Source organism: Haliotis asinina, chromosome 10 (assembly GCF_037392515.1).
Source record: "Haliotis asinina isolate JCU_RB_2024 chromosome 10, JCU_Hal_asi_v2, whole genome shotgun sequence".
Taxonomy (NCBI): Eukaryota; Metazoa; Mollusca; class Gastropoda; order Lepetellida; family Haliotidae; genus Haliotis; species Haliotis asinina.
The window spans coordinates 12,823,476-12,895,564 of NC_090289.1; the positions used below are offsets into that span (position 1 = coordinate 12,823,476).

The 72,089-nt window shown below is 40.7% G+C and overlaps 3 protein-coding genes across 3 annotated transcripts in view; 2 read left to right on the top strand and 1 right to left on the bottom strand.

The window, feature by feature from the left end:
- Window positions 1-237: 237 nt before the first annotated feature.
- LOC137298068 (integrator complex subunit 9-like) lies at window positions 238-37,881 on the top strand. Its single transcript, XM_067830120.1, has 21 exons — window positions 238-332; window positions 495-622; window positions 1,704-1,773; window positions 2,790-2,858; window positions 3,474-3,613; window positions 4,200-4,286; window positions 5,780-5,900; window positions 6,270-6,359; window positions 6,891-6,935; window positions 8,442-8,553; window positions 10,781-10,961; window positions 11,696-11,756; window positions 11,864-11,906; window positions 12,138-12,266; window positions 12,777-12,832; window positions 12,955-13,104; window positions 16,140-16,226; window positions 18,195-18,293; window positions 18,685-18,798; window positions 19,202-19,258; window positions 37,145-37,881. Exons 1-21 carry the CDS (start codon window positions 324-326, stop codon window positions 37,262-37,264), a joined length of 1,968 nt encoding a protein of 655 aa, XP_067686221.1. The 5' UTR covers window positions 238-323; the 3' UTR covers window positions 37,265-37,881.
- Window positions 37,882-44,496: 6,615 nt separating this feature from the next.
- LOC137298036 (acyl-CoA 6-desaturase-like) lies at window positions 44,497-58,084 on the top strand. Its single transcript, XM_067830074.1, has 11 exons — window positions 44,497-44,820; window positions 47,827-47,922; window positions 48,153-48,350; window positions 48,838-48,939; window positions 49,345-49,470; window positions 51,050-51,110; window positions 51,671-51,747; window positions 52,658-52,755; window positions 53,841-54,017; window positions 55,666-55,791; window positions 57,427-58,084. Exons 1-11 carry the CDS (start codon window positions 44,632-44,634, stop codon window positions 57,473-57,475), a joined length of 1,299 nt encoding a protein of 432 aa, XP_067686175.1. The 5' UTR covers window positions 44,497-44,631; the 3' UTR covers window positions 57,476-58,084.
- Window positions 58,085-70,112: 12,028 nt separating this feature from the next.
- Window positions 70,113-72,089, bottom strand: part of LOC137297890 (A disintegrin and metalloproteinase with thrombospondin motifs 9-like) — a 14,112-nt gene continuing 12,135 nt past the window's right edge. The window contains exons 6-7 of the mRNA XM_067829865.1: window positions 70,834-70,978; window positions 70,113-70,156 (exon numbers count right to left, since the gene is read on the bottom strand). Of these exons, the coding sequence (XP_067685966.1) occupies window positions 70,113-70,156; window positions 70,834-70,978 (189 nt within the window). The remainder of the gene's footprint in view (window positions 70,157-70,833; window positions 70,979-72,089) is intronic.

Sequence of the window (72,089 nt, forward strand, 5' to 3'; positions counted from 1 at the left end):
TATATACATCTATATATCCAGTTTAATTAAATCGTCACAGAACAAAACAGAGAGATTAAAAGTTTAACATTCTTCCCATTGGTTGAATTTGAACCATGACGTAAAATAATTCTCCGCTCTCAAAATGACCTCCTAATGTTGTGGTTTGCGATAAGGCGATATTCATTTGAAAGATGAAGCGCACATTTTACTAAACTTCAAACGGGGTAGGATTTTCTTCCCTGCAAGGAGTTTATCAAAGGGCGTTAACTCTAAATTTATGCCAGAAAGCGAAACGTGCTGAGAAGAAAACAAAAATTGTATATCGCGAATAAGTCACAAGAATGAAGCTGGTGAGTAGATTTCCTGAGACATGGTGACAATAACGAGTCCGAGTTTAAATGGATTAAATATCACAAAGGGAGTTTTATTCGTGATTGGCATTTGAGTATATTTAGTTTGACAATGAAAAAAGTTTGAAATTGTTTTTGAGGATGTCGTCTATTTTTCTGCAGACTTGCCTCAGCAGCAACCCAAGCAAGCCCTGCTTCGTGCTGTACTTCAAGGGTGTAAGTCTCATGCTCGACTGTGGCTTGGACATTGGGCAGATTCAGCATTTCCTCCCTTTAACAGTCATACCAGGGTAAGCACTGGAATGGATAATAGTATTAGTGAGTTTAGGTTTACCCCACTCTCAGCAATATTCCCTCTACAAGGCAGTTGTCTGTAAATAATCGAGTCTGTACAAGTCCAGTGATCAACAGCATGAGCACTGGTATTTGCAATTGGGAACTGATGACGTGTCAACCAAGTCAGTGAGTCTGACCACCTGATCCTTTTAGCTGCCTCTTACGACAAGCATAGTCGTTTTTTGTAGCAAGCGTGGGTTGCTGAAATCTACTCTATCCTGGATCATCACGGGGGGAATGAATAACAAGAATTGTAAATAACACACACAAATGATTGAAAACAAATATTCCCGTGAAAGCTATGTCATTTATCAGTGAATAAAGATCAACAGGAACTGTATGAAAATATTTTCCAAACACTTATTATATCATTCTTGTAATATTATTTCATTTATTATTTCGTTGATATCAACAAGTTTATCAGTTGTTATTCATGCTATTAAGGTCATGTTACTATCAGTGTGAAACTTCTTAAAGTCCCAGGAAGCCCACAGGACTGATAACTGAAAAATGTTGCTGGATCTGTGAACATGTAACCAGCCCTGAATTAAAAATAGGAAACTAAGATAAGGTGTTAAAATAATGTAATTAATCAATTACATGTAAGTGAGGTAAACTTTAACATGTACGCTCGTACAAAGAAAATAAAAAAAGCCCCCAAACAACTGGGTGGTCAGTGTTAGATAAATGCATTGGCTGATCTGTGGAAGTTATAGCTTGATTGATCATGAACTGTACAGATGTCACCTAGCTACCATAAATGAAAGAAACTGTGTAAAAGTACTCCAATTCTTTTTACTTGTGGGAGTATACAAAGTGCTAGTTGTTCCTCATGAAGATGCAGTTACTCATACACAAACAGACATGGGATTAAGTGCCCAGTTGCTAGAAAATGTATCTTGAGTTCTGTATTAGATTTATGGAGCACTTCCCTCACTCACTCAAGCTCTGCCAGTGATGGTTTAGAGACATAGATGACTTGATCTGAATCATTTTGACTTTTTGACACATTTAATTTGTCTTCTACCCTACCAGTTGCCAGATCTCAAAAGTTCGGACATGGAATCCTGGTGTTGACAGAAAGTCAAAGCTAGGGGAGGATGTGGTAAGTATATAGATCTGCACTGTACTACCAGTATACTGCAATATGTTAGATAATGTGTCTTGGCAATATTTTTCTGAGAACTGATAAATTTGGTAAAGAGCAAATATAAAGTTTTTGGTATTATATTCATGGTTGAAGTGAAAATCTACAGAGACTTTCATTCACAACAGATGTTATACTTGGTTATTCAGTGACCAGCTGTAAAACTGTAAAACAAAAAGTTTATGAAAAAGAAAATAAAATCTCTGACTATGCAACCTATGTTATCAGTAAGGCTGTTATGCAGTCTAAGTAAACTTATCCTCAGTACTTTTCGTTACACACCACCACTGAGTCTAACAAAACTTTATGGGAGGTCGCATCAGGTAACCTCTGGGATAGTCCAATCAGAACACAACTCGCGAAACCAAATCGCGAAAGTGCACATTGGTACATACCTCTTGAACTTTTTATCTCGAAAAGGTTCATAACCGAACGATTCCGAATGCTATTTAGCATACGCTCGCTTCAATGTGATGCACACAGTTTACATACAACCATGACAACGGTGAGTAAACAGTCGCTGAAAATGGTGTTTTTGGCAATATACAAGGATGTCATCTTGCGGAAATATTAGCTAATGGTAACCATGTCAACAGAAACCCCAAAGCGTATATACTGCAGGTCACATAACTGTGTTATGTGCGGATCTATTTGTGGAGAGATCTGTGTCAGTGACCTGAATATTTTGAAAGTCCCTTCGATCCCTAAATAGTAGCCGTTGTCTGATTGGTTAAATCTATTTAACCATCTCGCGTGTGATTGGATGGTTATTGGTTGCTGAAAGGTTACCTGACGCGACCTTCTACTAGGTTTTGTTAGACTCAGTGGTGGAGTGTAAGAAAATACACTGAGACTAAGTTTGCTTAGACTGCCAACATATTAGGCCAGTATTTTCAGGTTTGTTGAACACTATTTGACAAGGGTGTAACCAATCAGATTGCAGGAAACACTCACTGTTGGTTTCTGTTGTCTAGTGTCAGGAGTTAAAAGAGTGCGGTGGTCGTGTGTTTGTGGATGGAACTCCACAGTTTCTCACACCAGAGGTGAGTTGGCACTGATTATCTTGAAGCACCCCTTGCTGGGACTTGTATCTGATGAATGAGTGACAGATAATGGTTTTACACAGTTTTTAGCAGTATTCCAGGAATATCAGAGTGGGGACACCAGAAATGAGCTTCACACATTGCGCCCTTGTGGTAAACCAAATTGGCGTGACAAGTGAATACTTTAGCCACTGGGTTATCCCACCACCCTCTGTTGTATGATGAAATACTATCTATTTGAGACTGTTCAAATTGCTGTCTCACCTTCAGATTTGCAGATTTCGTTTGTCATGCTGAAGACCCAGGTTAGGTTCCCCTCACTGGTATGCTGTGCGCAGTTCATTTCTGGTGTTCCCCATAGTAATATTGATGGAATATCGCTGAAAATGTCATAAAACCAAACACGTTCATTTTTGGACAATGTTGCCATTTGCTAGTAATTGGATAGTATCAGTTGAGTTTGGGTGTTCCTCTCAATAAAGAAGTTGGCATCGATAACTCACTTCCTCATCTGTTTCACATCTAAATGCCATTTAAAGACCTGTTTTGTCGAATAATATATTAAAAAGGTAAATGTCTTTAAACTTTTACATTCAAACATATTGTTATTTGCAGGTGAATATGGTGGATCTCAGCCAGATTGATGCCATCCTTATCTCCAACTACTCATGTATGTTGGCTCTCCCCTACATCACAGAATACACAGGATTCCGGGGAGTCGTTTACTGCACAGAACCCACATTGCAAATAGGAAGGTAGAATAGATGCAGTTGCCATGGTTACAGAATGCAATTATTTTTGAGGGTCATATAATGCACCAAACCCACATTGCAGATTGGAAAGTAGAGTAGATGCAGTTGCCATGGTTGCTGAATACACATTGTTTCGGAGGTAGTGCTTTGCACAGAACCCACAGTGCAGATAGGAAAGAAGAGAGGGTGCAGTTTCCATGGTTACAGAGTCCAAAGTGTTCAGGGGTTAGGATTGTTTACTGGATAGAACCCATGCTGCACGCAAAAAGGTATGGTTGGCCAGTTACCATAGCAATAGATTACAGAAGGCTGGGAAAGCAAGAGACAGAAACTGAGAAAGAGGGGTAATACAAGGAACTGATACTGCAGGTGAATACTCTAACAGACATTCATCTTGATGACTGCATTTGAAACTGATATAGGGAGAAAGCGTCAGTTTCCCTATAGTTACGTTGACAAGCAAATGGTTGACGTCATTAAGCGGATGCTAGTAAGGCAAAGGGATGTAACCATACATGGCAGCATGCAGTCACACATGTTTTGTGTCAGTGATGCTCAGCCATTGTCTTATGTTGCTATGATGTTGCAGGCAGTATATGGAGGAGTTGCTGACGTATGTGGAGAGGAACCCCAGAGCTCACATAGCCACTCGCTGGAAACAACAGGAAATACTCAAGTAGGTATCTTGTTATCCATTAACTGTAGCGATTGGTACAGATTGGTATGAAATCAGTCCTGCTTAGTCAGAGTGGAGTGTGTAAAGGTGAATGGTCAGAGTGGAGTGTGTAAAGGTGAATGTGCACGTGAGGTCAAGATTTACCTGTGTTATGATGAATGTGAGGTGTGAGGTGAAGATATATCTGTGTTATGATGAATGTGAGGTGTGAGGTCAAGATTAATCTGTGTTATGATGAATGTGAGGTGTGAGGTGAAGATTTATCTGTGTTATGGTGAATGTGAGGTGTGAGGTGAAGATTTATCTGTGTTATGATGAATGTGAGGTGTGAAGTCAAGATTTATATGTGTTATGGTGAATGTGAGGTGAGGTCAAGATTTATTTGTGTTATTGTGAATGTGAGGTGTGATGTCAAGATATATCTGTGTTATGGTGAATGTGAGGTGTGAGGTCAAGATATATGTGTTATTGTGAATGTGAGGTGTGAGGTCAAGATATATATGTATTATGGTGAATATGATGTGTGAGGTCAAGATTTATATGTGTTATGGTGAATGTGAGGTGTGAGGTCAAGACATATCTGTGTTATGATGAATGTGAGGTGTGAGGTCAAGATTTATCTGTGTTATGGTGAATGTGAGGTGTGAGGTGAAGATATATCTGTGTTATGATGAATGTGAGGTGTGAGGTCAAGATTGATCTGTGTTATGATGAATGTGAGGTGTGAGGTGAAGATATATCTGTGATATGGTGAATGTGAGGTGTGAGGTCAAGATTTATCTGTGTTATGGTGAATGTGAGGTGTGAGGTGAAGATATATCTGTGTTATGATGAATGTGAGGTGTGAGGTCAAGATTTATCTGTGTTATGATGAACGTGAGGTGTGAGGTCAAGATTTATCTGTGTTATGATGAATGTGAGGTGTGAGGTGAAGATATATTTGTGTTATGATGAATGTGAGGTGTGAGGTGAAGATATATCTGTGTTATGGTGAATGTGAGGTGTGAGGTGAAGATTTATCTGTGTTATGATGAATGTGAGGTGTGAAGTCAAGATTTATATGTGTTATGGTGAATGTGAGGTGAGGTCAAGATTTATTTGTGTTATTGTGAATGTGAGGTGTGATGTCAAGATATATCTGTGTTATGGTGAATGTGAGGTGTGAGGTCAAGATATATCTGTGTTATGATGAACGTGAGGTGTGAGGTCAAGATTTATCTGTGTTATGATGAATGTGAGATGTGACGTCAAGATAGATCTGTGTTATGGTGAATGTGAGGTGTGAGGTCAAGATATATCTGTGAGGTGTGAGGTCATGATATATCTGTGTAATGATGAATGTGAGGTGTGAGGTCATGATTTATATGCGTTATTGTGAACGTGAGGTGTGAGGTCAAGATATATCTGTGAGGTGTGAGGTCAAGATTTATTTGTGTTATGGTGAATGTGATCTTTTTAAAGATGAATGTGAGGTAATCTTGTGCTGTTTACAGGAACTTGCCTCCCCCACTGAAGGAGGCTGTCAAACCAAGTGTATGGAAACAGTGCTACACCCTGCAGGATGTTGAGTCCAGTCTGTCACGGGTGCAGATTGTCGGTTTTAACCAGAAAACAGTGAGTACCCCAAAAATGGTTTTGTTTAAGCAACATCCTGATCATGAACACCTATGCAGTTTGTTCTTCTAGAAAACTCAGTCTGAAAAGAGTTATCTCAGTGTAAATTGTAATGACATATCATTTGATCATATATCTTTCCATGTGCATATGAATGTACATATACAAGTAAATGTGTGTACACTTCTGTTCATGAAAAGGTTCAGTGGGGTAGCCTAGCGGTTTAGAGCATCTGCTTGTCACGTTGAAGACCCAGGTTCAATACCCCATGTAGGTTCAATGGTGTAAAAGCATACTCAGTGTAAACTGTTGCCAGAAATGGCTTGTTTGCGTATTGCTGGTGCAACTGATGTGTGTATTCTGCTGCAGGATATATTTGGCTTGATGATGGTCATGCCCTCCAGCTCGGGGTACAGTCTTGGCAGCTGTAACTGGGTCATTCAGTCAGCTCATGAGAAGGTAACCACAACATTACATTGCCATAAATACATTTACTCCAACTTAATGTGTTGTTTATAAAACATAAAGTTCCATAATAGTATTTTTGACTCTCCTTGGTTTTAATACCAGCATTTCTGTTCGTTTGGCTTCACTGTCTAGCAGTCGCAAGTATCCAGGGCCTAGGTTTTCTAAGCTCTCTTAGCACTAAGATAGTCGTAAGTGCCATATGTTAACATTAACTTACGACTATCTTAGCGCTAAGAGAGTTTTGAAAATCTAGGCCCATAAGGATGTTCTTCAGTAATCCCAAGTGAGCCAGTGGTTCATAATGAAGTAGTCTAAACTTTGATTACGATCGCCCAGCTTTGGAATGTATTGTTCTGATCAGCCTCATTTTAATGTGACATCACTCACTCACTCACTCACTCACTCACTCACTCACTCACTCACTCACTCACTCACTCACTCACTCACTCACTCACTCACTCACTCACTCACTCACTCACTCACTCACTCACTCACTCACTCACTCCTCTACCTATGTTGCAGGTGTGCTATGTGTCTGGTTCATCAACACTGACCACTCATCCAAAGGTAGGTCTATCTGTCTCATACATGTACATATTCACTGATGGACTCTAATGTAAAGCATCAGTCTTATCCTGGATAAATCTTAACTACCAATTCATGCATTACCGCAGATCATTTGCCTAAAGTATGATACAGTGAGATCCCAGATACCCGGACCCCAAATATCTGGGAACCTCGCCTTCCTGTCAATTCTCATATAAAAAGCAGTCTGTTACATTATATAAATGACTGTCTATAACAGAGATTCATTTCCAGACAGCAAATTTTACAGATGAACAGACTAAATCATCACAAAATTAACTCACTTGTCTGCACGAAGGTCTGATCTTCCGCAGATCATGTGAGGTGAAGTGCGAGTGTCCCACGTGTTTTAACATGAGACAAGGTCTGCTAATCTGGACTACAAATGTAATGACCAATTAAAACTACTGCTGTAACCTCGTTACTGTTTCAGCACCAAAGCCTGGATGACAGATATCCAGCTATCTGGAAATTCAGTTATCATGGTTATCCAGACGATGCCAAAACAGATAACCAGGGTCTCAGTGTATTTTGACATGCACTTCATGCCCAGATCATATGGATGTATCAGCTTCTGACAAATGGTTTCTGCAAGATAACAGCAATTAATGAAGGAACATGTTATTGGTTAATACGTACACGATTTTTCCCATCTTGACTGATATCGTTTGCTGTGCTGCCATGTGCATAATTAGTAGCATGTTATTCATTACTGCATCTGACCGGGATTTATAACTGAATCAAACATGAAATAATTATCAAAGACATAGAGATGCAAAATGCAAACCACTCATTGTAATGTATCTCTGAGAACCTCAGAGGCAGGAATGAATGATATTTGAGTATTTTGCAATGTGTTTGTCACATATTCTGTGTGGTTCAGCCAGTAAGTATACAGGTAATAAATAATACCCACTGGTGTAGACAATAAAACACGAAAGAAAGGAACAGCTGTATTTTTTGCAATTTCCGTCTAAACAATAATGGTTGTGGCGCTTTTTAATACATGAACTTATCATCATTGCTGCTAAACTAACACATACACATTTTTAAAAATTGTTGACATTTACACATGCAGACAAATTTATCTAAACAAAAGCTGAAGAAGGCGTTATCCAGTCAAATGCAAGGTGATTCCCCCACAAGGTCTTCATGGCTGATTCAGAAGCCAGAGGTGCAGTGTTATAGTGGTTAAAGTGTTTGCTTGCCATGCCGAAGACCAGGGTTCAAATATAAACATGTATGGGTGCATGTGAAGATCATTTCTGGTGTCACTTGCCATGATATTGCTGTGATATTGCTAAAAATGGCATAAGATCATACTCACTTCATAGCCCAGTTTACTGAATCTCTGATGAGTATTGACAACTGCGGACTACACAGGTAAGATTTGGATTGTTGTTTCCTTTCAACAATGTGTCAATACCTGCATCAAGCATTACTCTCAAAACCATTTGTAGACTTAGACGTGTTTCCCAATGTTTGCAGCCCATGGAGCAAGCGCCATTACGGAACAGCGACATCCTCATCCTTAGTTGCCTGACTCAGACCCCTCTGGCCAACCCCGACCCGATGATAGGGGAGTTCTGTGTCAATGCAGGTAAATCTCCATAGTGACTATCCGCATGACAGCAGCTGGTTGTGAAGGAAGCCTTCCTTATTAAAGATACAATACAGTCGTCTTGTTAATCCAACCTCCAACCAACCTACACATAATTTAGTGTCTTTTAATTAGTCCAACATTCTCGTTAATCCAACAGTTTGCTGTGCAGCAGACAATGTCGGATGAACAATGTCATTAATCCAACCTCCATATCTGACAATCAGCTTTATCCAACGCTTTTGTTGGTAACAAATTGAATAAACATAATTTAGTCTCATTTACTTAGTCCAACATTCTCGTTAATCCAACAATTTGCAGTGCAGCAGACAATGTCAGATGAACAAGACTTGACTGTATTTTGGCCTATATTTAACATATTGGGATCATATGCACTCACTGTTGGCAAGAAAAGACTTACTATCCCATTCAACTTCAAATACTTTCAATAATTGAAACTTCAAGGTGAACAGCTTGCAAACAAATACACTTGTCATATATAGAATGTAAACTGACGCATGAGGCAGAGATTGGGAAAGAGAACTTTGACAATGGCCATTTTCAGGATTATTAGCCACTTTCTGAATTTAGAACACAGTCAGACCTTGTTTAGCCAAACACTTTGTTTTTTTATTGAATTGTTCGGATATATGAATCATTCGGATGTCTGAATCAGGACCTAGTCAGCTACACGTGAAACAAAACAACATTGAAGCATAACTACGTTGTACACATGAACATTCTTTAGTCAACTTAACATCTGGGATTATGTTACGTGTCTGTAATGATTTGTAATTTGTCTTTAAGGAGACTGCTTCCCATGCCAACTTGACCATCCGTAATGCTTGCCGCAAATTCACTTGTTTCCTATAATGTGCCTTAAAAGTCTGTATGATTCCTGCATCCATGGGTTGGATGTGTGTGGTTGTGTTCGGTGGCATTAAATGGACAGTAACTTTCGTCAGTTTAAGATTCTTGCACTTGTGACTCGCTGCATTGTCAATAAGCAATAACACCCGCCTTCTACGTGATCTTATCTGTAGGTAAAAAAAAAAAAAGCAGCCAATCACGGAAGAGATCTGCCGTTATTATTTATGCTTAACCAATCAACAATTCGGGCATGTTGGGCAAGCTGGCTAAGGCGCCAGGCTAGTGATCCAGCGGGGTTGAGGTTTCGGGATCGAGCCCACCTGTGACCGGGTGTAAAAACCTTGGAGTCAACTTTGTGTGCAGACTCTTTCAGTGTTGTCAGAACCCTTAGTGTACAGTACACAACCCTGTGCACTTAAAAGAACCCACAAATCCGTTGGTATATGACCAGATGGTGGCCACATGAACACGTGCATACACCTAGTTGCAGGTACAGCAACGTGCAGTAAACTTGGACAAAGTGCTGTGACTATGTGTCCCAGTCCACCCAGCTGTCAATTGGGTACCTTGTTAGGATGAGAGAGCCACAATAAAACTCGGTGCGCCTAGTGGCAGCAAGAGTTGTATACTCCCCAGGGAGTTGAGATTGAAATGCGATGTGCTGTTGAGATTGACATCCGGTGATCTAGGGAAAAATATCAGCGCCTTGAGCATGCACTAGTGCGTGGATATGTGCACTATATAAATATCCAGTCCATCTATCTATCTAATTCGACTCGGTGTAAACTCAGTGTCAAACTTTAATTGTTTCTTCTCTAATTAACCTACATGCCCGGTGATAAATACATGTCTTCAATGAACAATAAATTAGCTAGCTAGACACACAATGAACTGGCAAGCGGTAGACATGATAGACTTCGTGCTTTGATATCTCGCCAACAACAAAGGTAAAAGCAGTGATGACTGTTAGTAAGTGGTACACATCCGACATCTTGCCGACGTCAGCTTTTTCAGATATGCATGGCAAATTTGTACACATTTTGATTTTTCGTAGGCAAAATTGATTGTTCGGGTACGGAAACCAGACATTCGGTAATACGATTAAATTGTCACTAGAAAAACTCGTTTCTTGTGAAGAATGTTTGGAAACCGAGATATTCAGATATACAAGGTTTGTTACTCAGGGTTATTTCCCCTGGGTGTTTCAGAATACTGTAACACATGTACTGCTCTTAACAAACTGAAGAAGTATGTCAGTGTATGCTTGTAAATCAACTTAAGTTAAGTTGCATCCCTGGAAGAGTATCTTTTTTAGTTTCTCATGTTGATATTCAACAATTCTGTGATATTTTTTCAGCTGTGACCATAAAGAATGGAGGTAATGTACTTGTCCCATGCTACCCTTCAGGCGTGACCTATGACCTGTTTGAGTGTCTGTCAGGTCACATGGACCAATGTGGCCTCGCCCATGTCCCCCTCTACTTCTTGTCTCCAGTCTCTGACAGCACTCTGGCATACTCCAACATATTTGCAGAATGGTAAGTCTCCAATACAGGCATACTCCACTAATCCACTCCATACAGACACCTCCAGTTTCGGGTGGTGGGGTATCCTAGTGGTTAAAACATATGTTCATCATACCGACGACCCAGTCGTATGATTCCTCACGTTGGCATAGCTGTTTGTTGCAAATGCAGCATAAAAGTAAACTCACTCAAGTCCAGTTCGAATGGCATTGACTGTGCCTTCCACAAAAGACACAGGTCAACAGTTTTCTTCTTTAAAGTCAAACACCTTGTAATTCACCTCGGGTGCTTTATGACTCTAAATGGGAGATGTTTGTAGCTCAGTGTCGTAAAAGGACAAGGAATCCTTTGGAAGGCTACGTTCAGTTTTTCGTTGACTGTTAGCTGTATTACCAGACAACTAAGAAGTTGCTAGGTTACCATTTGTTCCATCAGGTTGCAACATGCTGAAATGTGTTGTGATTATTTGAATAAATTGAAACACCAGCGCTATAAATATTCATGTCCACATGCGACAAATGTAAGACCGACTCTGCCTCTGCCATTGTGAAAGTTTTTAGCATGAATGAGTGTTCAAAGGGAGGTAATTCTAAGTGCAGAGAAGCAATGTTTGGAGTTGTGCATTATATATGAGATGGGGAATTTGCATTGTTTTGTGTTTGATATTATGGTTATATAACAAATATTCTGATTTATGTAGCTTTATTTATGAAGATTTGTATTATGAGTTTCATGTATGTTTTCAGGTTGTCCCAATCCAAGCAGTCGAAAGTGTATCTACCTGAACCCCCCTTCCCACATGCAGAGGTAAATGCAGACTGTTATTTTTCTCACACTTGAACAAAATACTTTGCTAAATAAGTTGATAATTATACATACGTACGTATAAACTATATATTTTTGTCATGTTTCAGCTTGTCAGCTTAGGAAGATTGAAGAACTTCAAGAGTGTCCATGGTAAATTGATATTACATCTGTCCCCAAGTACCATGAATTTTAAACACTGAAATTTAGAGGAAATTTCATCATGGATACTTAATTCAATATTGCGTTCCAGGTTTTGTTAGGGGTCTTATAATTCAAATACAATATGAACAAATCTCAAGGTCTGCTGGACCCCCTTAATTTTTTGTCCCTGACATACAGGGTATATCATCGTTACACGCCTTATACAACATTGTGTTACAGATGGTCTTGGCACAGACTTCAAGACACCATGTGTGATGTTTGCTGGTCACCCCTCCCTGAGGCTGGGGGATGCTGTCCACTTCATAGAACTGTGGGGCAAGTCTGCCAGCAACACTGTCATATTTACAGGTCAGGATAACCACTTGTTATTGTTGGGCCAATGAGCTTTTGTAGGGCCTCTTGTAGAAGAGGACCAGAATATGTTGTGCCATATTCACTGGTCAGGGCAACTATTGAGTTATTGTAGGACCTCTTAGAGAATGGGACCTGAATATGTTGTGCCATATTCACTCGTCAGGGCAACTATTGAGTTATTGTAGGGCCTCTTAGAGAATGGGACCTGAATATCTTGTGTCATATTCACAGGTCAGGGTAACTATTGAGTCATTGTAAGACCTCTTAGAGAATAGGACCTGAATAACTTGTGTCTCATTCACGGGTCAGGACAACTATTGAGTTATTGTAGGACCTCTTGTAGAATCGGATCTGAATATCTTGCTTCATATTTACAGGTCAGGGCAACCACTGAGTTGTATGGCCTCTTTTAGAATCGGACCTGCATAACTTGTGGCTTATTCACTTTCTACTTCAAATTTTAGACATGTCTAAATTCATATTGATATCTGCTTCCAATTTCAGAGCCTGACTTTCCATATTTAGAAGCACTTGGACCATTCCAGCCCTTAGCGATGAGGGTAGGCAGATTGTTTTGTTTTGAATGGTTGTCAATCTCAGTCTTGCAAAAATTTATTTCGAGTGAGTTGGTGGACGACAACCTGGGAGTTTTCTTGTTGATATAACCAGCTTTTTGTTGCAGGTGTGTTACTGTCCCATAGATACCAGTCTCAGCTTTGCCCAGGCCAACAAGCTCATCAAAGATCTGCGCCCGCTTCACCTTGTAGTGGCAGAAACTTACACCTCACCTCCACTGCTTGCTCCACAGAGGACAGACCTCACCATATCATGGGTATGACATCTCATCTTGGTGACCTCACCATATCATGGGTCTGACATCTCACCTTGGTGAGCTCACCATATCATGGGTATAACATCTCACCATGGTGACCTCACTATATCATGAGTATGTCATCTCACATTGGTGACTTCACCATATCATTGGTATGACATCTCACTTTGGTGACCTCACCATATCATGGGTATGGCATCTCACCTTGGTAACCTCACCATATCATGGGTATGGCATCTCACCTTGGTGACCTCACCATATCATGGGTATGGCATCTCACCTTGGTGAGCTTACCATATTATGAGTGTAACATGTCACTTTGGTGACCTCACCATGTCATGGTTATGACATCTCATCTTGGTGACCTCACCATATCATGTGTATGACATCTCACCTTGGTGACCTCACCATATCATGGGTATGACATCTCACTTTGGTGACCTCACCATATCATGGGTATGGCATCTCACCTTGGTAACCTCACCATATCATGGGTATGGCATCTCACCTTGGTGACCTCACCATATCATGGGTATGGCATCTCACCTTGGTGAGCTTACCATATTATGAGTGTAACATGTCACTTTGGTGACCTCACCATGTCATGGTTATGACATCTCATCTTGGTGACCTCACCATGTCATGGTTATGACATCTCACCTTGGTGACCTCACCATATCATGGGTATGACATCTCACTTTGATGACGTCACCATATCATGGGTATGACATCTCATCGTGGTGACCACACCATATATCACCAGACCTCTGCATATGATATGATGGACTTCACCATATCATGGGTATAACAGACCTCACCATATCATAGCTATGACAGACCTAACTATGTCATGAGTAAAATAGACCACACTTGGAAATGACTGACTCACTGGAATATGACAGTTGTTACCTAGATATGACAGATCTTACCTGTGAGTCCTTTATTGAAAGTGTTGTACCCATAATGCTGAGCGCCAGGCAGGGACAAACAAGCACCAAAAGTTAATGTCTCTTGGGATGACGTGACCTTCTGCCCTTCAGGCGGATGCTCTAACCACTCCACCACGGAAGCGACCTGCAATGGTCGGACAGTGTAAGGTGAATGTGTTACACATGTTTGTGTATTCAGCTGCATTTGGTGGTGTCTGATCATCTCCACAGCCCATGCCTTCACATGAAGACGTTTGGTGGTGTTTGATCATCTCCACAGCCCATGCCTTCACATGAACACGTTTGGTGGTGTTTGATCATCTCCACAGCCCATGCCTTCACGTGAAGACGTTTGGTGGTGTTTGATCATCTCCACAGCCCATGCCTTCACATGAACACGTTTGGTGGTGTCTGATCATCTCCACAGCCCATGCCTTCACATGAAGACGTTTGGTGGTGTTTGATCATCTCCACAGCCCATGCCTTCACGTGAAGACGTTTGGTGGTGTTTGATCATCTCCACAGCCCATGCCTTCACATGAACACGTTTGGTGGTGTCTGATCATCTCCACAGCCCATGCCTTCACATGAAGACGTTTGGTGGTGTCTGATCATCTCCACAGCCCATGCCTTCACGTGAAGACGTTTGGTGGTGTTTGATCATCTCCACAGCCCATGCCTTCACATGAACACGTTTGGTGGTGTCTGATCATCTCCACAGCCCATGCCTTCACATGAAGACGATTGATGGTGTTTGATCATCTCCACAGCCCATGCCTTCGCGTGAAGACGTTTGGTGGTGTTTGATCATCTCCACAGCCCATGCCTTCACGTGAAGACGTTTGGAAGAAGCAGAAGTTGTAGTGTGTATTGGTTGCAGGTCATTGAACAACTGTGGCCAGAAGTCTTCATATACTTTGTTTCAAATGTTTACACTCACCAGTGTAAACATAGCCACTTACTTCAGGCAGCTGTTCTTAATTAGATTTTGCAAAATATTACATACTGTTAAAAGGCAGTGTTTACATAAGAACTGATGTATTGGAAAACATATTCGTAATGTTGAATTACTTAGTGAACTCAAGAATTAACAGCCTGTGGTGTAACACAGTGATTGATATGGCTAGTATATTGCTGACTGCAGCTTTAAAAATATCTGCTCACCTTGAAGCAACCAAAGATATAGCTGACTAGCTATACTAAGTCAAAAAAGAAACTTCACATTCTTTCTTCAGGGCACTATAAAAGAACAAGAGATGGTAAGATGGTTAAATTGTTATTATTTCATTGCTGAGATCTGTGTGATGTACTTGATACACTGACAGTGCCACAATCAGTTCCATTAGGCTACACCGCCCTTTCAAAACATGGGTATACAGCATGTCAAGTCACAAGAATATAAATTCAAAATTTCTCAGTTCAGTATTGTGTATGGCTGCCCCGTGCATTCACCACTCCCAAATACTGTCTCCTCATCAGCTGCCTGATGCTTGTTAACTCATGGTTGGGGATTCTAGGTTGGTTGGTTCCTAGGACCACGAAGCCTTGTCTCAAGTGCATCCCAAACATGCTCTATTGGATTAAGGTCAGGGGACCACAATGACCAGTCCATGATGTTGATTCCAGCGTTTTGAAGTAAATTTCATGTCAACATCGTGGTATGCGTCCGAGCATTATTATGCTGGAACTGTAGACCTGGGCCATGAGCCGCTATGAAAGGAAGGAGTTCAGGGCTGAACACCCTGCGGTAAGCAGCAGTTGTGAGGTTTCCACAGATGACCAGAAGTCGGGAGCGGTTGTTCCCACAGAAAGCACCCCACACCATTCAACTTCCGCAACCAAATCTGTTGGCACTAGCGTCATTAGCACGATGAATGAATGGGTTTGAGTGGGTTTTGCAAAAGTTTTTCTTGAGTCGAAAGATAGGGATCCCATTTCGGATACATAGATGTATCATCAGAGAAAAATTATTCATTATTTATAAAAATTTCATTTTGTGAAGTTTCTTTTTTGACTCAGTATATATTGGACTATGTGTAACCTTGATAATAACAGTAAACATACACTTAACATGGAAGGAGTGTAATTATGAATACCTGCTTTCAGGAACCAGCACCCCTGACATACAAGCGAGGGGAGATCCTGTCATTGCCCATCAAGAGGCAGTATGAGAATGTTCACATCCACCCAGAGGTAGGTGTTGTACACTTGTAAACCTGCTATACTGTACACTTATTTTCATGTTTTACTGTACTCTTATTTTCATGTTTCATGTTTTACCATACACTTATTTTCATGTTTAACTGTACACATATTTTTGTGTTTTACTGTACACTTATTTTCCTGTTTTACCGTACATTTATTTTCATGTTATGTTGTACACTTCTTTTCCTGTTTTATCGTACACTTATTTTATGCTTTTACTGTAAATTTATTTTCATGTTTTATTGTACAGTTATATTCATATTTTACTCTACACTTATTTTCATATTTTACTGTACATTTATTTTCATATTTTACTGTACACCTATTTTCATGTTTTACCGTACACTTGTTTTGTGTTATACTGTATACTGATAGACCTCCATTACCTAACACTTGTGAACTTGGTAAACTTGAATTTCTCCACATTTTTAATATCTGACGTGAGACACCTTTGATAACCAGATCTGAACTGCTAGTATTATCCTGAATGGCGAACATGTTCCTAGCAACCTATGGCTATTGTAGGAGGTGGCTCAATGGATGGGGTGTTCAAGCTTGGTTGATGCTTGTCATCATTTCCTGTGCATAGGTCGATGTTTATAATCACAGTCAGTTAATTGTCTAGTCAAACTTTTGGTTTTGTGTCTTCCGTCATATAGTTGCAGTACTGCTTAGTGAGGTATTCAGCAAGAAAACAAACAGATCTACTAGCAAACAAGGAAAAGTTGAGCACCAAGCTGACAGTTGACTCGTGCTGGAACCGGACAGTTGAATCGTGATTTTGCCTTGTATTAGAACCTGACAGTTGACTTGTACTTGAACTTGACAGTTGACTCGTATTAACATGTGTGAGCAAAGGGGCCCAAGGTTGTCCACGATCATGTGCTGCACCAACTATGTGAGTGTCTTGTGAACAAGGTGTGTGCAGCTACACGGGGAATCAATTCATGCACTAGTCACCATATAGTTGCAGTACTGCTTAGCGAGGTATTCAGCAAGAAAACAAACAGACCTATTAGCAAACAAGGAAAAGTTGAGCACCAAGCTGACAGTTGACTAGTAGATCTGTTTGACTCGTAATAGAACCTGACAGTTGCCTTGTATTAGAACCTGACAGTTGACTTGTACTAGAACTTGACAGTTGACTTGTATTAACATGTATGAGCAAAGGGGCCCAAGGTTGTCCACGATCAAGTGCTGCACCAACTATGTGAGTGTCTTGTGAACAAGGTGTGTGCAGCTACACGGGGAATCAATTCATGCACTAGTCACCATCAGCTGTACCTTTGACAACCAAAATGGGTTTGCTCATTGCCATGTCCCCCCTACTTATCGTAAACATGTTTTCTGCGCTGGTCCAAAGTATGTTTACATAGCTCCAGATAATTTTTCAAGCAATTGGGTATTTACTCCCATGTCTGTTTATGTATGAGTAATTGCATTTTTTCAGGAATTACCAGCATGCTGTATACACCACTAATTAAAAGAAATTGAGTACTTTTACACAGAGTATATAAATATATATGCATCTCAATAGACTAAAAGTTTTTGGGCAGTCATTACTAAATACTCAACATGGAAGTCATGTGACTATTAGAGTAAAACCTGGTTATGGCTTGAATAGTATATGTCTATATAGGCACGACCTACCATTAACAAATGCTGTTGTAAATGTTTGGTGCCATGACGAATCATATGCAAGCCAATTTAGTTAAATGAGCAATGTACGCAGGTACATAGGTGTTATAGATCTAGTTGGTTTTCAGTGATTCTTATGCGTTTTTTGTATTCCCAGATTTGTAAATAATTGAGTAAATGTGATTTTCATTGAGTAAAAAACACAAATACGTGCCTTATCTGGAGCTGTGTCCTTTTTGGCCACTACATGACAGATTGTTGACACCTTCAAACCTTGCACAATTGTTCTCTTTATAAGTTGCCTTCCTTGTGTTTTAGTTGGCTGAAACATTGGAACCAATCGAAGTCAAACCAGGCACTGCTGTATCCATGGTAACAGGCTCCTTGGAGGTTCGTGACAACAACTACGTTTTGAAGGTCAGTATCCATTCCATTTGGAAAATCAGACTAAGGTATTTACTATTACAAAAACAATTAAACTACCACAGTGATACTCTATTGTATTAGAATTTGCTGTGCACAGCCATCTTGCTGTAAGGCCTGTGTAAAATGCCGTTGGGCCTGTGTAAAATGCTGTTTGGCCTGATTAAAATTATTTTCGACCTGTGTAAAATGCTGTTCGGTCCATGTAAAATGCTTTTGGGCCTGAGAAGAATGATTTTGGACCTGTGTAAAATGCTGTTGGCCTTTGTAAAATGCTGTTTTGCAATGAAATATTGACATACAGAAAATATTTGTCTGAATTTAATGCATGACAATAAGTGAAGTGTAAGGAATCATTTCTTGGGTTGACTGACTCTCCTTGCAGCCCATACAGAAGGATCCTGTTGCTGGTGACAAGCGTAAGCTGGATGGATCCAAGTCCAAATCCTATTTGTTTGGATCCCCCAACATTCAGTCCTTCGTAGATGATCTTGACAAGGTAAAACTGCTTGACTGTTGGGATGTATGAAATTTGCAAGTCTGTGGGCTCAAGTCCCCTGTAATCCATACTTGTTTTGAAAATTGGTAAAAGACAAATTGGTAAGAGATGTTTGCCAACTTGCACAAGGTGCAACCGAAGATAAAAACTTTGTTGCACCAGACTAATTTCAGATAGACTGTTTTTATTGCAAGAAAGAAATAATGCTGTTTAATTTTTAGATGCTTTTTCTGAAGTTTACCCACTCAAAAATTTATTTGCACCCGGTGCAAGTTAGGCTAATTACAAGGTTGCCCTTTGTAATATTAGGTTGTACCATATCAAGTTACAAAACACTAAATCACGTCCTGAAAAAGGATTGTGAAATGGCTCCTTGTACACAGTGCGTTGTGTCTGTTTCCAGGCAGGTGTGTCCTGCATCAAGGTGGAAGAGACCGGAAATGGAACCATCATTCATCTGGTGAGGCAGAAATCTCAGTTGAGCTGTGATCATTCAAAACATTATCTGCCTTTCGTATATGGAAGGAAACTAACTATCACTGGGGCTCCGCACTACAAAAATCATAAGCCTTTAATATACTATATACTATATACTATATACTATATACATGTACTGTATACTGTATACTATATACTATATACTATATACTATATACTATATACTATATACTGTATATGCTTATGATAGTTAGTAATTTTATAAACATTGTCTGGAATGGGTTCCTGGCTTGCATCTGTTGTCATTATAATTGGAGTTGAAGGTAAACAGATTGTTTGATGCCTAATGGTAGTTTCGGGCAGAATGGTTACTGTGTGTGATCTGGTTGACTGTATGTAATCATATAGCAATGGTGTGGAATGATGGTAATACTTTCAACAACTGGATGTCTAAGTGATAACTCAGTTATCTACAGCCTTCCATCATACAAATGGAGGATGAGTGTTCACTTCCTTGTATCAGAGGCGTGTTACTGCCACTGATGTTTTTGGGGTCGACAGGGTCTGAAAGTTTCACACAGATTACCTTTGGTACCAGCTTTTTATCCCCTCAGCATGTAATGCGGGGGGATATAGTTGACACCTCATCTGTCCGTCCGTCCGCCATCCTCCATCCGTCCATCCGTCCATAATATTTTTAGACCAAACTTGATAGATATAATAATCTCAACCTATAGTTGTGCCTTTTGCTATTTACAGAGTTTGGCATTTTTATTTTTTTCTGTTTTCTGCAAAACTTGGTAGATATGTGTGGCAGACCCCAAAGTGGTGCCTTTTGCTATTTACATGTTTTTGTGGTTTATTATTTTCTCGGTTTCCATGGAAATATTTCAGACTTCGTCCCAATGGAGGGATGGACTCCGTTTCTTGAGCACAACTAAAAAACTTCTAAATATGTAGTAGTATAGGTAATGAGAGTTCTGGACCACTTTTCAAAAACCCCCTCTAAAAAGCCTCATTTACTAAATGAGGCTTTGGTGGGACCCTTAGCTCTTGCTACTATTGCCCCTACTACAAAGCCACGCCATCACGTTTACCGTGACTTGGCAGGCGGTAACACTGTGCCGTACGGTACGATCAATAATTCTTCTCTTACAAACCCCCTACCCGGCCCACCCCTCAAGTAGTACAAGTTGGGTTCGTCGGCTTTCATATCCACTTTATCTATGTTGTAAGTTTTGACCGACCATATAGGATCGGTGGCTCGCTTACGGCTATCACCCTCGTGTTCCCCAGGCTGGTATAGATACCTCACTAGGGCCCTATCCGGTATCTGTTTCTCCTTCCCACGCAATGGAGCGGCCGACTCTGCAACTATTGACTTTAGTTTGATAGCGTCTGCCGGTTTCTTACCGGTGAGACGGGTGACTTCATGGTTGATTGCCGACACCACCTCGGGTAACCTCGTGACCCATTCGGTCGATCGTTTTCCAGGGGTGGTCATCTCCCTAGCATACTGATAGCCGAACAAGCGCTCAGCTAAAGTCCTATTAAATCTCTCAACTATGGCTTGGCTGCGATGGGCTCCGGCCGTGCCACGCCTGACCTTTGTATCGTGTTTGGCTAGCAGTTGTGACACGGCACCCATGAACTCCCGTCCGGGGTCAACTTGCAGCTCTGTTGGCCACGTCAGCGGGCTGCGTTTGTATATACGTTCAAATCCTCTGGCTACCTGGGCCGAATCTTTCGTGGTCAAGGGTTCGGCTTCCTTGTAACGACTGGCTACGTCCACTACGGTTAAGGCATACTTGTACCTCTTATCGTGGGGTAGGAACAGTAGGTCTGCCTGGTGAATGCTATTAGGTATGTTAATACCGAACCTCCTTCTAGGTACGTAGCGTGGTGCAGGCAAATAGATCTGCCACAGGGCTTGTTTTTCAAGCCACGCTTTGGCTTCCTCCGGGGGTACTCGCGCTAGTTTAGCTAGCTTATCTACTGCGCTAGCTCCTTTCCAGTACCCACGCGGGCTGTAGTAAATAGACTCAAATTTTTTCATGTCCATACGCGTATGTGTTTATCCCATCAATAGCTATCCAACGTTTCGTGTCCATAGGCGATAGGGACGTCTTGTTTATAGTCAGTCCGTATATCTTGTGCCCATCACTTCTAAGTGTGTTCATTTTATGTCTAAAGGTACGGGTCTTGAACAGGGCTTCCTTGAATCTGGCGTGTTTGATGTGTTGTTTCACCACATACTTCTTAACCCCCTTAGCCTTCCGGATCTCGCTATTGTCGGCTTTCAGTATGGAGTACATCTTAGGCCTCAAACCTATGTACTCGGCTATGGGCGTGCCAGCACACTCGTCCTTCATCTTACCTAGGACCTTTTTATTTACCGTACTGTGCATGGCATGGGTCTTAGGGTAGTCGCTGGTGTCGTATAAATCGATGTGTTTTTTCATGTCCTCGTACACGTCCTCGGTTCGAATCTCCATCAGCAGGGAATCCGTGTCAGTGTACAGCACTTCACACCTGTCGCCGTACTGTTTCTTGAGCTCGTTGTAGTAAAAGTCGTACATCAGGTGTTTGGATAAATCGAGGATGCTCATCCCCACGTAAACAGGCCGGTTGAATTTTATGTGGCTTTTCTTCATGTGTATGGCAGCCAGGTCGTCTGTGAATATCTTGCTACGGTTGAATGCCGGACTGGCTATCAATTTCCTGAGCTTGTCTTCCTCACTAGATCTAACCAGCTTCACGGTCACGCGTTTCCTCAGGTTCTCCATAGTCTTACCAAACACCGAGTTGTTCATGAGCTTGTAGAGATTTTTCTCGAAATCACTGGTGGCTTTTTTTCGTAGGTCTGTGTTCATTCTGATGTAGGGCTCCATCCATGGGCTCTGGTCGAACATGAGCACCCTGTGTATTTTGGTCAGCCTCATACCCAACGACAGGTACAGCTGTAGGTTGCGATAGTGAACGATGTACTTGGTCTTATTCATTAAGTTAGGCACGAGTTTTTCAACGTCTGTCACACGACCACCTGACAAGTTATGTTGATACTCAGACATCCAGTCTGGGTTAACCCTCATACGTTCGGGTGCAAGGGGATAGCTGTTGTGCGATGCGTGTAATGCCTTGGGATACTCTAAGTCAACCTCGAGGATATAACCTTTGTTCGAATCTGGTGCAATGCTCATAACATCAACGTGGGGTACCCATTCGAATCCCCCTGTAGGTAGATACTGACTCATGGCCCAGCCGTACAGGTTGTTTGCGTCGAGGTAGAGAATGTGATTGGTTGGTTTGTTAGGATCGTAACCTTTCACGTATTGATTATTTGCTTTCGCGTATCGTTTGGATGCCATGGAAATCCCACCTCGCAAGCCTTTCTCAATGAATAGGTGCATGTCGTAATCTGTGAGCAATTCTAAATTAACTCCGGTCTTTTTAAGCAAGGCGTCCCACGACAGACCTGGGCTGGTGTAATACCATGCGGGGTCGAGTTTATACTGCTTTAAACATGTCCGCCTGAACGTTTCAAACACGTCGGCTAACAGCAGTACGTCTGTCCTCAAGTACAGGTCGTGATAATCGCCCAGGTTCTTACAACCCAGTTTATTCCATACGTTAATCGCGTGCGAGTAATCGTCTCGTGAGACGGACGCCTCATTCAGCTTGCTATAAAAGCAGTCGATAGGAGGTAGTCTGGTCTCGGTGAACTTAGCCCAGTTATCCATGTACTCATAGGGGTACACACCCTTCCTCATAAGCAGGGGTCTAGTCTCGGCGTCTGTGTATCGATCGGTGATAGGGAAGGTATTGTTGGCCTTGACCAGACTGTCGAGTGACGACAGGAGGAACTGAAAAGAGTCAATGAACCTAAGTCCGTTTAAACTGAAGGAGATGTATCTCTCCATGTTGTTGGGGATGCACGATATATTACCATCGATTTTCGCGATGGCCTGCATGATCAAGTGTGAGTCGTACCCTCTCAAGTTGTGAAAGACAACGGGGATGTTTATTGTCTTAGGGTTGATTTTAAGCTTGAGGTTGCACGCGTTGTGAGCGGCGCCTCTATACTTACCAGTTATGTGACAGTGATCTCTCACCGAATCACCGTTAAGCGGTGAGTCACACACGTGACAGTTAGTGCTACTAGCGTGAGCTAGCCTGTCGGCTCGGGTCATACGCATGGGAGCGATTCTATACAATGTATTCCTAATAATTTTTTCTTCCTCCTGCAAGCACTTTAGAAACCTTTCAGCCGCGTCAGGGCCCCTATACACTACCGGAGCTTTCGTTTCCCCGTCACAACGGACGACAATATATCCAAACGAACAGGCTTTATGCTCTTGTGTCTTGTGGGTGAAGCTACCCCCACTAGGGGGTGTGGGGGAATCCCCACCCACAACTAAGGCTTCGAAGTCGGCGTATATAATATAAGGTACAGACATTTGGTTCTTGTGGTTACTGAATTTTAGGATATTTTCACCTTCCTTAGGCATGTCGACTCGTATGGCCGTCTGCCCCACACCTTGGCAATCATCCCGGTGGGATTCTAATAAATCAGCTCGACTGAAACCGTGTAGACATCGTACACAAAAATGTTTTTCCCCATTGTGTTTCGACTGGTCGTGCAACAACCGGCTGAGATGTTTTATCCATGTGTAGTGATACTTTTCACCTCGCTGGATCATGAATATATTGATAACTTGGCAATCCTTCACCGTGCTGACCCTGTGTATTATTATTGTATTACCTTCGTGCCCAAAGACATTTATAGCCAGATTATTCTGTTTTTCTACTTTAGTGATCTGGGATATGGGGGTGGGTTCATCTATACCATCCCAATTAAGCCCATCATCTTGGGGATAGCTAGAAAGCCTATCTGAATGAGTGGCAGCTGGAAATAAGGCTGACCTGATAGATATCCTCAGGCAATCGTTTCCTCTATTCTTAACGTTTACTATGGCATGTTTGTTCCTATAGTAGGGGGGTAAGGCTAGGTATGACCCGCCTCTGAACGGCACGTATTTAGCTATGTCTAGATAGACGTTATCGATTTTATCCACAGCCCACCCGGACCCCATGTGCGTGTAGCGTTCTAGGTATTCTCGTATCTGCTGAAAACTGGTATCGATTGATGCGTCAATGGTCTCTGTATGTGTGACGACCTCTTGTTGGCCTCGGAAGTAAGGTTGCAAATACTCAGTGACCCCTGTGGTGCCCTCCTTATCGAGCGACATTTTCACTGTGATCTGAAACTTGATACTTCCTAGGTTATTTAGTTCCTGGTTGACCTTATCAGCTATCAGAGGCTTGATATCTGTAATGTCTATGTTTCTATCAACGTGCATGCGCCAACTTCCTAAATAGTTGCCTACAGCGTGCTTAGTGCGCACGAACTGTAGGTCAATAGCTCTATTCTGTCGTAATAATTCTAAAAGCTGTGGTTTCCTCATACGGGAATACCCACCTAAACCCAAATCGTGTGCCTCGGCTTTTAATTGTTTTACAGTGAGAGGTTTTGCTACGGGGGCATGTGATAACAATGCGGTTAACCCGGCTCTCCCCAGGTTTGAATAACCCGTGTGTCCAAGCTGTTTTGCTTGAGCTTTTAATTGTTTTACCGTAGGAGGGGCTTCTAAACCTAGTAATCTCAACAATGCTGACTTCCGCATTCTAGAATACCCGATAACACCTCTCTGTTTTGCGACCCTCTTGAGCTCGCTTACAGTAGACATCGTGTTTACACCTAAGAGAACTAATGTCTAATTGGTTCACAGTAAAGGGGAGGTAACTCTTAAAAAATATTTTCTGGTGACCGGGTACAATTCTAGACATTCTGTCAAATCGTCCCACGTACCTGGTAAAATATATAGTGTGGCTGTTTCAATCCAGTACTCGCCTTGGGTATAGTATTCCTTGTATTCACTTATACTCGAAAAACGTTCTATATGGTATTGAGACGTGATATCCCGCTCCCATTCGAAGGGGTGAGTATACTTAACACCCTCTTTAATCCATACCACGTCCACTATTATCTTAAATCTGAAGCTGCCCCATAAAGCCAGTTCATATTTGAATATGTTTTCCACAGACATAGCTATACATAGGTGTGTATAATCTCTAATTGGAGTCTATCTTGAGCAGTCGCCTACGTTCTTTTATGTAGCCTTTTTTATTCTCGTATATGAGTTGATGTCTGACTACGTTCGCTCCGTGAGCTTTACATAAACAGTAGTGCCCTTTAACCCCGATACCACACACAGAACACGTGTAGTTAGGACTTCCCATATGGAAACAACAGAACCCCTGATTCCTGCATTTCCTACCACAGGCCTCGGTCTTCCCCATAAGTATATATTCGCATCGGTATGGAGCGGGTCTCATGTTTACTTATATAGGTATTTTAGTTTAATTGCTTCGCAACCAACGCAGTAGCTGCTATACCCAACACTATGAAGCCCAGTTCACGATTCATTTGTCCCTTGGATGGTGTGTAGTACTGAGCGAGTGTGGGTTCATTGAGCGGTTCTAATTGTTTACCAGTTAGTAGATAGTATTCTTTCATTGCTTCATCGACATCGTAGAATGTTTTAATGGCATGGTTTTCACGCTTGAGTTGTTCGTTAATAAAATCGATCCTCTGGAGGCGTTTTTTAACGTACTCGTCCTGTGCCCTTTGTAATTTCTCAGTAGCGAGATCGTGTCGCTTCCTTTCTTCCTGTATTTCAGCCGCGTGGTCATCTCGTAGTTTCGAGAAGAGGTAATTACTCCCGGAAAATGCCAGGGCATTCACTAACGCCCCACCGACCATCATAGCTATCGTGGCCATCCCTATATTTATTTCATTATATTATCAGGTATTATTCCTTGTTTTACTAGGATGTCTTTTGTGGCCATCGCCATACCAAGGTTCATTATGAGCATACCCATATCCTGCAGGTTGAAATCTAGCTTGATAGTTGGTTGTTTAAGCACCATTTTAGTTAACCGAGCGTACCCTACGGCTAGACTGGCTACCACTGTGGCGTGGTATGCGTCGTTGACGAACGTTTTCCCCTCAGACATTATGTATATGATATAAAATATTTTAAATTATAACATGATATGCGGGTCAACAGTGGGGCCTGCCGGCGGCTTGGGGGTTACCTCACCGGCAGGGGGTGTGGGGGATACCCCCACACGTGTGTATAACCACGAGATAGCCAAGGCAGCAGTTACGCCTACAGCCAACAACAGTCGGGTTGGATTTGTCACTTTATGTTGGTTACACCACCGTTTTTTACCGGCAGCTACTCTCTTAGGATTCTTCTGTCTGGTTACTGTTGGGGGTACCACCACTGGGGTCTCCACCGTCACTGGTTCCTGTGAATCCACTGGGGTCTCCTCCTGTGCAGCATCCATCTATAATATTATTATTATTCTTTCTCTCAAATTGACAATGTTTTGCCGTGATAATCGCCGCCGTCACTGGAGCCAACAACATACCATATTTGTGGTACAGCCCGCAGCTGATAGAGCTCACGGCGTGTTCGATAAAAGGGTCTTTATCTAGGTCCTCCCACAGGTAAAGTCGGCGCTCTGGTGGAATGGGAAGGAAATGTGACACAATACCGGTATATATCTGGGTCATAGCCGATCCTATTGTCTTTGTCATTTCTGCTCCGAGTCGGGACTCGTATCTAGCGTACAGCTTATCGATTTCTTCGGCTGACATTTTATTAATTTTATCCGGGGTGTAGTCTCCAAAGTAATGTTTGGCTTTGCCGCCAACAGCCAACGCCACCAGTTTCTCTCGCTTGTCATCAGTGGGGCCTGCAGGTGACAATTGTTCGAGCAATTCCTCACACTCCATCTTATAATATAACAAGTAAGATTTAGTTTTAACTATATAATACCCGATACAGGCAAAACACAGAGAAATGAAAGTTAAGTTGCACACGACAAATACTTCGAATATCATAGCTATATGCTTAGCTTTGCTTAGCTTTAGCTTAGCTTTGCTTAGCTTTGCTTAGCTTTGCTTAGCTTTGCTTAGCTTTAGCTTAGCTTTGCTTAGCTTTGCTTAGCATACTATATATGCTACTGGTTGGTCGGTCTTTAGAACGAGCTTAGCGTGTTTAGTTTCAGCGAGCTGTTTCTTCACCCGTTCCCGTTCTAATTTACTCATCACATCGTTCTCTCTCAAACACTCCTCAAACGAATCCCTATCCTTGCAGTGAAATAAGGCCACCCATCGCGTCTGCTCCCTGAGGTCTTTCAACACCGAGTTGAACTTCTGCGTTAGCACCCAGACGCTGTGATTTGCATGTCGGCCGGAGAAGGCCAGGTACGATAGCATGTCTCTCTTTTTTGTTATCTCGCGATTAGCGCTGCAGTCGTCCAGTATAAACAGCGTCGGTTCCCCTTTAAATTTCTCGTGAAGAGCTTTCAACCAGTCCTGCAGGCGTGTTCCAGGGTCGATTTTGTGTACGTCAGGGTCCGTCATCACCCAAGGTCGCGCGTACGTTTTATTCATGCTCAGAGTAGGGCATATGATAACGATGTTATCGAACACATCCTTGTAGTAACCCTCCAACATATCCAACACGAAAACTGTCTTCCCACAACCAGTCTGCCCGCATATGATAGCGCAGTGTGGGTCAGTGGGTAGCCCCAGGGGGGTGTGGGGTGTGGGGGGATACCCCCCACTAGTAGATGGCTTGCACGAATCTCCCATTGTCTATATTAAGTTGCGCGTCCATAATAACGTACAGATATAATTTCAACTTACCAGCGGTTTGAGCCTTCTTATTAATCTGGATGGTTATCCCTTCGCTGCCGTTATCTATACGACGCCCGCTACCGTGCAGTTTATCATCATCCGTGGATCGCATGTCCAACCATAGGGCGTACTTGGTGGTCAGGTATTCACCGATCTGCACGGAGCCGAGGTCCAGGTCCTTTGTTATGTAGTCCCCCACTGGTAGCTTTTTTATCTCATCCCACTGCTGGTGTGGTCTCATACCATGACTGAACAGCTGGTTGGGCACGCCCTCGATGGTCACTTCCACCTTTTCAATCTCGGGGTTGAAAAACTTCTCGCTGTCCCTCCGGAATGGATCGTAATCCTCCACGGGGACGACCAGGATACCTTTCATCGATCGCGCCGGCACGTTCAGGTTGATATTCCACACAGTGTCGCTCTTATCTCGCACGACTGATCTATGCCTCAGTACGCGATCGTACAGTATAGCCATCTTCCCAGAGTACTGGCTTCGAACCTGCCTGGCCAGCTCCGGGCTAGTGACCATGTCGAACTCCAGAGAGATGTTGTCTATGGTATAACTGGCCTCATCACCGTTCGGCGTACGCACTACTTTACTATAGTCGTTAAACGTGAGCTCGTATTCGAGCCTATCACCCAGTGCGGCCTGGTAAAACGGCGCGTGTCCCGTGAGCAACTCGAAGTCGAGCGGCACGCAGAATCGATTCCCGTATGCTAGAGCGATAGCCTTTTCACCGTCCGATAGCTTGTCTTGCTGGTCTGTCGTGAAGACGTATCCTATGCGCGCCCGGGTTGATTTGCTGATACCCTGGTACACATCATTGACTCGTTCTCTCTCGCTTTTCCAGAGATCCTTGTAGCAGTGAAACACGTCGCTGTCGTCGATGCTCAGTACCTCGTTACCGCTGATCTTGACGGTCGTTTTCTTGATGATAGCTCGACCCACGTTCCGCACTAGCTCGCGTTTGTCGTTGTCGGAGGTCAACGTGATATTGAACGCCAGTCGAACAGTGCCTGGTACAATGAGGTCATTCTCACCAAGGTTTGGAAATCTAACCAGCAGAGTTTGATTCTGGTCTATCTTGCTGGGATTGTTGGTGATAGTCACCGACTGTCGCACGGCTCTGGCACCTAATGGCTCTCTCAATTTTCTGAAAGGATCTAATTTTCTACCGTACATTGTTATATAAATGAAATATATTTTTAATACTAATGGATGAAGACATACCTATGGATGATATGCGGGGCGATAGTGCCCAGGCATCCGATGAGCAGGAGACCTCATTTACTAGTTTGCCATTGAGCCAACAACTTTTAGAAACAACGGTAAATGATTATTACAAAAGTTTAAGAAGAGATAAAAACTACGTTGAACCCCAGGGTCGATACCATAAGGATTTTTTTATTGATACAAAGGGTGTTCTACGTCTTAAGTCTGCCCCAAAGGTTGACCTCTTTAACAAGATCACTAAAAAACCACTGGCCTTGTCAACTCTAGCCAGCCGCAATGGTGGTGCTGAATTTATCCGTGAACATCTAAACATGCGTGATTACGGTGGTGCAATACCTAAGACCGTTAAAGAAGATCTGCAAGCTACCAGATCCCACCTCACCACTATAGATGAAATGACGCCAGAGCGTGCTACAGAAGCCTCGGACAGCATAGAAAAACTGTTGAGCACCTACTGGGACAAACCGTTACCGGGGTTTGACTTTCCGGTAAGGGAACTGTACGGCTTAGACGAAGCCGTGAAACGCGTGCGTGGAGAACTCGTGAACAACATGGGGAAACTGAACGAAATCGACGAGCACATCGCTAGGGAAAAAACCAAACTCACCGAAACTGACGACGATGATATGAAGAATCGTATCAATGAACGACTACGCGATTTAGAAGACGAGAGACGTACACGATTGGAAGCCGCTTCCTCGAATCGTGAACATCTTCGATCCCAGATCAGTCGTATTCGGGAAACAATCGATAGAATACTGAACGAAGATACAACTTTAGCCAACAGGATTCGGATATTATTCCGGGAGCAAGGGATCACCATCGCCAGCATTCTGACTGCATTGGGTTTCATCATATCAACCTTGGTGGTGTCACTGGTGGGGGGTGCCCCCACACCCCCAAGTGCCGGCGGGGGAGTTACCCCAGGCGGTGGTGGTGGTGTTAAAGACTGGATTAAAAAACTCGGGGAAGGCCTAGCTAAACTGGCTGGTAAAGCCGCCGAAGCCCTTCCCGGCATACTGGGTAGCATCGTCTCGTGGTTGTTGAGCGCTCTGTCTAAAACTGCCATGTGGCTCAGTCAAAACCTGTGGGCAGCCATAGTCGCCGTGGCGGGTCTGGTGTACGTAGCGGCTAAGAAATCTTTAACCAAATAAGTCCCAAAGTTACCCCACCAACCACCAGGGCCGTTTTATTATCAATATGCTGCTGATAGGATACCTGCATATGAGGGGCCACCTCCTGTGGTGTTGGTTGAACTTTAGGCTCCGGAGGTGGCGCCACTATACCCTTTTCACGTGGTTGGGTGTGTGGGATATGTGGGGTGTTAATATCGGGGTTGATACCCAACTTTTGGTCCGCCGTGGCTATGACTATTTTGTTGTTATAACCCACCACTTTTTTTACTCTCAGTTGCATATCACTCGGAGACATATACAGCCCCACACCGAACACGTAGTTAACTTTCGATCTGGCGTATTCTAACACGTTTTGGTAGCGTTCGATGGCCCGCGGGAGATCAACTGGAGAATTAATAGCATCCTCAACGTTGGCAACGAACTGTTTCTGAGCGTCGTAAGCAGTTCCCTTACCGATGATGTTGGAACGCGTTTGCGACTGCGCACCCAACAGCGACCACACATACGTTCGAATCGAGTCGTTCAAGCGTATTGTACCAGCACGAGTGAATCCTTTCGATGTGTCCAGCATGAACATTTTCCACCCGTCTGCGGTTGACTGCTCCACTTTCTGGACTGTGAAAGCAACACCACCTTTAAAGTTCATACGATCATCCCTCCATTCATTACTCGACAAAGCAAAGTCCGGGCGTAGTTTACCTTGTTTCAGTACAAGATCACTGAGTTCTTTCACTGATCGCACGCCATCAGAAGGAATACCCAACCCGTGGTTCGGCCCCGGCAAACGCCAATCCGTCTTCGGGTTTATTTCGAATTCATTACAAATACGTTCGTAGGCCCGTCTATCGTATGGGTTGTTTGTTGCGTCCCACGCTTTGTCCTGTGGGAGGGGGGCACTGATCTCTTTAAGGATACGTCTGACCTGGTAGTACACGTGGAACTTGAACACAGACTGACTCAGCGGTCCACGCTGAGAGTCGGCCAATGCCACACCACACCCCGTTGTAGCGCACCACACAGCAAAGTTGAATTGGTTCTGCCAGAACTGCATAGGGTTGTTGAACCACGCGTGGACTGCCTCAATGTTAGTCACCATAAGCTTATACTTATCGAACACATCTAAAAGCTGGGCATTGAAATACAACTCAGGAGCAACCACGATCTTCATGGGGGAGAAATCTACATCCAGTTTAGGGTAAAACACACCAGGGGAATACATTTTAAAACTATTATATAAATAAATATATATGTAATATGTACATAACACTTCCAGGAATAACGAGCGGTGAGGCCGTTCAGCTGACGCACGCGATCGATAACACGTCAGGTCAACTCGAAGTCGCACTCTGTGATATCACCTACCTACCGCAATGGACTAACATTAATATCAGCAACAATAAGCTGTTCGTCAGTGGAACTCGCAGCCAGATAACTGGCGGCTACTACAGCGTGTGCTCGCTAAACGACGAGGTCTTCAAACCCCTGGGAGCCGAACTCAAGATGAACGACTCAAACGGCACAGTGGTGTTAATCAACAACGGAAGAACCTCCTTGAGGCTCGGCCGACCATTAGCAAGGATGCTCGGTATGTCTCCTGACGAGATAAAACCAACAACAACCGTCACAGGCACGAAGTTACCCGACCTAGTACCGTACCGAGAGCTATACATTCATCTCGGTCAGGTGAGCACAACGTATAACATTCAAGGAGGTCACCCTTCCACTATACTGAGAGCAGTGCCGGTTAAAACTGAGAAATTCAACGACGGTAGAACCGAGTCATTTTCACCACGGCAGTATAAGAGATTAACCCAGGGCAACATACCTGAGCTGACAATATCGGTGTTAGATATAAATCATAATCCTGTAAATATAGGATACCTCAGCTTAACACTTCATGTAACATGACCAGCGCACAAGGACCCGGAGTGAAAAAATGCGTCAATATCGGGATCTCCGACCTCGGAGACACGCGTGGTTTCGACGCTCCCGGAGTAGATGGTAAAACGTACGCCTTGCAACTGAAAAACAACATTTACAAACGCGTTGAAGTCTCCTCCGGTGGAGCCCTAAGCGATGTAGTAGATACCACAGGAGCAACAGTCAACACTAAGTACGCCCTCGTCAACACCGGAGATGACAACTGGAGAATATACCCATCGTTCGGGGGTAAACTGTTCGACTTAGACGATGTTGAGAGAACTACCATCAAAAAGAACCGGCCATATAAGCTCTTCTTCACCGAAGATGACAAGTGGGTGTTGTTACCCGATTACGACAACTGGTTTCTCAATATTAAGCTCTTCTCCCCCTACGTGTTCACTGATAACAAAGACCACTACCTAAACAAAATCGTGAACAATGGATTCCTGCTCGTGGCTTACGTCCCAACTCAGAGACGTAGCGTAGTCGTCAGCCCAATCGGCAATTCACCACTCCACATGCTATCGAGTAAAACAGGCATACAAAACGTGACATTACAGTTGGTGTCTGAATTCGAAGGCGTGGACAAAATACTAGATGGTATACCATCAAACACAACACTGGCCATCAAAGTCTACCTAGGGGAATCATCGGGGGATAACGTCGAGATCGTGAAGGGGGTCAAACTAGGGTGGGAGAAACGACACAAGGATCAAGTTTGCCACGTTTACGTGCGGGTGGGTGTCGGCTCCAACACCAGTCTGCAGGGTGTCAACGTGATCGTGGAAAACAAGATATCACTAACCAAGATCTTCCTACCTAACAACATACACTTTATTAGTATGAATTTAATCCCTGAATTATTAACAGAAAACCAGTTGGAAATTATATAATAATATTATAATAATGACCAGTCATCATCCCAACACTACGCTTAACGACCTGGGAGATACAGAGGGATTCGATCAGCCTGGTGAGGAAGATGAATTATACATCCTACACTTCAAAGACAACGTGTACAGACGGGTGCCGTTACCAGATTTAAAAGAGCCCAAATGGCTGATCAACTTAACACTCACCTCACCTTATATCACATTAAACGAACATAGGACTATCGCTAAGATTAGGAACAACGGCATCTGGCCCGGGGATTTCATTCCGGATAGTATAGCCATAGGAACTAGTAATACCGAAAAAAATAGGTTAAGGAGTGAAGTAAAAAATAAATTAACATTTAGCAATTATCCTGCTAACTTAAGGCCTGATATATACACCCCTTTCACACTCATCATAGAAGTCTTATTTACGTTTTTACAACATGAAAACATATCAAGAGTACACCAAATTTTACCCGGGTTGTCAATACACTGGTTTGACGAACACACAAAAAAATATTGTCGTATTGTTATACAACAGGATACCCACGGGGGTCCTATAAACCGCTTAATAAACCTCAGTGGGGTTTTTATTACAACAGGAAATTCTATTAGCCTCTCACCTATTACCCTGACTAGTAATCTAGACCTTATAGACTTCAAATTAATTGATAGAATATTAACTGAACCCCAATTAAAATATCTTTCAAAATATACATTATAGGATGGGTCTGTACCCAGTCGTAGAGGAAGTAGCGAAGACGTTGGAAACCGTAGATGGGTTCCGCTTGAGGCAGTTATGTGATGTGAAACGCCAACTAGAACAAGACCGTGACACGCGGAAAGCACTATGTAAAAAGTACAATAGAGCTTTCAATATCGTGGACGGGGCTGACACTACCCTTATGGCAACCAGCATGGGACTAGGGGCGGCAGGCGTTGGGTTGTTAACCACCATCGTGGCTGCACCTATAGTGCTAGGTATTGAAATAACGGCTGGGGTGACAGGGTTGGTAGGGTTGGCTCTTAAGTTAGTATCACGCAGACTTAATCGTAAGGCATTGAAACACGACGAGATCAGGGTTCTGGCCGAAGCAAAGCTGAACACAGTGAGTGAGCGAATTTCCACGGCACTCTCTGACAGTAAGATCTCAGAAGAGGAGTTTCGTTCAATCCTATCTGAACTCACAAAATATAACGGAATGAAACAAGATATTAGGTCCAAGTCTCGTAAGTCTGCTATCAGCGAGGATGAGAAAAAAAAGTACATAGAACAGGGGATACAAAAAGCCCAACAAGCCTTTATTACGAACACCAAAGAGATCATAGGCGGTTCACGTTAAACTGTTTCATCGATATAAACATAACATAGCCGTAAGCGAGCCACCGATCCTATATGGTCGGTCAAAACTTACAACATAGATAAAGTGGATATGAAAGCCGACGAACCCAACTTGTACTACTTGAGGGGTGGGCCGGGTAGGGGGTTTGTAAGAGAAGAATTATTGATCGTACCGTACGGCACAGTGTTACCGCCTGCCAAGTCACGGTAAACGTGATGGCGTGGCTTTGTAGTAGGGGCAATAGTAGCAAGAGCTAAGGGTCCCACCAAAGCCTCATTTAGTAAATGAGGCTTTTTAGAGGGGGTTTTTGAAAAGTGGTCCAGAACTCTCATTACCTATACTACTTATGTTTCTGCAAAATTTGGCAGATATGTAGGGGAGACCCTAAAGTGGTGCCTTTTGCTATTTACAGACTTTTGTGATTACGATTTTCTTGGTTTCCATGGAAACGTTTCGGACTTCGTCTCAAAATGGAGGAATGGGCTTCGTTTCCGGAGCAGAACTCAAAATCTGTTCTTTATGTTTCTGCAAAACTTGGTAGATATATCAATCAGAACCTGAAGTGGTGCCTTTTGCTATTAACAGGTTTTTGTGATTTATTATTTTGCGGTTTCCCTGAATAACTCCGACTCATAATGGAGGGATGGGCTTCATTCTGGAGCAGACCTCAAAATCCGTTCATTGTTTTTCAGCAAAACGTGGTAGATGTACCAGTCAGAAGCTAAAATGGTGCCTTTTGCTATTTACAGGTTTTTGTTATTTATTCTTTTCTCGGTTTCTCGGATTCAGACTTAGTCTCAAAAGTGAGAGGTGTGTTTCGTTTCCGGAGCACATCTCAAAAAGTCCTTAATATCTGTCAGCAAAACTTGGTAGATATATGTGGCAGACCCCAAAGTGGTGCCTTTGGCTATTTACAGGTTTTTGTGATGTATAATTTTCTGGGTTTCCATAGAAACGTTTCGGACTTCGTCTCAAATTGGAGGGATGTACTTCGTTTCCGGAGCATAACTCAAAAACTTCTAAATTTCTTTCTTCAAAACTTGGCAGATATGTAGGGGAGACCCTAAAGTGGTGCCTTTTGCTATTTACAGACTTTTGTGATGTATCATTTTCCCAGTTTCCATGGAAACGATTCTGACTTAGTCTCAAACTGGAGAGATGGGCTTCATTTCCGGAGCAGAACTCACAAACTGTTCAAGATTTTACAGTAAAACGTGGCAGATATTTGAGGCAGACCACAGAGTGGTGATGCCTTTTGCTATTTACAATGTTTTGGCCTTTTTTTTCCTGGTTTCCATTGAAACAATTCTGATATAGTCTCAAAATGGAGGGATGGGCTTCGTTTCCGGAGTACAAGTTGAAAACTGTTTAATATCTTACAGCAAAATTTGGCAGATATTTGAGGCAGACCACAAAGTGGTGCCCTTTTCTATTTACAATATTTTATTTTTCCCGATCTCCACTGAAACAGTTCTGACTTAGTCTCAAACTCAAAATGGAGGGCTAGGCTTCGTTTCCAGAGGACAACTCGAAAACCATTCAGTATCTTTCAACAGATCTTGGCAGATATATGAGACAGATCTTGAAATGGCGCCTTTTGCTGTTTACAGATATATGGCATTAATATTTTTCATGACTTCCAGGGAAACGATTCAAACTTAATCTAAGAAAACATCAGGTAACTCTCAGATGATTTGTCCTTTCAAATATGTTTCTGATGACTCTTGTTGGTGCCACGATTATATTCAAGGACCAGGTCTGGTTCCAGATTGAAAGACCACCACTCTTGGATATCACAGGTGTTGCCAGCCATAGCAATTTCCTAATTTGGGGGTGGTGAGAGTGGAAATTTGTTATTTCTGCAGGGATTATTGGCTCCTTGCTTTCAAATGATCCTCATACTAGCCAAAAAGGCCTAAAACATTGTTTCTCACAGGAAAACATTTTGTGAAGTGCTGTGACCTACTCAGCCCCATGTGGAGCATCATTTGTATCCTGTGTGATGAAAACATAATAATCAAACAGATTATTGTTCTGTTTTTAAGTGGTTTCTCAGAGACTGTTGCTCCATAAAAGATGACCTCTTTGATATGATAATGAAAACACTGAGATTTATTTCAAACAAACAAACAAAAGAACAGATAACAACAGTAAAGATATACATTCCTGATACATGTTGCTATTTTAATAATAGAGGATAAGAGATTATACAGTATCATGTAACAACGTGCATGAAACACTCAGCACTGGATGTCTAAAAATAGAACAGAATCTTAGTCATTGCAATATCTGTTAAGCTGTTGGAATTACATTCACTGAATTGTATATTAGTCACTCTTAAAGTAAACGACAAATTAGGTAAGATTTTCAGAAAGGTATTTGTCATAATCAACTGTTGAGAGTTTGCTTCAGCCATAGATGCTGCCAAATTTCAGGAACTAAGATGTTCCCAGATTAAACCAGTGATATGTGCAGTTTGAGAGGATGTCAGTTGTCACTCAGGAATGTGATTTTATGTGAAAAAAGCATAATTTTATGGATAAGTTTATTGTTGGGGTAATATAATGTTGTGATGGAGATGTTGTTATTTTCCTCTTCCACTCATTCCTGGTTTCTTGTTCCAGCCCAATGATGACACCCTGATTCAGCTGGAGAGTGATTCCACCCACATCATCTGTGAGGGAGATGAATCCATCAGGGTCAGACTCAGAGACACTCTCCTGAAGTGTCTACAGAGGTTGTGAGGACTTCATGTGAAACATCATTTATAATGTCTCAGAGATTGTGGTGACACAAAGAAACAAGTTACAATGTCTCAGAGATTGTGGTGACTCCATTAAACAACAGTTGCTATGTCTCAGAGATTGTGGTGACTCAATGAAACAAGTTACAATGTCTCAGAGATTGTGGTGATTCAAAGAAACAAGTTACAATATCTCAGAGATTGTGATGACTCTATGAAACAACAGTTACAATGTCTCAGAGATTTCAAAGACGTCAGTGAGATAACGTTTACTCTCTGGAGATTGTGAGACATCAAGCAGTTACAGACGTCTCCAGTTAGTATTACAACTAAATGAGACAAATCAGTTGTCTACTGGGCCAGATACACAGACAACAGATTGGATGTCTCCATGCTTCTGACAATCATTTGATTGTTTGATAAGAACATGCTCTCAGGACAATATTTCACAGGACAATATTTCACATTCACATCAAGAAATAAATGAATGTTTGATAAGAACATGCTCTCAGGACATATCGTTCTCTTCATCTGGCTGAAGTTGTGTATCAAGAAATACATACCAGAGCTGTATTTGTGTACATAATAAAGTGCTATGTATTATAGCTTTTTGTAAAACTGTCGTTTGTAATTTATTAATTTCTGTTGTAAATACGAAGCATATGATACACACAATGAACCTTCAGCAACCCTTCATGCAAACACCAGGAAAACACGCAAACCAAAGGTAAATGGAAAAGCATTCGGTATTGATCAATAGGAAAAGTTTATGTTTAATTTTGACATTCGTTTTTGCCTGGAAAAGGGAAAATCGCCGTCAATCGAAAGATCGTCATATGCCGGCTTGAAGCTGGGGAGCCGCAGTATGCAGTATCCCTAAATTCAGAGCACCATATCTCGCCTTTGGGATCGCTACCTGCAGACCAATTCTGTCCAAGATCGCTGGAGAAGCGGTCGTACAAAAGTTACCAAACAAGCCCAGGACCTCTACATATAAGTTGCTGACTTGCGTCATCGTCTTTCCACAGCCGTGGAGAGTGCACAACGCATCCGTGGCTTGAGAAGAATTTGCGAGCAAAATGTCAGGAATCATATGTTTCCGATTATGGGCCGACAGAGGGAGTTGTACCATGACACCCCTACTTCTCATGCAGCATGCCTCCCTGTCCCTCCCTACCATGCCAATATTCCAACGTCAATGTTTTGCCATGGCCTTCCCAATTACCAGATCTAAACCCGAACAACCATGAGATGAACTCGATCGACGTGCATGTCAACGTCAAACGACGCCTCAGACACTTCTGCAACTGGTCATCAATTTGCCTGCAGGAAGAGTGGGGAACAAGTCCGCAAGAGCGACTTCGTCGACGTATCAAGTCTGTTCGGAGTCGGTACCCAGCAGTGATTGCTGCCAGTGGTGGCCCCTCAAAGTACTGTCTTTGACGTCATACTGTGGACTTAAGTAAACAGGAACACTACAATAAAGACTTGGCGACCTCTTTGTCTATAAAAGTGTGAGTTTTCACCATTTTACCATTGAAATACATGAATTATTACATGAAATAGTTGTTCTTAAACTAACGCCAAAAGTTCTTCGAAAATGGCTTACGCGTTTCGTTTCCTGATGTATATATATTAGCGTAAATATGTGCGTACGAGAACAGGCGCCCGAACTGAGGATGTGACTGTATGTATTTTGCAGTGAGTGAGTGAGTGAGTGACTTTTAAGCCGCATTTAAAATATTCCAACAAAATCACTGCGTTGACACCAGAATGCAACAGTTAATCTACATCTATTTTAGGAAGAGTATACTATTGATTGTTAATGAAAGGAGGGGTGTTCACGCGTTGCCTTTTGGTTTTAATTGGTTCTATGTATTTAACTATCCCATCCCTTTGGCGTTAGATATTGGATGAGTAAGACAGATAGATAGAGTATATTTATTTATGTGTCTCGTGACAGACAACAAATCATGTGCATACAAAGCATCCGAGCATCCAGCGTGGCTGGCTTTAGACAAACGGTATCTGAAACGATAACAAGTCACCAGGTTCATTTTCGTATCTGTTAAAATCGTCTGAGTGATGCCAAGTGGATATAGTGTCGTGAACATGTGTTACGGAAAGTTTACCAATGATGTTGTTTATGTATAGCGATAGATAGTACCCGAGAGACGTGGTCACATGCGTTCGAGCACGCCCTATCATAACTATATCAGCCTATTCAACTTGCAGTCTAAGTACACTTAGCCCCAGTGTTATTGGTTACGCTCCTACAGTGGGTGCCAGTCTAAGTAAACAGCCCCAGTGTTTTTGGTTACGCTCCCACAGTGGGTGCCAGTCTAAGTAAACATAGCCCCAGTGTTTTTGGTTACGCTCCTACAGTGGGCGCCAGTCTAAGTAAACATAGCCCCAGTGTTTTTGGTTACGCTCCTACAGTGGGTGACAGTCTAAGTAAACATAGCCCCAGTGTTTTTGGTTACGCTCCTACAGTGGGTGCCAGTCTAAGTAAACTTAGCCCCATTGTTATTCGTTACGCTCCCACAGTGGGTGCCAGTGTAAGTAAACTTAGCCCCAGTGTTATTGGTTACGCTCCTACAGTGGGTGCCAGTCAAAGTAAACTTAGCCCCAGTGTTATTGGTTACGCTCCTACAGTGGGTGCCAGTGTAAGTAAACTTAGCCCCAGTGTTATTGGTTACGCTCCTACACTGGGTGCCAGTCTAAGTAAACTTAGCCACAGTGTTATTGGTTACCCGTTACACATGGAGCACAAGCATTTGCAATTTCACAGAATTTCTCTTTAAAAGAAGTTGTTATCCTCTGTTACACGGCAGTGTGGCATAAGTCAGTTTTCACTATTCAAGATATCTGAGAAATGATTTCTTGCACAGCGAAAATTACAGAAACATATTTTCCTAGACTAATGCTCAATGTGTGAATATTAAGTATCGTTTTGTTAAGGATATGTCAATCTAATAGCGTCGAAAATGAATTTATACATGTCCATTATATAATGATCTACGAAAAGCACAAATATTTCTCTGTATATCAATGAAGAAATCGTTATCAGTATCTACAGAACAGCCGTTTAAACAAGTTAATGTCCATTTCAAATTTCATTAAAGAAGTTCTTGTATTGCGTAATTCCTCATTGCGAAATGGTCACTTTTATGTTACAAAATGCAACTCTAAGAAAATGTCATTTATTGTTATCTCTCTCTCTCTCTAACCCCTTTCTACTGAATAAAACTGACTGATTGAATGAATATGAAATTTTGATAGTAACAGACAAACCTTCACCAAATTGAAAAGAAGAGACCAGAGATTCAGCGGCCCTGAACCTGAGGAAATCTAGACTTTCTTCATTTAAGGTTTAAGCATTGCAGCTAGGTCCTGGCAGTAAGGGAAATAAAATGGTAGAGGGACTGTAAGACTGTAAATTTTCCCATTCGATTTTTGTCTAGATTAAAAAGGGGTTCTATTACTGTCTTAAGTCTTTAGCACTTTCCGCCAGAGAAAGCCTGCGTCTCCAGTGTCAGATGTGACATGATTTGTTAACTAATACACTAACCACTACACAACAGGACAAATATAAAATAACATACATGTATATGGACGTAAACGGTTACCAGAGAGGTTGCAAATTGTACTTAAAACATCAATTTTGCTATAAAACCCGGTTGTTTAACCCGGTACTCGGCGATAACCCAGCGATATGGCGGTGGTCTGTAAATAACTGAGTCGATCCAGTGATGAACAACACAAGCAAATGGGATAAGATGACACGTGTCAAACAAGTCAGCGAGCCTTGTATACAACCTAATCCCCTTAGTCGCCTCTTACGACAAGGATGGGTTACTGAAGATCAATTCTAACTTGGATCTTCACTAATCAGAACAACTTTGTGTAACGGAATAATCTTTTGAAGGATAGGTTTTTACAAAAAAAACAGCACATTAGCCAGGATCACGATTGATCATTACGTCAATGGTAACTTTTCAATCGGACAGCCGCGATAGGAACAGCAGAAACAGATGACGAACTGTCACTTTTCTCTGTGAGTCAGGTGTATGGAGTCAGTTCTAAACCGCAACACTCTCCGGGAACTGGGAACCGATGACATGTGTCAACCAAGTCAGCGATCCTCACCACCCGATCCCGTTAGTCGCCTCTTACGACAAGCATAGTCGCCTTTTGTGGCAAGCATGGGTTGCTGAAGGCCTATCCTACCCCGCGAACTTCACGGGTCCCGTACTGTTAATCACTATGGAATACATAAATACAGCTACAGACCAGTGCCAGTTATATTCGAACACTTAACGTAATTTCCATTGACGTACGTGTTAATTTAGTGCAGCATAAATAATTTTCATAAATGTAAATTTCGTAAGATCCGAGACAAATTTTGCACATTTGTGAGAATTCATTGTACCTACAATGACATAATTTCTACTTAAGGTTTCGTTGGTTGTTTATCGAATGGTAACACGTCGGTGGTCATATCCACAGTGCCGAGAGCTCTTTTAAGGTGGCGGCCTGTGGGATTGTGCATTGTGGAACCATACGTAAGTTGATAAATGTGATGTCACTAGTGAAATAGTGGTCGGAAAACTTAACTGAAATTATAGGCGCAGAGCAGACTTCACATTTGCCTGTCAGATTTTACAAAGATCCGTCCTAAACTCACTACATGAAAATTATTTATGCTACACGGAAATAACCCGAAAATCTACGTAAATTACGTCAAGTGTCGAAATATAACTGGCACGTGTCTGTACATTGTTCTTTTACGACACATAAATTGAGCGCATGGCAGTTGCCGACGCAGTCGCCAGCGAGGTATGACTCCCTAGCTTACTGTCACGGTCGTGTGATATATTCATATCGCGCCATCGGTGATATCTCCAGGCATCTCTACCAGCATGGCAAGCTAGGCTGGGATCAAATCATGAAGCTGTCAACGCCAAACAGATCATCACGTGATTTATCTCCAGGCTATCAACGGTGACCTTGACAGTGCATATCGTTCGGATTTTCTCTCTACTTACACGAGATGTTTACTAGAGGGCGTGATTAAACAGATTTCTTGTATATGTTAAGGTTCTTAAATCGCTCACAATAATAAGCAGCAATTTTCATCTCTTCGCTGATATAATTTGTAACGTGTCATATTTGGGATTTCACTTTCTTAGTAACGTACAAATTCTAGTACTTTTTGGGGTTGAGTCCCATCCGGGATTCGAACCCGCACCTTCAGAATCAGGCCCCTAATCGCCAGCACATAAAGTCAGCCGCCTAGCCCGCTCGGCCACCGCGACTTCCACAAATTTATAATTTGTGAAATATAATTATAAAGGCGGTTGTTTAAAAGGTGGCTACCTCGAAATCAGGTGGTGAGGCTGAACTGGCTGCCATATATCATCGTATTCCAGTTTTGTAGAAAGATACTCATGATGTTGATCATTGGAATGTCTAGTTTAGATTCGATTATTTACAGACCCGCCGTCATTTAGCTGAAATATTGGCGAGTGCGGCCTTAAACAACAACCATCCAAACCAATCTCAATCAAACTTACACGACCTGATGTAGCGGTTCTCACAGTGCCCAAACGAAACTCACGTTAGCCTTCCCCATAGGAGCGATGCGTTGATTATTATCATCACCATATCTTAAGTATCCACTTTGATCAACTTTCGACCTTCAGGTGTGCTTTTGAAGCAGTCAGTATCGTTTTATGGCGAGCGATATCACGCCTTCGGGCCTACTGTGCAAAACATCATTAGTGAAACATTCCCTGTAAATGCATATGGTACGTAATGCACACTGTAGCTATTCATTGCAACGGTTTTCATCTTATTACAGTTCCGTGGGTAATTTTTATACGTCCCATGTTGCTTGAGAATGTTTCTTCATTTTGATACTGAATGCATATATGTAACAACAGAAGGAAGGAGTAGCTGAGTGGGTTACAGTGGCGATTAGTTGCCTGACTGTGAGAGAACGGGCTCGAACCGCAAATGGGACGCAGCCCACCAAAAGGTACTAAAATCTGTTCTAAGTGAGTGGGTTTGTATTTAATACGTTTTAAGCAATATCTCAGCATTATCAAGACGGGGAAGACCTGAAATGGGCTACACACATCTGTACCCATGTAGGGAATCGAACCCGGTTTGACGAACGTACACTGTAGGCTTCCCCACTGCCCCTCTTTACTCAAAGTGCGTATTTCCAATTATAATGTGTTTTACATATGACCACTTTCTAAATAGCATTGTTTATTTTTATATGAACTCACTGAATCCTTCAGAGATATCTGTCGACATATACGCGCTTATCGGAGGGGATTTAGTTAAATTTCAATTGTTGCATAAACTGATGTTAGCGACATCAATAAATGATAATTTGACACATATACGATATGACCACTTTCTAAATAGCATTGTTTATCTATTTTAACAGAGGTAATAAATCTTCAAGTTGACTTAACTATTATTTGACATTAATCCTGCAGAGATCTCTGTCGACATACACTTAAATCGGAGGGGACTTAGTTATATTTCAATATGGCTGTATAATCTGATGTCAGTGATATCAATAAATGATAATTTGACACATATATAATGTATTACCCTACAAATGAGTGAGTGGGCATGGTTTTACGCCGCTGTTAGCAATATACCAGTATTATCACGACAGGGACACAGAAATGGGCTTCACACATTGTTCCCATGTGGGGATTTGAACACAAGCCGCGTCGGCCCGCGTGACGAGTGTATACGCTTTAGCCACTAGGCTATCCCGCCGGGAATAAAATATGGAGACTGTCTTCATGGCAAATACTTGCAATATCATCCGTCAACTAGGACAAGACGAGATACATATATAAGCCTATGACTTCATTAAACCATGTCCGCTTTCTTACGTCGATCTGTTACTAAACCTCGTGGATATTAATTATTTAAAATAATTTAAGATTCTTGTTTTGTCGTTACATTTTCAGTAATCAATAGTTAAGGCGAACAGATAAGCTGTCATCCCAGAAACGTGCTAACTAGACGACTGATTTATTAATATACACTGGGAAGAGACGTTAGCCGGTGAAAACAGTGTGTATCCAATCTTTATGCTAAAGCCTCTGTAATCGACAATGGAACCGAACAACACCACTGCAATGCTTCCATCTTATTGGCTGATGGGGATGATCTGAGGGTCATTTCAGGTGAAGGTCATCTGTAGCGCGACTCTACGTTTTTTAACCGGTGCGCTCGTAGCTCTAGGTCCATTCCATTGTCAATTAATTTTCACCGCGGAGTGGTTTATTTATTTCCGATTTCAGATCGAGAGACTGTCAGCTTATTTTATGCAGTATGTGCCGCGAAGAGACGAAGAAAGAGAAAGAGTTGCCATCGTTTTCTATGAATGACATTCGCAAACATGCTTCTCGCAACGACCGGTGGATAGTGATTGACGACTTCGTTTACGATGTAACTTCGTGGGGGAAAAAGCACCCGGGTGGTGAAAAACTCATTAACAACCATGCAGGCGAGGATGCCACGGTGAGCTAATCTTTGTGTTCTGATTTACATTCATAAACCACAAATATAAATACATTTATACATGTAAACATGCAGCTGTTTGGCCGGCATGAGGCGCTTGAGGGGTGGTCTTGGTTTACCTTATATTATTTATTATTTTTTTAACAAATCATATTTAACTTCAAATGATTAAATATCATGTGACGTAATGATTCTTGTTTTATTGATTCCCAAGATTAAACTGTCTTGTGTACAAAAAAAGTAAATGATGTACAGGTATTATGTCAGTATTTTAATAATAACATATGTAAGTCAATATATGAGAACAATGATAACAGGTATATATATGTGTATCTGGATACATTTCAATGTCATCATAGTACTTGGAAGAGAAGGCCCCATTGATGAATGATTGAAGTGTTTTATGCCCAACACTATCAGAAATATTTAATTTAGTGCCAGAAATAATGTTAACTCTTTAAATATATATAAACAAAATACATATATATAGCTGCAACATATAAGACATATGAATACGAGGACAATGGTTGCTTAATTCTGGGCTGCGAAATTATTTACATGCCAGATTATTCAGACAGGATTTGGGTGATAAATTATTCTCCTGGTCTGGAGTCTGACTACTCATGATCCTTATGTATATAGCTGACATGGTTGTCAGTTGTTGATGATTTGCATTTGTAATTATTTCTCTGATAAACATACCAGTCTGTTTGGGAGACATTTTTTCTGTTACCACAGATTAACATTTTTTCTGAATTCCGAATTTCAATTGCCTTTAAAGAGTGCATTTTCAGCCAATTCACCAAACGTCTTAGGAGATTCTTGTGATAAAGAGAAATTTGATTTGTCCTTAGGGGGTTGCATACAAAATTTCAGAATGGCAAGAACTTGCTAAATTTGGTATCATTTTGTAGAAAAATGTTTCTCGGATGTAATTATGTGGTAAATATTGTAAGTCACCACAGCATTTGTTTGACAAGTGGCACACCCTTGTGGCACTGATTGTAAAAAATAATACTGTAAATTGTTCACTTCTATTATCAATGAAAAAAAGATTTTTATGATTACAAGATTTTCTTTGTAAATGAATTTTTATGTAGTAAATTCACACTAGATTAACATTCAAAAATGAAAAACGATATGTTACCAGAGAGGATCAACATTATCTCCTATTAAAATAGCATAGCCAAATTCAGTTTGAAAAAGGGAGATAACTCTTGCCCAGGTTTACCTGACGATAAATGCTTGTGTGGCCAAAATATCATGGAGTATGATTTGAAGCAAGAAAAGGGAAACATCTGCATAACATAAATACATGCTCCTACTGTCACATCTTGTTGCATGCAGTATGCGCACAAACTGCCGTATCCAACCTCTTTAAATGATTAGGTTTGATGACATGCTTTTAGTTTTCCAGTTCGTGCCTTCAGAAACAAGTCACATATAAACTGAATTATCTGGGTCTCACCACACAGGGTTTAATAAGAATCACCTACTTCCCTGTTTACATTCTTGTAGTTAAATATTCAGGTCACGATAGCTGTGTCTAATTAATTCCTTGTGAAGACAGCCACACTGGCTGACTTGTACATTAATTAAAGTTAATCCTTTGTCTATTTACCTGGGAAGTTCATTTGATCATTGCATTTAAAGCACAAACTGATCTTGAACAAATAAGACATCGGTACCTTTGTTTAATGACACAGTTGAAAGTATACCTCTTGGAGGTCTAGATTTGGGTGATGGTTTTTAGCAGTTTGTGTTTTACGAGTCAGAACAAAAAACAAAACTTTTTTTTTTATGCTCAGGCTGGAATATTGAGTGTAAGAGGTACACTCTTAATTACTATAAAATATACTGATAAGAGCACATAGGATGATGACGAGGTTTACATGGAAGATTTGACCTGTGAAGGTCCCGGGGTAGAATAGGCCTTCAACAACCCATGCTTGCCATGAAAGCAGTGTTCACAAATAGTGTCTGACCCTATGACAAATCCACAGATTTACCACCTGGTACCTGGTCAACAGATTATTTTATTGTGGTTTTGTTAACATTTCAACAAGCTGAAATACTCTAAGACAGTGTTTACAAATAGTGTCTGACACTCTGACAAATCTGGCAGATTTGGCAATAGTCAGACAGAAGTCCCCAACCTGCTGGCCCCAGTGTCTGACTGAATATATTACAATGACTTTGTCTGAAAATGTTATTTGTGGCATGTGACACTTGTTCACTGTTTATAAATCTATGTTTATGATATTTGTCATCATATAATTTTACTTATTTCAATGCCAGTTATGAGAAATGTTAAATCTGAAGTGTGTGTTTAAATTTATTCTGTGGGTCCTGTGAATTTTCAGTGGGTTAGACAGACATCTGAAACTTACAGGATCCAATGTTCTGTTACTTTGAAACACCAATTGTGTGAAAAGGCACTGTAAAAGGCGACTATGCTTGTTATAAGAGGCAATTAATGGGATTGGGTAGTCAAGCTCGCTAACTTGGTTGACACATGTCATTGGTTCCCAACTGTGCAGATCGATGCTCATGTTGTTGATCACTGGATTGTCTGGTCCAGACTCGATTATTTACAGTCTGCCGCCAAATAGCTGGAATATTGCTGAGTATGGCGTGAAACTATAAAACTCACTCACTTACTCAATCATGGATGATTTAAGGTTTTGTTGATGGTATTACAGAATATATTAGTATTTTCCAAACATTTATTTGTTTACAGTCCAATAATTGTTAATTTTAGCATGTTGTCGTTTTAACATAATGTCACCGGATATATGTTTTCCAATATTGTCTGCAGAAAGTGCAGAGAAAAATGTAGTGAAATTCATCACTAACATCACACTTGTTACGGAGGTTACACATTCTTTCTTCAGGTGGAAATTTTACGGAAGAATAAGAATGCATGTTTTGAGAAATGTTTTCTAGATTGCATAGAGCTATAAAATCAACACAGTTTTATCAAAGTTTATTTCTCGATATTTTTAGGATGCTTGGGTTGCATTCCACAGTGATAGAAAATCAGTCAGCAAGTACCTTCGACCCCTGCTGGTTGGCAAAGTCAGGGAAGAGGAGAGAAAAGTGGTGAGATCATGAAAGAAATGAAGTAAATGATGAACATGCCATGAGAGAGAGGAATGAGGAATATTATTGGAGTCAAGACAGCTGTCAGTATTTTTAGTATTTAAAACTGGTTATGAGCTTGTAATCTCATGTATGTGTTTATGGTATTTACTCCACACCAGCTTGAATGAAAAGAATTCTAATAATTTATGCAAATATATATTTGGAATTGTTAATTGTTCGTACATCAGAGTGAACTGATTCGGGACTTCCGGAACTTGCGTCAGAAGGTGGAGGACATGGGGATGTTCAAGGCGAGCGTTACCTTCTTCACGTGGACAGTGGGTCAGGTGATTGCTCTGGAGGCCCTGGCCTGGCTCGTCCTCTGGCAGTTCGGGACATCCTGGGTGCCGTATCTTGTAGCCACCTTGCTCCTGACAACTGCGCAGGTAGGGAGTAGGTCTGCTCCTGTCCTTTGCTTTTGTTTATTGTTTAAGTTTTAGTCAGTAATATTCCAGTTATTTCAGTGCTTCAGCCAGGCAGTGCCACTGCGCCAATGTGCCATTCATGCTAAAAAATATGCAATGGCACTTTTTTGCTGTGCTAGAGTGTACCCATTGGTGCAACATTCACTAAAAGCCACAGATCTTCTATACCATGGTGACCATGAATGGCAAGGGTCTCAACTGCATTGGCACACATTTTAATGGTTAAGGTACCTCAAAAAAATCCTGACAGAAGTAGTGCTATTCATATGTGTATTCAAGGCTGGACCAGACAATCCAGTGACATCATGAGCATCAATCCATGCTACTGAGGTATCATGACATGCATTAAATGAAGTAGTGAGGATCAAATTTTGTAATCTTCATCAGAGTTGTATTAATTCATATAATCATTGGATAATTAATTGGAAGGTTCGTGTGTTTCTTACAGGCACAAGCAGGATGGTCTCAACATGATTTTGGCCATTTATCCGTTTTCAAGTCATCCAAGTGGAACCACATCCTTCATGTGTTTATCATAAATTTCCTTAAAGTAAGTAACTTTTATACTTTCATACCCCTCCAACTTTTATACTGTTCCTACGCCTATGGTTTTTGAAGAAAGTGCATATATTAGATGTACTGAACAAGTGAACCTGTCACAAAATTCTTAGCTATTGAAGGTGTTGGAAAGGTAAAACAAATGAAGCTAAGAAAACCTATCAGATGACATATCAGTGATAACAGAAAACAGGTTAAGTCTGTTGTTTACTAACAATAGATTCCAAATGATCATCATTGCTGCAGTCAATTATTCTAAAAACATGTCAGCACACTTGAAAGGCACATTTAAAATATTTGCATGATGCCAGAAGATACTCTTAGAGAAAAAGTATTTCCTTGCCTGGATTTCTGTGATGTGAAGTGAGATACCTCCAGGTGTTGTTGTGTGATGCAGGGAGCTTCAGCTGACTGGTGGAACTACCGCCACTTCCAGCACCATGCCAAGCCGAATGTGGTGCGGAAAGATCCAGACATACGACTGGATTATATTCTCTTGGTTGGAGATAAGCTACCAGTAGAGGTAGGGATCTCATTCATTATCATAGAATATACAGTATAAATTGTTTACTGGTCATGAGTGGGGCAGGGGTTGATGTACCGTTGATGTTTGTTTATGTTCGTTCTCAAGGAACATAAACAACACAGAGGGTACATCAACCCATGAGCCCCAAAGGACCAGTGAACAATGTATTTATCTTGTGGAACACCTCAATGTTAATTTTGGACTGTTTGAAGGGTATTGCATCGTACACTTCAGCTAACCTGTGTGAATCAAACAATTTGAATCTTGCAGCTTGCTGTTTTTCCTGCAGGTATTGTCTTAGTAAAGCCACTGCAGTGTAATTCCCCTTTTTAATATTCACAGGGAGAGTGAATGAGTGAGTTTAGTTTAACGCCGCACTCAGCAATATTCCAGCTATATGGCGGTGGTTTGTAAATAATCGAGTTTGGACCAGACAGTTCAGTGAGCAACAGTGTAATTGCGAACTGACGACATGTGTCAACCAAGTCAGTGAGCCTGACCACCTGATATCAGAAGTCACCTCCTACGACAAGCTTAGTTGCCTTTTATGGCAAGCATGGGTTGCTGAAGGCCTATTCTACCCCAGACCTTCATGGGGACTACAATCGAATGTTTTGTCTAAACGTATACTTTGGAATGAGAGGCAAATGTTTTCATAGCCATCGCTAGATTTTGCAGACAACACAAACACAGATTTAGAGTTATCTCCCTTACATCAATTTGCTTTCGCGAAACATCGGTAATTTTCATTTAATCCGTCATTCAATGTTTTTCGAGATAAAGAAGTACTACCATGAAGTACCAAATGAGTTGCCATTGGCAATAGGGTACAGTGAAATGTACCTCACTTCTAAGTGGGGAACATTGGAAAAAATAGAAGAGCACTTAGCCAAATGAGATTTATGTGTGATGGAAGATAATAGCATTCATAAGTCATTTCTGATGTAAGTCTTCTTTGAGAAATTTGAAATGTGTGTTAATTGCCCCCAGAATCAAGCGATTCATACTGGAGTATTTTACTGCTGCAACTACAGATTTGCACTTTTTTTTATAGTATTATTTAATTCCTAGTGGTTGTTTATTATCATGATTATAGATAGATAAGTGGACTGAGTGGTGAAGCTTTTTGATTTGGCTTGTGTGTCATCATGGTCTTTGTGGATCAGCACTTACAAAATCATTCATTGACTTGTCTTCCCCAGAATTGATTATTTACAGCTGTCAGTTCCCTGGCTGCATCATACCAAAAGACATTAAACTATGGCATTTGTTGGTCTATGCCTGGCGCTCAGCATTAATAGGTACAACAAGTACAGCTCGGAGTCAGTACAATGTGTCTCAGTAGGGTATTCATGCTTGACTACAGCATGGTATTTCAGTGAGGCAGCTGTATAAAACCAGATTAAGCACAAGCAGCCTCACATACATGTGCATGCACATCATGATGTGAGTGAAAAATTCTTGAGTGCACCATTAAACCACATTTCACATGACCTACATGTATCAGTCATGTAAATGTAAGAAATAGACCATTATCTGTCATCTGTGTAACACTTGACATCCCTGTATACTTCAGTGGGGCAAGAAGAAGAAGGGAGCCATGCCATATCAGTATCAGCATCAATACTTCTACTTCAGTAAGTCAACTAACGAGCATTTTGAACATCCAGTCTAAGTAAACTTAGCCTCAGTACTTTTCATTACACTTCTCTACTGAGTCTAACAAACTTTATGGGAGGTCGGGTTAGGTAACCTTTGAGATTGACCAATCAGAACACAGCTTGCCAAATTGCGAAAGTGGACATTCACACATACCTTTAGAACTTTTACCTCAAAAAGGTTCATACCCGAACGAGAAATGCATTATTTATTTTAAGACAAGTGTGTTAGCTCCTCTGGAGCTGATAGTATCATTAAGAGAAGGGCATTATTTATTTTAAGAGAAGTGTGTTGTGAAATGGAGACTATAAGGTATGGGACATTCTCACATTGCAATCAGTATATGGTACCTTCCCCGAGGGCTGATAGCATTATTAAGAGAAATGCATTATTTTTTTAGAAGTATCTTGTGAAAAAGAGACTATAAGGTATGGGAGTCATGATAATCTGTGCAAATGCTTGATGGAATGAGGCCTTGAACTGCATTCAACCACAGACCATTGTTATACCAATTCCATGATTTGTCTTCTGTTTTCAGTCATGCCGCCTCTGTTGCTGCCCCTGTACTTCAACTTTGAGATTGTCTATTTCCTCGTCACCAGAGCCAAGTGGATGGTGAGATACTGGCTGTAGTCCATGAATAGGGAACGCTTATAGTGACTTTACAGAGTTGAAGGTGTTGACTTTTCAATTTCCATGTTGTCAATTTGAGGCAAAAGTCGTTTCCAAATCTAAAATTTCCTATGCAATAAAACTTGAAAATGTTGTTTCTATATCATTCACTCTCAGAGAACTGTAATCTAATACATATATCAATAAAGGTTGAAAATGTATCGATGTCAAATTCAGTACATTCCTGCTCCTTCATCACTGATAAAACACTAATATATTCCAAAGCACCGAATCTCTGATCTGTTTCTAATACTGCTTGTGAATTAAACTGACTGAATTAGTAGGGTTTCATGTTACTTCTATGATTGATGGCCTTTTATAAATCACCTGTTTCCACGTACATTTTTTTTTTTTTTTTTTTTTTTTTTTTTTAATGTTTTTTTATTACTTGTGCATGCTCAAGACTAGCACATTATTATCCTTGATGACCAAGCTCCCTGTCAGGTGCTGAGAGTCAACAGTCAGATGACCTATCCCACCGGGTACCCATTCACATGTAGCCAAAGGTATGGTGTGTGGTGTATTTAGGGTTGACAGACTTTGAGATGGTGTGGATTCACAAGCTTTGAAGAGTCGAACCATTAACATGCCATTTCGGCCATTAGACCATCCTTTACTTCATCTACAAGGACCATCAATTTACACAAAGGTATTTTCATGTTAATAGTTGTTATGAGAACATGACATGGTTTAGATCCAACTCAGGAAGAGAAATAAACTTTACACATTGCCCCATGTGGAGAATTGATCTCTGATCATCTGTGTCATTATTGAAACAGCTATCACTTTGTCTGACTTGTTATCAGTTTTCAGAAATTCCTGTATGATGCATGGTTTTCTATTGGTTTGACAGGAGCTGTTCTGGATGGGAACGTTCTTTCTCCGATGGCACATAATCTTCTCCCCTTTCATTAGTGTGCTGGGTGTTTTTGGTCTTTTTTTCTTTGTCAGGTGAGCTTAGCATATCTTGGAATGACAAATCACAGAAAATGTGAAGGTCCATTGGAATTGAAATTTCAGATCTTAAAAAAGTTAAGAGGATCAGTCCTGAAAGTCTCTGAAAGAGTTTGGTTGACAACAGTTTTAAGTTGAATTGAGGGAGTAGGGTTTGGGGCCACCTTTTAAGATGTTTCATCTGTTTGAGGAATGCTTGAAGTGGGCCCCAGACTTTGATGAAACCCATGAACAGAGCTATGGAGCTGACAAGCCTAGAAACTGAGGTGGATGGAATCAGGATTCAAACCCACAATCATAGGATTCTGGCACTGTAACCTATAGGACATAAATCTGCACACTGACTGGTTTTGCCTCAGATCAATCAACGTGCCCCACTTTCAAAATCTTTAGCTTTTAATTATCAAATATAGTAGAATGCTTTCGGAGGTTGGATGCAAAATATCAAAATGTCAAGAAATTTCTAAATTTGGTATCACTTGTAGAAAAATGTCTTAAATCCAAATGTGTAATAAAAATAGCAAGTCACCACAGCATTTGTTTGACAAGAAGCACCCTCTTGTGGCATGTTCATAAAAGTTTTCTTAGAAGAAAATATTCAATATGTGTCATTGTATAAAGATATTTCAGTATTGATATGAAACAAAGTTGGAAAATACACCATTTTGTACATATGTACTAGAGGGATGGTGTGGGGTGTGTGCAGTTTTCCACATAGAGATCTGAGAAGGGCCATTCACATTGTTCATGATTCTCCATAAAAATCATTCCCCCATAAATTATGAACGGTCCCTAAGCATGTACTTTATCCAAGCTGATATTTTAGGAACTGTATTTAAAGGGGATGACATTTGAGGAAAATAGTTATCTTCAGCAGGTATGACTCCATTTTCCTTGAACTGTCAGAAATTATTTCTCCTTGAGTGTAACTTATCTATAGCTCTGTATTTTCATAAAGTCCAAACATTTTCCTTTAAGAGAAAGTATGACCAAGATAGGGGCTGTATCATAAATCATTCTTTCTTGGTAAATCCAAATAATAAAGCAGACAGGAATAATCTTCCTCATGGTTTCATGTAAAGGTTTTTTGAGAGCCACTGGTTTGTGTGGACGACACAGATGAACCACATTCCTATGGAGGTCGACAAGGACCATAACCGTGACTGGGTTACCATGCAACTGCAAGCCACATGCAATGTGGACCAATCAGCATTCAACGACTGGTTCAGCGGCCATCTTAACTTTCAGATAGAACATCAGTAAGTTGATTTCGTTAGAAGCTTTTGAGATGATATCCTTTATTTCAAAGGTTTAGTCTCTCAAGTGGAAACAACACTTACTTCAGGAAACTGTTCGAAACTAAATTTTGCAAAATATTCCATACTGTTTGAAGTTGTTGTTTACACATGAACAGATGTATTGTAAAGCTGATGTACCCTTGATTTTTGTTTATGTACCCTGAGCCTGAAGCGTATGAATTCATCTTTCTCAATACCTCAATGTTAATTTGAACTCACTGAAGCATGAGTATCGGATTGTACACTTCAGCCAGCCTATGTGAATCAAATGATTCGATTTTTGCACCTTGCTGTTTTTCCTGCAGGTATTGTCTTAGTAAAGTCGCCACTGTATAATTTCCCTTTTTAATTGTCACAGGAACTGCATTTGAATATTTTTGTCAAAATGTATTTATTGGAATGTGAGGTAGACTTTTCGTAGCCATCACTAGATTTTTCAGATTTCACAAAAAACAACCCAGATTTAGAGTTATCTCCCTTCCATTGATTTGCATTCGTAAAACATCGTTAATTTCCATTTATCATGCGTGATTCAATGTTATTCAAGAAGCTGTACTACCATTAATTACCAAATGAGCTGCCATTGTCAGCGGGGTACATTGCAAATACCAGAGGAGTGCTTAACCAATCAGAAAACGACATTTGTGTGTGTGGAAAGATAAATTCTAATGTGTTCATGCTTTGTTTAATGTACCGAAAATACATTACTGAAGTAGCTGCATTAACTGTTGTTTATTCATGGACTGGTCCAGATCAGCCATTGCTTAGCTTGCCAGCTAGCCCAGCTGTCCTCAGCTGCAGTTAAAAAAAATATATAATTTTTTTTTAAAAACTCTCACTAAATTACATGGCTCTAGGGTCCGACTTTTCCGGTGTGGAATCATGAATAATTAAGATATGTTCAGACATCAGCCCCAAACAGAAAAAAATCTAAGCTGAACATGTCAAATTTAAATCATGCACATTCACGAATGCTTAAATCTTCTTGTTGTGTGTCCACTATTGGTGGGTAATAAGTCTCCTTGCAATGATGTCTTGAAGTAATTAAGAGTTTCCTGTCAGTATTTAGGCTATTCAGCATCCTTTTATTCACCTTTAAGTGAATGCTTAGCTTTGTGAGTTTGGCTCTGAAGCAAGAATTGATGAAGTGTATGCAATATATAGTTCTGTTGTGTAACAACAGCTGAACCAGTTGATTAGGTCTTAGGTCTGTTCTCGAATTCACTGAGACCTTATTCACTCTTCACATGTTCAAGGCTGTATTAGTTTGAGTTACGTTTTGGTCTTAATTGGAAATTGGCAACTTTTAGCATTCTTGTTTAGTGGAAGTTAGGAAGGTGATTCAGTGAGTCTTGACAACATTTCGTTTTTGTTCTTTGTAGGAGTGATTAAATATGGTTTAATGCCACTTTTATCAATATTCCAGAAACATCACGGTGGGGAAAAATTAGAAATGGGCCTCATACATTGTGCCCAAATGGGGACTCAAACCCAGGTCTTCAGCATGACGAGCAGACGCTTTACAATTAGGCTTCCCGACTGTCCTGTTGCTTGTTTGGATTTTGAACAAAACAAGTGAAAATGTCCTGTGATGAATTCTTTGTTTCAGTTTATTCCCTACAATGCCTCGCCACAACTACCACAAAGTGGCTCCGTTATGTAAATCCCTCTGTGAAAAACATGGCCTTAAGTACGAGTCTAAGCCGCTCTTCAAGGCATTTTCAGACATCGTAGGGTGAGTAGTCGACATAGTTGTAAACATTGTATGACATGGACACACATATAATATCCTCTGTAACATTGGCTTTTTGATCATTATAGAATATTTCCTGGAATGGACTGTTCATCATTCATTGCAGTCTAAGTAAACTTAGTCTCAGTACTTTTCATTACACTCCACTACTGAGTCTAACAAATCCTAGAGGGAGGTCGCATCAGGTAACCTTTAAGTTTGACCAATTAGAACACAGCTTACTAAATCATGAAAATGGACATTCAGATATTTCTTTTAACTTTTACCTCGGAAAGGTTTGTACCCCAACGATTCCAAATGCTATTTTCTATATGATCGCAGCCATTTAATGCATGCTACAATACTGTCAACAGGGAGTAAACAGTTGCTGAAAATTGTGTTTTTGTCAATATTCAAGGATGTAAGCTTGCTTGTTAACTAATGGTAACCATATCATCAAAAAACCCTGAGCAGGTGTACTGCAGGCCAAATACCTGTGTTTTATGCACAAGTCCCTTCAAACGTTAAACAGGAGCCATTTTCTGATTGGTAAATTCGTTCGGCCTTCACGCTCTTGATGGACGGTCATAGGTCACTCAAAGGTTACTTGACGTGACCTCCTACTAGGTTTTGTTAGACTCAGTAGAGGAGTGTAACAAACAGTACTGAGGCTAAGTTTACTTAGACTGTCATTGATTAAGCCATGATGCTTCGATGCATGAAGCTCGTATGCATCCCTGGGTACAGACCACCATGAGTACACTTGGATTAATCCTGTCTGAATCATGAAGGAGCATTCACTGTTAATGACAATATAATTACTTTGATGCGATTTTTGTTTTGGATACAAGCCTTGTGCCCTGTTGAGAAAACCTACTGGCAAACAAGAGTAAGTTGATCACTGACCTGACAACTGACATGTATTAGCACGTATGACTGGTGCCTGCTGGCACTTACCTTTGTGTGTGAAGGGCGCCCCAGTTTGTCCACAGTCAAGTGTAGTGTGGTGGCTGACTTGCTACACCAACCACGTGAGAGTCTTATGAGCAAGGCAAGGCTGTGCGCAGAATCAATTTCATCATCATCTACTGCACGTATCCTAGCCTACATCTGCTCTCGCTTTCTGAAACTAAATAGGTTTGCTCATCTCCATGCAGAACCTACTTCTCGCAAACACATGTTCTCTTCTATTCCAATTTATCCTTGTTTGCCAGTAATGCATGGTGTTGTGTATATGTTATGCAGAGAAGCCAACCCTTACCCTTTGGGCGTAATCATTATGATTTTGACCATTAAATTACGCCATTACACTTAATCTCTGAAAATTGTACTTTTCTACTGGTTTCACAAAAGCAATAAAGTGCATACAAGATTACAGGAAAGTGTTTCACAACAAAGTGGGGCAGGGGTTCAGAAATGTCTTTGCAACAATAGAAATCACTTACTCTTTGCATCCCACTCATTCCAATTAACTTGTAAGGAATTACAGAACAGTATTTGTCACATGTCCAACAATTTTCACTGTTTGAGCGTCATAATGTTTGGTCACATGTATCTCTGTCCAGAATCTTCCTTTTGTGCAAAGGAAGTTGAAGCAACTTGGTTTCTCTGTTTTATAAATGCGTCTTCTACTTGCAGATCACTGAAAAGGTCGGGCAAGCTATGGTATGAAGCGTACTATATGTAACTTCAGGGATAGCTGTTTGTTGTGGAGAAGACCAGGAGAGATAAGTAATAAGTCAAAACATGTCACTTTATGGCACAAGCATTGATCATTAAAATGAGATGATATGGTTCCCTAGCTCATTGTTTTATATGGGTCACTGGGTATTTATAAACAATTTGAACAACTGACTTTATTATAGGTACATCTTTAATATCAAGGTTTTGAAAAATCTAAACTCAGGGAATAAAATCAAGCCTTGATGTATTCATGAGAGTTGTTCATAGGAATGTCATGTTACAAAAGTTTCATGAGTTGATATGTGTCATGACACCCATGTCACGATTCGATACATATCATGATCACGATACTCATACTTATCCTTACTCATGCTTATTATGCTTATCTCTTTCTTCTGTGGGAATGACAGTGGAACATCTTTGATAGGCATTCTAGAAGTTGAGTGGATGAAGAATGAGGACTATGATTTATGGATATACAACTTCTTTTATTCAGTGAGTGCGACGTTTCGAGATTGATAGTAATGTCATTGTCAAGCAAATGGTACAGGGTATTAAATTTTTATGGAGTGAATATATACATGAATTGTTGTTACAATAAAAGAGAAGAAAATGAGTACTTTATACAACTGAGAGAGTCGATGTACACAAACACAGATAAGCTAAATAAAGAGATCTTAAGGGTAATAAATTTAAAGTGCTTGTTGCATAAACTAATGGTGAGAATCCGATGGAAACATTTTGTGTCTTATTTTGTTGAATGTTGAATGTTGGGTCTTTTTTACAGATAAGCTAAATAAAGAGATCTTAAGGGTAACAAATATTAAGTAGTAGTTGCATAAAATAAAGGTGAGAAAGGACAGTATTAAATTTATGTACATGTAGTGTCGTTCATATCAAACCATTCTTAATGTTTTCAATGATGTAATCAAATGTGTTCTCTGAGGGTTGTAGGTTAAATGTGGTTTCCTGGGAAAGGTTTTGTAGAGGCTAACTCAAAATGCTGATTCAAAACCCTTTATTCAGCCGTATCTGTAAACAGTATCATGGTTAATCAAAGATCACTACAATTTCTGCCACAGAGAAATATCTTGTTACTGTTGTCATCTTGTTTTGCATCCTTGTTCACAGTTTGTTTGAATTACTTCTCTGAAGTTTAGAAGTTGGGAAGTACAACTTATCCAATTCATGGATTATTTTTTGGTTTTTCACTTTGTATTTATTTTGTTTAGTTGGAATGCCTTTCTCGTAAGTGAATTTAAGATTAGGGATTTTTTACAGTGAAAAAGAATGTTCATTGCTCTCTACATGATGGTCCAGACTACCTGAAATGTGTTGAGTGAAAATTAGATGTTGCATAATAGCTTGATAATAATGTAGCCTAACACTTATCAAAGTGATGGTGATTGTTGTATTTTGATTAGAAATACATGCCATACTTCCAGTTTGAAGGGTTTGTTGTGGAATATGTTGAAATGAGGATATTCCAGTTTAAATGAAAAAAAAAATAATTATGTGAGAACTTTGTTTTGTTAACGAAAAGAAACATCAGAAAAATCCAAAATCAGTTTTGTTTCTGAGAAAATGAAAACAACACTAAAATTTCAAAGTAGTTTAACTGAATGTATATTTCTTGACCTAGGAAGGAAATACACAAAGGTTTGTCTCATGGCTTTTTGGCTGATCAATTTACAAATCATGTCGGTGCCACTTTAAATCATATTGTTTGGAGAACATGTTCGTCAAGTGAAAAGTATGAAAATTGTTATTTCAGCATTTCAGTAAAAACCCTTCATTATGCATATGATTGAATATGGCCAAGAATATTATTAGAGACAGTGAATTCTCCACAAATTTATAATTTAATATTATGACACAATCACAGATTGAGTTGAGAGGGGCCTGTGCAACCTTGTGTCAAGCAGTGACTAAGCTGATATTTGATTTGTGCACCTTGAAGCTGAAGAGGTGTTAAATGTTTACAATTTGAGCAGCTTGACATCCCAGACAAATCTCATGTAACTTTAACAGAAAATGTTTGTTGCACATGATATTTCTGATTGATTATGATCTGTTGGCCAGGATGTCTACCATGAATGTTTGGTTCCCAACCACCCACCTATAATTCTGCAGTGCTCACGCTAGTAAACTTTCGATGTTATCCATCACTGCATTTGAGCTATTTCTGTATGCACAGGTGTTAATTTTGATGTCTGTTGGATCAATTCTTGTTACATGTCAACAATGAAAATTGCTGCATTAGACATTATGATGTGTGATGGAAATATGTATAGTATGGTTCATAATTATTGAGAATTTTTCTTCTTACTTTGAGCTATCCTAACACCTCAACTGATTCACTGATACTTAAAACTAAGTAATGGTATAAGGGAGGTAACTCATCTTGGCCTACTGAGTATAGTACAATTAGAGTTACCTCCCCTGAATTTGTAGCAGACGTCATTTTCCTCAGCACTGTCAACAATGTCTGCTGAAGATAAAAGAAGGTTGATTTTTGAGTTGTGTAATCAAGGAATTGATGATGTAAATACATTGGCAGAGAGAACAGGAACTCCTCTTTCTACTGTGTATAGGCTTAGGAAGAATTTTACAGAGGGAAAGGATTTTGGGCACCAGAAAGGAGCAGGGAGACCCAGAAAATTGGACTTCTCAGATCGCGTCCGGCTGGGAGTTTTAGCGTCTAAAAAGCAAAGGGCAAGCATCTCCAACATCAGGTATGAAATGATAGAAAGGGGGTCAACAGTTGTATCAAAATCTACAGTTAGAAGAAATTTGATTGATCTTGGATGGGAGAAAAAGACTGGAATTCCTTCTCCTCTCACGAAACAAGAACATAAAGACAGGCGTGTTGAGTGGTGTTTGGCACATGAAAACTTTGACTGGGAAAATGTGATTTTTACTGATGAAAGCTCAATATGGGTATATCCCAATAATGTGAAAATATGGACAAAGTCTGCGTCAGCACCGTTGTATCGACGATCTAAATACAGCCCAAAGTTTCATGTATGGGGAGGGATATCCTTATTAGGAACGACCCCGCTGTGTGTGTTTGAGGGAAATCTGACAAGTCAACGCTACACTAACATATTAGATAATTTTCTCCTTCCAAGTGCACATGTGTTTTATGGAAATGACTGGATTTTGCAGCAAGATAATGATCCTAAACACACCGCAAAACATGCCAAGCAGTGGTTTCAGGAGAAAAATGTGACTGCATTACCATTTCCTGCATATAGTCCTGACTTAAATCCCATTGAGAACATTTGGGGGATGATGAAGGAAAGTGTGAATCAAAAAGGGTTGACAAAAATTGAAGACATGAAGAGAGAAGTGGTCCGATACTGGGACAGCATAACTCACGAGACACTAACCTCTCTGATAGGAAGTATGCCTACCCGTCTTAGACTTTGCCGTGAAGCTCAAGGAGACTTGATAAAATATTAAATTGTTACCTACACAACATGAAAAGGTCACTTCACTTTCACAATACATTCAATTTTATCTGATTTGTTCTCGTTTAATAATATGAAATGCTTTAGCTATTCTCAATAATTTTGAACCATACTGTATATGTTTGTTTTCAGTACATATGTCATATGAATAATATTTGTGAATAATATTTATTGTACCATAGTCAAGGCCCAGGTTTGATGCAGACTATTGATTTGGTCAATAAGCATAGTCTGTGAATAGGATGCTAATGAATGATTGTTTAGATGTACTGAGGATGGGTTTGAGAACTTCCTGCTGCATCCAGACCAACTTTATTCCTTGTTTCACTGATTTTTTTCATCAGAAAACTTAAAGGCAGGAGGAAATCTTTTTAAAGTAAGTAATGTTTCTTTAAAATAATAACAGTATTTTACCTTTGGGAATTTATGAAGTGTATATGGGGCAAACAAATTGGAAAAAAATGGGGGCTAAGTCTACATTTTTTGGCCAATAAAAACATTAGGATTATATTTTTTTTAGCGAGGAAAATTTATATATTTTTTATATTCTTGAAAAAATACCACAGGTGGGATCTGTACAACAAGAAATAAAATTTGTCTTGCCTTAGGTACAATTTGAAAACTATTTTGATGTGAGATTAACAGGACAAATGTCATTTTGTCGTGCTTTTAAGTGTACCCGTGATTGTTAGTGGAATATAGTATCTTGCAAACTGTTTGAATTCTTTGTCATCTGATATGTAAAGTGTTGATATCCGAAATACAAGACATGACAGTCAGTCAATTGAAAGTTTGTTCTCACTTAGCCCAAGATCCACATTATATGGTCCTGGTACTTGCTGTGTCAGAGTCCATATGTCTAGAATTTCTCACAGTGATTTTAAAAAATCAGACACTGACATATATTTGTCATAAGATCCAAGGATGTTGCTCAAAATATTAACCACTAGTTTGTCTGACTCCGACTCCATCACTGGGAGAGTGACAGCACCATGTTTAGTGTAACAGGGTGACTTGGTTTATTGCGCACTAACCTTTGCTGATTGTGTAGAGACTTGCCTGATTGTGTAGTGACCTGGTTGATTGTGAATGCGATGTTTTTACCACACTACCATTCAATCGTGTCCAAGACAACACGACCCGTGAAGGTCTGGGTTAGAATGTGCCTTCAGTAATCCATTCTTGTCGTAAGAGGCGACCAACGGGATCAGGTGCTCCGGCTCGCTGACTTGGTTGACACATGTCATCGGTTCCCAATGGCGCAGGTCGATACTCATGCTGTTGATCACTAGAATGTCTGATCCAGGCTCGATCATTTACAGACCGTCCCCATATAGCAGGAATATTGCTGAGTGCGGCATAAAAGCAAACTCATCTACAAATACAAACACTTCAAATTGTGAACTTTAACCATACGATCATATCAAAACAAATGCCACACCATATCCACCAAAACTGTATAAGTAGTTTGATGGCAGCATCTTAGATACCTGACAGTCTTTGCATTTAGCTGCAGACATCATTCAGTCATACCATATCGTCATACAGCTATGTTAATGTTCTTTAGTTTACAGAATGTGGATTCATGATGACTTCTATTCATCCATTACATCGAAAGTTGAACGATAATCATGAAGTTAAATCCAGTTAACTTTGTGACGTCGCACAGTAAAGTATACTCATGAATATGATTCAATGAAGTGCAAGTGTTCCCTTATTTATTTCCTGATTTTCACTCAGTGCAACACATACCTTGTGAAGAAACCTGGAAAAGAATAAAGGAACACTTGTACTTTCATGTGTTCCTTTATTCGTTTCCATGAGTATATTATTAGAGAATTATGGGTCCCAGCCGCCATTTACTAACGCGGTCAACCGGCATACCAAAACATGAGCCACATTAATCTTTTCAGACAATGAGCTACTTTTCAGCCGATCCGAATTTTCTCTTGTGAAAGAGAACATAGACACCACAAACAACTTTGGTTACACTAAATTCCACTACTTTGTTTCATGAGAAAATGGTTTTTGCAAATGAATTTTGATTTTAAAATTTAACAACACCGTATTTCTCTATTTTGTGTCGAGGTTTAGGCAGCATACCTTAACTAAGAAATCACAGACTACCCCTGTTTGATGAGGTCGTAAAATGATTCACAATGTATCTGGCTCACTGGTTACACCTGTTATGTGGTGTTTGTGCTTATTCATTGTAGTTCAGTAAAGCCCAATGAGATTGATACAATATCAATTCCGTACTAGATTCCAACCTTTTCTAGCGGCAAGGATTAGGAGCATAATGTTGCAATATACAGGTGTTTAGACATATCAAATCATACTGATTAAAATTCATATATCCAGTTAAATGAATTTGTCTAAAATGTCAGGAATGGTTATCGCACTAAGCTGCGCTACAGGACGGAACCCATCAAACAGGAGACAAGACTGTTTCAGGATTTCAGATGAATGCCCCAATCTAATTCCAGTCATGTTGTAGATTAGTTACAGATAAATCTCCAGTAAACTGAAGTCAGTTCATTCATGCTCATTCATACGAAATCGCAGACTATTCACTACATGTATTACCCGACATGCACTGCTTAGAATCTATAATCATAGGCCAATAGAATGATGCATCGATTTGAAAAACGTTCCAGAGATGAACCAAGATCTACGATAAAATCAGCCTTCGAAATTAACATCACTCCTCAGGCCCGAATGAGACTGAAAACGACAATTTTTACAAATAATGAATATTTTTTTCTCTCATGATACATCTGTTTCCGAAATGAGATCCCTATTTTTCGACTCGAGAAAAACGTTAGCAAAACCCACTCAAATCCATCCATTCGTCGTGCAAATGACGGACGTTAGTGCTAAATCGGGTTTTGCACGTGCAGTCGATTACGTGATCTTCGTATCGAAGTTTCCTTCATTTGTATGTGTTTGCACTGGCCTCAAGAATTGAAGAAAAAACACTTTTAAACCACACTTCTGACGGTACTTTAAGTGCCACGATTGTCAAATGTGCAACGTGAACGTGCCGTTGGCATGTTGCAAGCGGGAAGATCAGTTACTGACGTCGCAAGACCAATGGGATGTAGCCGTCGTACTGTGTATGACTTGCGAGATCGTCTACAACAAACTGGCACCACTTCTGATCTCCCAAGGTCGGGTCGTCCACGTGTGACGTCAAGAGCAGAAGACTGTCAAATCGTCCTACGTCACCTACGTGACAGATTTCTGCCGGCTGCACGAACCAGGTCTGAGATGATTTAGAGGGCGATTGTCCTCACAGACCATTCGAAATCGGTTGCGGGCTGCCAGTCTCCATTCTCGACCTCCATATCGTGGTCCAGTATTGACACCGTTTCATCAACGTAAACGTCTGCTGTTGGCACAACGTCTCCTCCGATGGACCACGAGAGACTGGAATTGAGTTGTCTTTAGCGATGAATCCAGGTTTACCCTCATATTCGCGGACGACAGGCATAGAGTGTAGAGACGACGTCGTGAACGGTATGCCCAATGTTGTGTACAGGAAGTCGACAGATTCGGGGGCGGAAGATGCATGGGGTGCTTTCCGTGGGAACAACCGTCCCCGACTTCTGGTCATCTGTGGAAACATCACAGCTGCTGCTTACCGCGATCAGGTGCTCGCCGCTGGACTCCTTCCTTTCGTGGTGGCTCATGGCCCAGGTCTACAGTTCCAGCATGATAATGTTCGGCCGCATACCGCGATTTTGACATGAAATTTCCTTCAGAACACTGGAATCATGGACGGGTCATCGAGGTCCCCTGACCGTAATCCAATAGAGCACGTTTGGGATGCACTTGGGGGAAGGCTTCGTGGTCTTAGGAACCAACCTCAGAATTTGCAGGAACTTGGCGCTGCCTTGCAAGAGCAATGGCGCAGAATCCCCAACCACATGTTCATAAGCATCAGGCAGTCGATGAGAAGACGGTGTTTGGCAGTGGTGAATGGGCGGGGCACCCATACACAATATTGAATTGAGAAATTTCGAATTTTTATTCTTGTGACTTGACATTCTGTATACCCATGTTTTGGAAGGGCGGTGTAGCCTAATGGAACTGATTGTGACACTGTCAGTGTATCGACAGTCTAAGTAAACTAAGTCTCAGTGTATTTCGTTACACTCCACTAGTGAGTCTAAGAAACCCTAGTAGATGGTCGCGTAAGTTAACCTTAAAGTGACCAATGACCGTCCAATCAAACGCGAGACGGTTGAATAGATTCTACATCAGACAATGGCTACTATTTAGTTATCGGAGGGACTTTCAAATTATTTAGGTCATTGACACAAACAAAAATCCGCATATAACACAAGTTATTTGACCTGCAGCATATACGCTTTGTGGTTTCTATTGACATGGTTACCATTAGCTAATATTTCCGCAAGATAACATCCTTGAATAATGAAAAAAAACCACTATTTTCAGCGACTGTTTACTCGTCGTTGTCATGGTTGTACGCACGCCGTGTGCATCACCCGGAAGCCAGCGTACGCTAAATAGCATTCGGAATCGTTCGGGTACGAACATTTTCGAGATAAAAATTTCAAAAGGTATGTGCGAATGCCCACTTTCGCGATTTGGTAAGCTGTGCTCTGTTTGGTCAGTCTCAAAGGTTACCTGACGCGACCTCCCATAAGGTTTTGTTTGACTCAGTAGTGGAGTGTAACGAAAAGTTCTTAGGCTAAGTTTACTTAGACTGAGTGCATCGAGTACATCAAACATACCTCAGCAATGAAATAATAACAGTTTAACCATCTTACCATCTCTTGTTCTTTTGTAGTGCCCTGAAGAAAGAATGTGAAGTTTCTTTTTTGGCTCAGTATATAACCAATACCACATGTGATTAAATGCCAGAGGTTAGGTAATTATCATTGATAATAAAAATATCAATAACCACAACACAGGCGATCAGGTGCGTAGCTTGAAACCTAACGAGACATTCGTTAATGGTGTCCAATCTTCTTGACAGAAGTAAGGTTCTCCGAAGATAAAACAACTTGAAAGAAAAGGTGAGTTCGACGAAGTAGCTGTGATGGTTGTTATTATATTTGACAGTTTTTATAGATTTCCGATTAGTTATCTGAAGTATTTTTTTTCTCACATTTCTCTCGTTAATTCAATTAGTCATTGGTAAATGATGATAACATTACTTATATACGATGTAACTCTTAATATGGGGCGGTGGGGTAGCCTAGTTGTGAAAACGTTCGCTCGTCTCGACGAAGACCCAGGTTTGATTGGTAGAACCAAACCCACTCACTCACTTTGTCGGTTGACCAATGATCAGTCTAATCGGGGTATGGGGTGAGAAGAGGAGTCACACTATGTGTTGAATGCTACTTTAGCTTCAGTATCAGTCTTCTATTCTATTTACAGTGGAACCAACTTCGCTTGGTGACCCAAAAATAAAAAATAAAAAAAATAAAATAAAATAAAAATACCCCACGTCTTATCTGTCAGGGGCAAGCTCTCAGTGCAATTCAATAATTTCAATGAAAATTATTTATGTGCAGGACATGTTATAGGGAGCCCGAAGGTACGAAAGAGTCTGAAATATATTGGTTTTGTTTAAACTGTACATTAATGTATTTTAGAACCGTTAAAATGACATTTGCCACAGATGTAAAATGGACCAGTTGCCAGTTGGAGATGAAAGGACATATGTTCTCGAGGACGATTATAGCAGTTGAGATGAAAGGCTTGATTCTTATTACCTGAGGCAGACTAAGAGAAGGATTTACATTGAAGCTTTCGAACAAATGTCATGCATTTCAAGGCTTAATAAAAGTCTTACTGAGCCGCTAGGTGAAAAATAATAAACTTGTGAAAACTGGTCTGAACCATTCTATTATGTATAGTAATAAGTTATGTGTCTAATTACTGTCACTGACTTTTGTACTAAGCTATTTACTATAGATCCAACAGTTTATCGTACCATTTATTGTGCTGACCTGGGTGGAAAACTTGCTATCTCTTGTATGGGTGGCAACTCTCAGAGATGTTCTGACTTTATCAGGTCAGAGCGGGAACCACCACATTCAAAATCGGACATAGTAGGCGGGAAGTTCCTATAAATGAAGATGTAGAAGTCTGTCCATTTTACTCTTCTGACAAGACTATGGTTTTATATAGAGAGGTATGTATATTTACTTCATTGTTCCACGAACGTCAGTTTTATTTGTACAGTCAAACTAAACGACTTAGTGTTGGTAAACTTGCCTTGCAACGATATCAGAAGATGCAATGGCAAGAAGGTGCAACCAAATGTTTTTCAAAATATTTTTCAAACGGTTTCCCGCGAAGGTTTTGTCAAAACCTTTTTAGAACGTAAAACAAAATCCACAAAATTCCGTTTTCAAAACGTTTGTCCGTTAGCTGGGTAACACCTAAGCTGGGTGAGACTTTAAGACACACTTGACCAATTGTGACAACTGCATTAAGAACATGCATTTCTTCAGATTCCCATAAAAGCCAAGTATGTATTGATACTTTCATGTCACGCAAAGGAAATTCAGAGATATGTTGCAAATTGAAAAAAAAATAAATAAAAAGAACTTTTCGGAATTTCATATCACCACATATACCTTCACATGAAAGAGAACACCCAGAGTTATTTTTTTAAACATTTTGTAAATTCGGATGTTTCATTGGCCCGGGGTAGAAGTGAGTGAGTGTGTGAGTAAGTGAGTGAGAACACTGCTGTTAGCAATATACCAGAACTATCACAGTGGAGGACACCAGAAATGGGCTTCACACATTGTACCCATGCGGAGAATCGAACCCGGGCCCACCGCATACGAGGCACACTTTAGCCGACAGGCTATCCCACCGCCCCCAACTTAGACGGACACTAATCCAGAGCACTTCCCCGGAGCAGGATGTTGCTTTTGTTATTGTTTTCCATCGTGACTACCCGTATGATAACCCAGAATTCTTAACTGGGCTGTTGTGATCTCTGCTGCGAAAAGCGCAATGCAAAATATGAGTATAATATGTATCTTTGCATTGATCAACAAATATGAAATCTTTTGTTCACATCAACTTTCCATCTTTATTATCATATACATTTTCATATATTTAATAACAAATGAACACAAATTAAAGTTTTACTTCATCTACCAGTGATGCAAAATGTAAGAAAAGTAATTGTACTTCTTTATATTTTTGTCATATAATTCAAATGAATTTATCATAATATTTGGAAATGCATAAAAAGTACACGATCTGTTTAAGTGAATTTATAACATGGCTGTAATATCTGGACATTTTTCAGATTGTCATTCTGAATGATATTTCACATACACGCCCTAAGTGCGACTTTGTGCATGTTGTCAGTCATCAAACTGCGCGGCTAAAACTGATATGTACATAGAGTAGTAAGGATACAACACGGAAAAAGAATTAAGGAAAATACAACATGACATTTTTTATTACTGTTTGAAAAAGGAAGAATACAACATGTTTGCATCAGTTTCATAAAAGCTAGAGAACAGGGAACTAGTTGTTCGACCATGTGCGCATGACATCATACAGAGGAATACATAGTTTTTAAATACAAACCTGACTAAAGACTGGACGTCATCGCGGAATGAACGTGTTCAGTTATGTCCTCGTCACCATAAGGCAAGAGTTTCGGAATATATTCGACTCTGTTTTTGTCTGATGTGTGTCAGAGACACATACATGTAAACGACACTGAACTATATCCAGTGCATATCCTTTTCGTATCCATTTACTACGACCAATACAACCGTCTAAAATCACATATTCCAATAGTTACAAGCATAGTACAACAGTTTCGTCACACACGAAGCTTAACAACACACATCATTGTAATCAAAACACGCTTCAAAGGTTGTAGCGAGTGAGTTAAAATTTATCTTCACATTTATCTTCTTTCCGTCATATTGTAACGAGTCAGAGATTGTAATTCCACTATCTCCTTTGCGTTCAGTGTATGGGAGGAACCTCTAAACGTCGCCAACCAGACAAAGATGTCATCTGGCATTCCCACAAATGTTGTCTCATTCTTTTGCTCAACAAATGGATGCAACTCTGAACAGAAACATGGCTCCCATACACGATCCCCACCTTATCCGATAGAACCACAATTCAAAACCATATTTTGGCAACATATAGGCTGCATAAAAAATGAATGTTTCTTGGGCACATTTTTAAAAAAAAACAGACGAGGGCGGTAGAACTTTTAAAATTGTTGATAGAAAAACGATGGCGAGGGAGGAACATATTTTTATTTTTCACTCTCAGAAATACAGCTTGGGAAGTTTAGTACGTGTTAATGAGTCGTAGATTCAGTCACACTCGTTCCAACAGACACTCATTCCTATAGTTGACAAATCGGCTCGACCGGGACGGCGCAAAGTCAACATTATTTTCTTTAAATGGCAATATAAATTTGTTACGCCCACAAATAAAACTGACGAGCCGATACCCGAGAAACATTTTACTTTTTTATTCAGCCTTAAGATCATTGTTTGAAATGTTCGAATCTAGACAGGTGCCACTTGTAATAAGCTTCATAGCTGCTCTATGTGCTTGATTCGTTAAGTAAATTCGTATACATGTACTAAAGCTTAAATAACTGAATGAATACGTGAAACAGTTACACTTGGTGACCAAGGATGGATAGAACTTTATCTTACCTCACATATGAATGTCGGTTTCTGATTGACTAAGCTCTATTCTATTATTTTTAATGTACCCTGCTTACAGGCGATGTATTATTTTCAATGTACACCGCTGGGAATTCCGAACTCTTCTGGTGCTTCATGGTAGTACTGCTTTATCTCGAATAACATTGAATCACCCATGAATCACGGAAATTACCGATGTTTTGCGCTTGAAAATCGATGGAAGGAAGATAACTCGCCCTGTTTACCTTGTGTCGTCTGCCAAATGGCGATTCGTCTCGCATTCAACAGAAGTGCTTCAAACAGTTCAAAATTAAAATTCAGGTGTTCGGTAAGATAAATACGTTGTTCACCGGTCCCTCGGGGGCCATGGGTTCATGTACCCTCCAGCCCGTAGGGTTCGGGGAACAAAGACAAACCTCGAGGGTACATGTGCCCATGTGACCAGCGAACAACTTATAATGTTTCTTTCAAGCAGTTATCAGACGATGCACTGAACTTTGGTTGCAGATGATTCGTCAAGAGCTGAAAAGAAAAGGAAAATAGTGTACTTCTTTAATCCACAGATACAAGTGAGTGTGTGAATTTAGTCTAGCCGCATTCAGCAATGTTCCAGTTATATGGCGGCGATCTGTACATAATCGAGCCTGGACCAGACAAACCAGTGATCAACAGCTTGAGCACCGATCTACGCAACTGGGAACCGATGACATGTGTCAGCTAAGTCAGCAAGTCTGACCACCCAATCCCGTTAGTCGCCTCTTACGACAAGCATAGTCGCCTTTTATGGCAAGCATGGATTACTGAAGATCAATTTTTAACCCGGATCTTCAAGGGTCCCGATATAGCTGCGTCCCATGTGACGTCATCAGATGTTGAAGGGTATTTAGAGGTAATACGTATAAAGGCAACAATAATGTGTATGTCAGTTTCTTTATTTTTAGGAACACGGAGAACATTCTTTCTCCTTTTATCGGGTATATTCCGGAACGACGGATTCCTCAAAAAGAGATTTACTGAAGCTGACAACTATCAACCTCACCTTTATGACTTCATCAGGTATTCATAGTTTTGGACTAATGGTTGATTTGTGTATATGAGTGGCTGAAAACTAAAACAGATATTTTCAGATGTTGAATTATTAATTGCAGAAGAAGTTGCGTGCTTGGTCTGAATTTATACTGGTGCAAGCCTGTGTTTACCGTCCATGTTGTGAGGTTGCAGAAAAAGACCGTCTTCAGCCTCGCAGAAGCCTGGATATCCCCCGCAGTTCAGGTAGACTATCGTACTTTCGCTGACGCGCGTTACGTTCATCCAGTATTTGTAGCCGCTGTCTATCCAGGTTGTCTTCGGAAAATGATAAAAAACAAATTGAACAAAAATGAGGACTAAGGCCTTTACTACTGTATGCTGTTGCTGTATGGTGCATGTTTGTGTGATGGCTAATGCCACACTCAGAGTAATTTCAGCTAAAGGACGGCGGTCTGTAAATAGTCAAGTACAGACCAGATAATCTGGTGATTGACACCATGAACAGCGATCTACCCATTTGGGATACGATGACAGGCATCAACCACGTCAGCGGCCTCTCACGACAAGCATGGGATGTTGAAGTCTGCTGAAGTCTGCTGAAGTCTGCTTAAGAGTGTAAATAACCGAGTTTGGACCTGACAATTCGGCGTTTGACATCATGAGCATCGAGCAACGCAACTGGAATGTCATGACATACGTCCACCAGGTCAGCGAGTCTGTCGACCAGAACTCGTTAACGCCTTCAAACGTGGGCTGCTGAAAACAGGCGCTCATGTCATTGCGAAGATTAAAAAAAATATATATCCATATGTTTTGAGATGACCCCGACTTGAAATGCCCCGCAATGACACGAGTGCCTCTGCTTCTGAAAGCCAATTCAACCAGTATATCCACAGGGGTTACAGCCCGGGAAAGCCACATTTCGAGAATTAGTAGCTGATTTTGGTGTGGCTCTCGCGGTAATAGTTACGGTCAAGTGATTACAGAATTTGGCTTTCGCGGGGTATGTTGTCAAAACAAACCGGACGGTGCTTATAACTACCGTAGTAAACACAACAAATATCGTGGTCTCATTCTCTTTCTTTATTTAGATTACAGTGTTTGGGGTCATTTGAAATAATAATGAAATAATAATGACATAATAAAATATATACTAATAAATAAACAAATAATTATGATTTGATCAGCTGTGTGCTTATAGCCACTGTAATAGTCACTTCACTTCACTGAAATCACTTCCTTGCAGATGCAGAAGGTCTCCCACATGGTCTGCATACGTTATCTCATTGAGACTCTGGTTTAATAGCTGCTGCTTCAAAGATGCTATACGTGCATCTATTGCACGATATCTCCTTCGACGTGAAGGTTCTTTGGGCTGATGTGAAAGTCTGAGTATGGTGACCTCTGTGAGGGACTGTTCCCGTTG

Coding starts and splice junctions, on each gene's coding strand:
- LOC137298068 (XM_067830120.1), top strand. Junction 623..1,703: donor CCTTTAACAGTCATACCAGG/GTAAGCACTGGA, acceptor CTACCCTACCAG/TTGCCAGATCTCAAAAGTTC. Junction 12,833..12,954: donor TCCAGCCCTTAGCGATGAGG/GTAGGCAGATTG, acceptor TTTTTGTTGCAG/GTGTGTTACTGTCCCATAGA.
- LOC137298036 (XM_067830074.1), top strand. CDS start 44,632: ATGTGCCGCGAAGAGACGAAGAAAGAGAAAGAGTTGCCATCGTTTTCT. Junction 52,756..53,840: donor GGTCTTTTTTTCTTTGTCAG/GTGAGCTTAGCA, acceptor TTTCATGTAAAG/GTTTTTTGAGAGCCACTGGT. Junction 55,792..57,426: donor GCATTTTCAGACATCGTAGG/GTGAGTAGTCGA, acceptor TTCTACTTGCAG/ATCACTGAAAAGGTCGGGCA.